This window comes from Sinocyclocheilus grahami, unplaced genomic scaffold, assembly GCF_001515645.1.
Source record: "Sinocyclocheilus grahami isolate Dianchi unplaced genomic scaffold, SAMN03320097.WGS_v1.1 scaffold111.1, whole genome shotgun sequence".
In the NCBI taxonomy this organism is placed as follows: domain Eukaryota; kingdom Metazoa; phylum Chordata; class Actinopteri; order Cypriniformes; family Cyprinidae; genus Sinocyclocheilus; species Sinocyclocheilus grahami.
Genome location: NW_015505290.1, coordinates 1,221,665 through 1,284,663, shown reverse-complemented (window position 1 = coordinate 1,284,663; position 62,999 = coordinate 1,221,665). Strand labels below are relative to the sequence as shown.

Here is a 62,999-nt window from a genome sequence, read left to right as displayed (position 1 = left end):
GGTGTGGTATATGGGCAACTCTGGTAACGCTGCCCTCTCATTCATTGATCTGCTAACTGTTATGCTCACGTATCCTCTGATAATAATAGCTTTCTAGGATTAAACATTATTTGGATAATTGGTAAAAAAAAAAAAATCTCTTCATAGCCCTATTGTGTGTTAGACCTACCTGAAAAACTAAAAAGCAATTTATTTCATTTGTAGGCCTATCGTTATTTTTTATTTGTGCTATCATTAGTAATTTCTTTATTTGTTCTTATTTTATTATTAACTGCTTAGCCTCCTTGTCATTTTTTATTCAATTCAAAGTTTTAAATCAAGCTATCTCGTGCTACTGCAACAAAATGACCCCACTGTAAAATCAAAAATACACTGAGTGAGCAAAACTTTGTTTAATTACTATTATAACTAGCTATCTCACAATGTTTACATATGAATAAAAGCCTACATTAAAATCTGTCATATAAATTGGTCTTTTCATTAGAAATTAGCCTACTGATTGCCACCATTGATGGACAATTTTTTTTATATAATATTAAAAATATCTGTATATTCTGCAGTTCTTCCCTGCTGTACCAAATATCTATACTTTTCAAAGTATCATATCGAAGTTAGAAATTCAAATATTGTGACAAAATTAATTTTGTAGGGTGCCACAAATTTGTTAAAATTTCCAAAGGGTGCCGCAACTAAAGAAAGGTTGGGAAACACTGCTTTAGACAACAGAGTCCAAATACACTGTCTGGAATTTGGAAAGAAGGCGTCATTGTTGTGGCACGTTGCTCTGGATACTTCACCTGTGGTTGGCAATTTGGCTGAGTCATTCATCCAAACCATTCTGTAAATAACCTTCATACTTGTTTCATATCTGGCATGCTTCACATGGTCAGAGAATCAAGAAGAGTGGCATTTTTATAGCTTATTTCAGTGGATCTTTACTGGTCGGTCGCAACCCAAAAATGGGTTGCAGCAGGTCTGTTCTGATAAAATGCAGCTAATTAAGATAGAAATAAAAATATTTTTGTGCAGTGAATTATTGGCTGCCAAGAGCACGAAACATTTAGAAATTCAATGGATGTTTAGAAACCGATTTTTTTCACTTCTACTGTTTAGCCTATATCATGTTAATAATTTTGCATATTGTTGGACTTATGCAATTTATGGTCAAATGAATTACTCTGATTTTTAAGTGCATTTTGTTTCATTTTTGGTATTGTAAACAATGTTGGTGTGTTGATGTCCAATGTAAAATACTAGTCCGAAGCATAACCAGTTAAGAACTACTGCATTATTCTATAGCCATAAAAAAATTCAGCATAACCGTTAACAGACAGTGTAGTGGAAAAGTCTGGTGCGGCGTTAGGGAAATATTTGTTTCAATATATATCTTGGAAACAGTGCAATTCAGCATCACAACGGCAATCTAATGGGAGGTTACCTCATTCAGGTCTATAATGCTCTTGACATTTAGAGCAAGAAACTACTTACCCTAAGTGCACATCACATTATGAGCAACACACTTAAGTCATAGGTGTATAGGCCTATATCATGATACAAAAGCATTGTGACACTTACAGACACTATGCATTCTGTGGAATCCTGTAGTGTTCGTGGGTGGCCAAATGGCACGTTATCATTGCCTAAAACATTTACGGTCAATTTACGGTAAAAAACCCGCAGCTGTGGTTGCCGGAATTTTACCGTAAAAATACGCTAGCAATGTTTTAGGTTTTAACTTAAATTTACAGTTATATACCGTAATTTCATTAACTGATATAATATTAATATACCAACCAATTGAAGTACTGAAATCGGTTTTGTACCTTTGTAATACACTGATAACCACCAAATGCAGGTGGTGATGAGAAAGTCACATGATGAACCAAAGCCCATCACAAGCAGCTTTTAAATAATAACATATATAGAAGGTGCACAGTGTCATTCACACAACCACCAAACACCATCATGGTAACACACATGAAACTGAAATAATGCAATAAACATTCATTTAACAACATTAGGTGTAACACACAACCCTAATATACAAAACTGATAAGAAAAAAATAAGAAGAAACAGTTATTTCAACAGAAAAACATCAAATTTGAAATGTAATGCAGGGAATTCTGGGAATGTCAATTTACAGTTATTCACTGTAAATTATACGGTATTTTTCACTTCCAAAAACGGTATACTACAGTAAAATTTGTGTCCAATACATGTAATGTCCAATACAGTTTTTCATCGTATATAGTAGGGGAATTTACCGTTAACCATTTAACAGGTTTTTACTGTAGCATTTTTACAGTCTTTTACCGTTAAATTCACGGCCATTTTTTACAGTGTGTGTAAAAATTTAGTTGATTATGACATGTGCACACGCAATGCAAATTAAATAACCTGTAGCCTAGGCTATAGCTTGTCGAAATGCGATATAATTTCTGTGCAAAACATGCAGCCTACCTTGTAAACAGCAGCACCATGAATAGCCTACATCTAGTGACTGCAATCACAGCTAAAAAAGGGGGAAAAGAGTCCACATTCAAAATTCTAATATAGTGCTCTTAGTGTTGCAGGTACAACCAGCAAACCTCAACGCTATTTCCTGCGAATGTGTGAGATTCATTAGCTGGTAAATAACTAAAGACCAGTAGGCTAAGTCAATCCAGTATGTTTATGATAACACTTTTTAAAAAAAATAATATAATAACAAATACAAGTTTGCAATATCAAGCAGCATAACGGAATGTTATTATTATTATTATTATTATTTGAAGGCCTATGGTAACGACTGGTCAGTCAATGAACTAATGATCGAGGTTACATGGTGATTGCTCAGTAGCCTACTTTGGGCGTTGTGAAAATCACACGTTTCAACATACGTCACGTTTTCAAAAGTCGTGCAGGTCAAACTCGATGATAATAAGTAAAATGTTTAAATGTATTTATAAATAGCATTGTTTCTGTCGGGTAACGACCCTACATAGACTTATACGACAGTGCGCTCTTTTGTAAACATATAAAGACTATACTGCATATAAACATCTGCAGAAAAACTGCCAAGCACAGTCAAATAAACAGCAAGGGTTTCACTGCTGTCTGTAACATAACGGTCCCTCATTCTCATCGATGGATCTATTTCCTTCCAGCCCTCAATTGCGTGGCAGTGATGATGTAATAGCGCGAGCGGAACGCGCACTATCCGCTGCAGCATCCGGGTCCCAAACAAACCCATCCGCGCGGAGAGAGGTGTTCTGAGCGCGAGGCTCCGGTAGCCCCCCCTCGGGAAAACAAAAAAACCGGAGCCAGCCCAGAAATGCCCCACCGCTCAGCTGCGGACTGCCTTAACGGGCTCATATGATGCTTTTCATATGTTTATAATTTTATTTATTATTATTTTCGTAATCGATTTCTGGCAGTTTTGACGTTAGTTTGCGTGCTAATTGGCTAGCCATCGATTGATGGGTGTTGTGGCTGTGAACGCTGGTTTATAGTGTTTGCTATCTGGCCCAGCATACTGATATTAAGGCTCTTACCCGCGGCTGTGGTGCCTCGTTGTTTCTTCCTCCAGCAAAGACCACGAAAAAGCTGGGTAAGTGATATTATGTGAGTCTGACGTACATTAAATATAGGAGCTAGCCTCTTAATGCTATCTGGCTGTGCAGCAGTTCGCATATGCTGATAAGGGCAGTGGCTTCATTAGTAAACACATCACAGTTGCTTTAACGTCATATAGGTTTGTTCATTTTGCTGCATTAGCGTCTAAAAGGCTTTTTTTAAAAAGGGAAGCTAAAATCTAAACAAAAGTAGGTTTGTAGGCAAACAAGTTTACTCCATTGACGTAATAAAAAAACATTTATCTAAACAGTTTACTTGCTACTGGAAGCCTGCTGCACCTGTGGCTTATCATATAAATCATCATACCATATCCATCAGATGTCAATATGTTGTCATTTTGTCAGTGTTGAGTGAATGAGAGTCACTTATGTCATAATGGAGCACCTTTACTCACTTTGTTTTGCGGTTGTGTTTGTGTCAGAGCAAAATAAGAAGAATGGGTGCGTTCTTAGACAAGCCAAAGATGGAGAAGCACAATGCTCATGGGGAGGGGAACGGCCTGCGCTACGGACTCAGCAGCATGCAGGGCTGGCGTGTGGAGATGGAGGATGCACACACTGCTGCAATAGGGCTGCCTTACGGCCTCAGCCTGTGGTCTTTCTTTGCTGTCTACGATGGGCATGCAGGCTCTCAGGTTGCTCGTTACTGCTGTGAGCATCTGCTGGAACACATCACCAGCAACCCGGACTTCAGGGGAGGCTGCTCAGGGGGTGGGGACTCAATTAATGCTGAGCCCTCCATGGAGAGTGTGAAATGTGGAATCCGCACAGGCTTCCTGCAGATCGACGAGCACATGCGGGCCATGTCCGAACGCAAGCACGGGGCAGACCGCAGTGGTTCCACGGCGGTGGGTGTGATGATTTCCCCTCATAATTTTTATTTCATCAATTGTGGTGACTCCAGAGCCTTGCTGAGCCGCAAGGGTCGCGTTCACTTCTTCACCCAGGACCACAAGCCCAGTAACCCCCTGGAAAAGGAGAGAATCCAGAACGCAGGTGGTTCTGTTATGATCCAGAGGGTCAACGGCTCCCTCGCCGTCTCCCGTGCTCTTGGTGACTTCGACTATAAGTGTGTACATGGGAAAGGCCCCACTGAGCAGCTGGTGTCCCCGGAGCCAGAAGTGTATGAGATCGAGCGCTGTGAGGCTGAGGATGAATTTGTGGTGCTGGCCTGCGATGGCATCTGGGACGTCATGGCCAACGAAGAACTGTGTGATTTTGTGCGTTCACGCTTGGAAGTGACAGAGGACCTGGAGAGAGTGTGTAATGAGATCGTGGACACATGTTTGTACAAGGTAAGGTCAATTCGAGTTGGATGCTAATGGGTCATTTTTACTTGCATCTATTAATTAGATTAAAAATGCATTACAATGGTATTCATACATAAAATTACTTAAATCCACCATTATGGAAGTGTTTTTAATTTCTACATTTAAATTAATTTTGGAAAGAGGTATTGATGCATTAAATACAATGGTCCCTGATATCAAAATAGAGGGGGAAAAGTCTCATTAAAAAAATATTGAAAAGAAAATGTTAAGTTGTTTGACATAATTTTTTATTATCATTTCTCAGGGAAAAATCCTGCTTCACTGCTTATTAATATTTGAAAAGCTTTCATCCACCAAAACAAAGTCATGTGGTGCAACCAACATGCAGAAGCATACAGAGGGGAAAAAAACAACAAAAAGGAAATGATATCAGACCCCTGTTTACCCTCATGATTGTGTTTCTTTAAAATATCAGAAACATTGACCTGTTTATGACAAGACAAAGTTAGTTCACACTGTAAAATGTCATGTGGTGTGACTCTCCAAAAATGTTGATGAGATATTAAGTAATTTATCATTTGTAAATAATATCGTTTACTTTGTAAAATCATATTATATTATATAATAAATGTGTATACTTTTTACTTGATGGTTATGACATTTTAGAGGTGGTTCCAACATTGTAATCTGTTATTAATCTAACTTGAGCATGCTTCCTGTGTTTGTGTTTCTCAACAGGGTAGTCGAGACAACATGAGTGTGGTGCTGATATGTTTTCCTGGTGCCCCAAAAATCAACCCAGAAGCCGTGAAGCGAGAGGCGGAGTTAGATAAGTACCTGCAGAACAGAGAGGGTGGAGCATGTAAAAAGGCGAATAAATAAAATATATTACAAAGACTAAGAGAGAGTTATAGAAAGTGAGCATTCTTACTTAATTAGGTGAGTTTCTTAGATGGCAGTTTACACTTGCCAATGAAGTATACGTTACTGTTAACGTAAAATTTCCAATTAACGAATCCCCATATTGGAGAGGAAAGACTCACTGGTACTGTATTAGCACAGTTAGGACTATTCAGGATCAAATTTAACCAGAGAGAAATACCACAGTGTGAATTTATTTGAGCTTATATTGATAATTAGAGGCCTTTAATTATTTATTGCCAATATTGAAAAGCACTTACACAATTTAGAGGTAACCTGTAGCTTTACCAGAGGTTTTATTGTAGTGCATCCGAGAATCCTCCGCTCCAGCGCATATTACTTAGCATATTATTAGCTACTAAGTGATGATGAGTAAGTGCAATTGTAGATTAGGAAAAAGGAATGATGAAAACCCAACATTTGGCTCTGCACTTTTTCATTAAACGCTGCTATACTTAAAGGCATCTTCTATTAATAAGAGAAAGACCAAATTTGAGATCTCAGTTAGAATACAATATGTTAATGTGTTCGAACAGAATTAATACAAAGTGTAGTTTTGCGTTCTGTTTGTGACAGTGTGTTCTTCAGCTAGTTGTTTTCATCCACTTGTACAAGCATGTGTTTAAGTCTGGCACCCGTTTCATTTGCATCTTTCTGAAAAGTCGTTCTAAATGAGAGTGAATGTCAGGCATCCATGGCTGATTACCTGAAATTGTAGCTGACACTGCTGTACGTGGCCTGATGGTGCAGTTTCGTGTCCACAGCAGTGGCCATGAGCATTTTAATCCGCATGATTCCTGTTCTGTAATATGGAACATTGTTGCCTTAGTTCTAATTTACAGTGACTACCTTGATTAGAATCGATAGGTTAGCACTTGGTATCCATCCCCAACTGCTTGAAAGAGTACAATTAAATCCAGTGGACACATAGTACTGAAAGCATGCACTGTACCGATAGCACGATAAGTTCTGTACACCTCCTGCATGTATGCTACATTAAGAAAAAACAGGGATAGATCTTATTTAGAATTAAGTTGGTCTGACAGAAGTTTTATACTTTGTACAGTATACATTTGTAACCCCTGAGGAACAGCTTCCGTGTGAACTGAACGCAGTGTTTGAAAGATTGTGTCAATGTTTTACAATCCTCTCCGAGTTGTTTACTACTTGTTGCCTCAAACAGACACTTTGTCAATCCTCTGGTTTGTTTATGTAACTATTAAGAAAAACTCATTTAGTTAGGAAATTCTTGGTGCATAGAGTGGGATTCAGCCTGCCTGCACTTTTTGAGATGTAAATCCTTGTTGGTACAATGATTAAACATTTATAGTACAATGGTACACTGCTTTTGTGTCTGTAAAACCCAACAGGATTTGGCTTTTTGTCCTTTTGTACCTAAGATTTTGGAAGCCTTTAATTTAATTTTCATATTTTTGAACCCTTTAGACTTGTCCTAACATGGCGTAACTCGACAGGATTTTAGCGACAAGCAATTTGTGTAATGGATAGTTCACTTAAAAATGAAAATCATTTACATAAAATCATTTACGTTCCAAACTCATAGAAACCCATTGAAAACTTGCATTAGTAATATGGACAAAAACACCTGACATTTCTGAAGTATCTTCTTGTGTAGAAGAAAATTAAAAACATCACTTTGAGGTTTGGAGTAAATGATGACAATTTTCATTTTTGAGAGTACTATCCCTTTTAAATGAGGCGTGACACAATGCAATTAATCACAAAACCTGGCCAATCAGAACAGCTCCCACTGTTTCAGAATGTGTGAATCCGTTCCTCCTAGTCCATGTTTGATGTTTAATATATATGAAGTTGATATACTTGAGCAGTACTTAAAGGGATAAAAATGAAATGAAAATTACCCCATGATTTACTCACCGTCATGCCATCCTACTCTAAGTGTATATGACTTTATTCTTTCAGACAAATACAATCAGAGTTATATTAAAAAAATGTCCTGGCTCTTTCAACAGGGCTTAAAGTTCTCCGGCACCGTGCCGGATCTCCGGCATGCAGCGTTTGGCTGATTTAAAAAAAAAAACAAATTGTTGATATCCATTTCTAGTCAATGAATTCGCCTACCAATGGTATGAGAGGAGCACAGCTTTCACTCTCAACCAAACTAACATTACTAGCCAATCAGAATGTTTTGCTCTTATAAACACGAGATGCGCATAATAGTATCCAATTGCAGAGTCGCAGCCCTGATGAATGGAGAAGCGCGACAAAAAGCTGCGAGGCGCAATGGTCAAAGATGTCCATCTAGCGCATATTTACATAGAAAAACGATCTCCATAAGAACGATATGATTGCCAGAACAAATTTACCGCGATTTTTGAAAAGGTCCTGTTCACACATGATCTCTTAATGGTAACTTACCGGTGATTTATTAATAAAGACTGTATGTGTGAAAGGGGCTAAACTCTTCCTCTGCATATGCTATGAATTAAAATTGCTTAACGTTCATCTGAAAAAAAAAGTGTGCATAATCTCACTAGATTTGTAACGTAAATCATTTATAGACCTTTGCCTACACAGGAGAATACATCAACCTATGTCTTAAGTATGCCATGTATTGTACATCGCGATTTCAAAATAAAAGTTTCTACATGTGGCCAAATATTAAAATTTAATGGATTTAAACATTGTTTAGTCACGCTGTAAAGTGAAACGTCACCAGGCCGTACTTAAGTTGGTTATGTTCATATTGTGCATAGGCATACATTGTGTATTTTAACAGTGTTGTTCAATAAAACCATGTAGTTACTTGGTTTTGATATTTTATTTGAGCCAATTATTATTGCCTCATCGTTAGTTTATATATACTGTAAATAGTCATACTAAAGCCTGGTTTTCACTTAGGTTTATTTGTGTTACTAAAAATATCAGATTACTCAATTGTCAAAATAATCAATAGATTACTTGATTACTAAAATAATCATTAGTTACAGCCCTAGATTAGTTAAAATATTTCAAAATACAACAGCATTGTTTTACTTTTTGTAATTAAAAGACAAATATTGTCATTTTGAAAATTTCTTAAAAATACTGTTAAAATATTGTCTTGTTCTAGTGAACCAAGTATCTGTATTTTGTCTCATCTTGTGAGCATTGTCACACCCTTAGTGTCGATAAGCAGTGATGTAGCTCATAATTTTCCATGTGTATGATATAGCATTCATTCTTCAGGTCAACCATATATTCATGAAATAAAATCAGTTTGAATAAGGAAAGCAATAACTTTGCCATAGTATCCTTTCAAATGTTAAAGTTGCCACAGGCTTTGCATGTGCTGCCCCCCGCCCCGCCCCACGAAAAAAAATGTTCAGGCGCAAGATTTTTTTTTTTGCTTTTACCCCTGTTTCAAGATTTATAATGGCAGTGAATGGGAGTTGAGATTATGAAGTCCAATAAAGTGTCCATCCATCATAAAAAGTGCTTCACATGGCTCCGGGTGGTTAATAAAGACCTTCTGAAGTGAATCGATGTGTTTGTGTAGGAAAAATATCCATATTTAAAACTTTATAAACCGTAATCTCTTGCTTCTGTTAACTGTCGTATGCGTGTTCACGAGAGAGTGGCAGAAGCACAGTGGAGAGAGCAAAACAAAACTCCGGTCATGAATTAGAAGTACAAAAAGAGGATTTGTAAAGAGAAATGTTAAAGGATTTCGATATAAGCCAAGAGGGGACTAGATTTCCTTTGCTGTAAACAAAGCTTGGTTTTCGCAGGACTAGCATGTTCTCCCTGCAGCTCACATTATGCCTATGTCCTATTATGCAAAATTATTGTAAAAATTATGGTTTACAGAGTTTTAAATATGGACATTTTTCTTACACAAATGCCTCGATTCGCTTCAGGGCCTTTATTAACCCACCCTGGAGCCGTGTGGAGCACTTTTTATAATGGATGGATGCACTTTATTGGACTTCAAAGTCTCAACCCCCATTCACTGCCATTTTAAACCTGGGAAGATGCAGGATATTTTTTGTGTAACTCTGCTGTAAACAAAGCTTGGTTTTCGCAGGACTAGCATGTTCTCCCTGCAGCTCACATTATGCCTATGTCCTATTATGCAAAATTATTGTAAAAATTATGGTTTACAGAGTTTTAAATATGGACATTTTTCTTACACAAATGCACGCTTCACTTCAGAAAGGCTTTTATTAACCCCCCGGAGCCGTGTGGAGCACTTTTTATAATGGATGGATGCACTTTATTGGACTTCAAAGTCTCAACCCCCATTCACTGCCATTTTAAACCTGGGAAGATGCAGGATATTTTTTGTGTAACTCTGTATTTTTTTAAGAAATTGTTGTATTCATCTGAAAGAATAAAGTCCAGTACAGCTAGGATGGACTGAGGATGAGCAAATCATGGGGTAATTTTAATTTTTAGGTGAACTATCCCTTTAAATCTAGTGAATTGTCAGTGTGGACAGGTCTACCAGTGCACCACAAGAGAAAAATAAATCAAAATTTCCCTTACAACCAAAAGATCCCACGTTCTTCACATGTCTTTGTATTACCAGGAGATATATTTTAGCTTTAAGATGTGTTTAACTGAATGAAAAACATAGTGTGCCTGCTCTAAGAGAGAACTCTTGAGATTAAAACGATTGTAGGTCATTCCTGTACCATATCAGTTTCATTTTGCTTGGGTTTGTTGTTGTATCTCATCACTGTTTGACATAGCTTGATGTACCATCCAGTGACACTGTTTATTAAATTAGCCTTAATTATTTTCTTCCATAATAGCACATCTGAGATCTGTATGCTTTGATGAGACATGTCACGCGTTTGTATACCTACAAAGAGTGACGAGGTTCTTCTGGGAGAGCCTTTAATTGTCCCTACGAGTGAGTCTAAGGCCAGTTGTAGCATTCAAATGAACTTTCTAAGTCTTGTAAGGTGATTTTGTTTGTTTTGTAACATTATTCTACTCTAGCATAATTTTAGCTTGTGCATTCAGTAGCACATTTGGCCCCTTACAGCAAGTGCCATGCAAGTGATTTTAAACCATTCACCTGAGATTATTGCTGCACAAAGCACAACCCAAACCCCTAATGAGTCAAACATGGGGTGGAAATATTGCCTTGCTGAAAAATAAAGCAGGCATTAAATGGGCCATAAAGTATTGTAGGAGATTGCCTTGATTTCTAACACTGTAGCACCATCAAACTGAGATGTACAGGGAGAAAAAAGTGTCAACTTCAAGTCTGTCCTTCTACAAAGTTCACTGGGTTTCAAGTAAAGCAACCAACTGCAAATAAAATAGGTCTTTGTAACACATTGGATGATGTAAAAATGTATCTTCTGGAGTATTAATCAAAATGGCAAACAAAGCCCATTTACTGTCATATACTTGCGCTGTGTTGTGCTGTTGGTCCCTGTGTGTCACTTCTGTCTTTACCTCTCAGGTCCAAACTGACAAGCAACAGAGGACACTATTTATTTGAATTATTTATTGTCTTAATAGTATTTTACCTCTTTTGAATGAAACTGTCCATGCATTCCATTTTCTTTAGCCAAAGAAGCACTACTAATGCAATGAAAATCTTATATTCTTTTCTCCTTGTATTTATTGTTATACATCCGTGTCATGAATAGTTGTGTAAACTGAAAGCTATGTGAGTTCAAATGCATCATGTCTTGGGTTCCTCTGCACAAAGTAGTTTCTTCCCACGCTTTTCACGCTTTTCACTCTTCTGTCAGAGTAGATCGGTCCAAGGTTGACGATGTGTAAGGGTTACAATCTATGATCGGTCTTTTCTTAACCCAGCAGACTGTTTGTGTCTGTTTGTGTTCAATTTTACCTCTCAGAAGGTTACAGTTTTATAAAGCTCATTTTGAAAGATTTTTCAACTACAATTTCATAGAAAAGTATTTCAATATTAGAGGGTGAGCACCCAGTATTTTCTTTCTTTAGTTTTTATTTTTGTACATTAGCACCCGGGTATTAGCAATGTAGACAAACTGTGATCTTGTCATTCTTGGCTGTCAGAGATGATTCAAATAAAATTATTTATGGAAACGCTGAATTTGTGAGGTGTTTTTTGTTGTTGTTGTTGTTGTTTTTAATTCAGATAGAGATGTTCAGTTAAATATGAATGTATGGTAACAGATTTTATTATTTTTTTAAATCCGTGAAATTTGCAGCTGTGGTTGCTATAAGTTTCCCATAAAGAATAAGGTAACAATATTTTAAGTTTTACCGATTTAATTTACATTTACAATAAAAGATTAAACAATTTAATTCACTGAAATTACCTTTTATAATAAACTAAAAGCCACCTTAACAACACAGGGGGATAAGTAAAGCCACATTAAGAATCAGTTCATCACAAGTAGCTTTTCCATATGCTGAACTAATAAAAGGTGGGCAGTGTCATGCATACAAACACAAAGCACCATCATGATAACACACATGACCTTAAAATACTGCAATAAATATTAATTTAACAACAGAAGATGTAACACAAAATGTACATAACTGGAAAAAAAGACATCAAATGTGAGCTGTCAAAGGGAATTCTGGGAATGTCAATTACGGTTTTTAATCATTTTTATTTTCCACTTCTAAAAACTACATTTAACAGCATTTTCTGTAAAATTACATTAAATGTCTCATTAGATCTGTTACAGATTTTCAACGTGTAGCTATACTGTAGGGACTTACCGTTAACCAGTTAACAGGTTTTTAATGTTTTGTTTTTAGTCTTTTACCATTAAAATAAAATTTTCCAAGTCATTTTTTAAAGACCAACAAAATCTGAATGAAAACATGCTTTATTTTTGGCAGAAGAGTATGAGTCATGGAGGATGTTTTAATAGGCTTCCTTCAATGAAGAAGCAGTGACTCACATATTGGCTGCTGTTGTTTTTGGCACTCTTCAGCATGTCAGTATCTTTCCAGCTTACTTATAGTTTTGTTAAATGTGTTCCAGTATTAAGTGCTGAAATAATGCCTGTAGTGTCTGTTAGAGTACTGCAATTCATGAATGAACTGCTTTACCGCAGAAATCTCTCTGCTGTGTGTGGCCTGTAACTCCACCATGTTTATTATGTGACTTTTTTCATCTTATAATGGACAATCTTGCTGTTTTTCTTTCTCTTTCGGTTTCATTGCCTCTCCATACTTCTCTCTTCCCCTTTAAATACTGGCCTCACTGAAATATTGATATGAAAGCTCTGTTATCTGTTTATAAAATTTACTGAGGGGATTGATATTTTCCATAATGCCATTTTACTAGATGCTTGTTTAACCCTGTAAGACCCAAATTTAGAAAACATTTACCATTTATATGTTGTTGTGGGAGGCCTCTAATGCAGAAATAAATGAGTTTGAACATTTTTTATTTTTAGTACGTTTTTAGTGAAATGTAATATTACAACGTTGGGCCTTTGGGGTAGCAGAATTTCAGTCTGAACAAAACTAAAGATGATCTAAGGGTTCATTTGCAGGGTATACTGCTTATGCAGCCACATAACAGCAGCCTATATATCCATACACAAATAATCACACAATAATAATTGTTTTTATGAGTATTTATTATAAAAATGTTAAATCAATTCAAAACTATTTACTGGTATTTAGGATGTCTAGCTCTGTTCATAGCCATGTTCAATTCCCATAGTCCTTTCTTTTGAAAACTGTACTCATTGGTGTTAGATGTCAGAGCCTTGATCATATCTTCTGGCACAAACCTTCAGAAGTACTCCAGTGGTGTATGATGGGAGGCTGCATCATTAGTGATATCCTAATCAGAGAAATTAATGTTGAGACAGATAAAATAATTTTTCAGACAGCTTTACCGGTTACGGCAAATGCTCTGTGTTCTTGAATTGCCTGGCTTTGTTGACATGATGTTCACATAATCATCAGATGGGCCAACAAAAATGGGTGGTCATTTTCCTTGTCCAGTTCACAGGCATCTTTATATTACTTTTTATCATTTGTTTCAGATCCCATCTCAAAGTCTTTGTTCCCATTTTGGATGGCATCAATTACATCATATACATTATAAAATTATGACTTTACCTGTCTAGTAGCTTTCTGAAATGGAAAAAAAAAACACGGATTATTTTCAAGGCTAAATTATCTTGATGCAAGTCAAACCCAATCATACTTACAGGGGTCATATGATGCGATTTCAAGTTTTCCTTTCTCTTTGGAGTGTTACAAGCTGATTGTGCATAGATAAGATCCCTGAAGTTGCAAAGACTAAAGTCTCAAAACCAAAGAGATATTCTTTATCAAAGTTAAGACTCTGCCACGTCCCCCTAAAACAGCTTGTTCTAACACGCCCCCACATATCTACCTCACTATGACACCAAATACTGATCTTTAAAAAAGCATCATATGACCCCTTTAAACATTTTAAAGAATTCACCAATTTAGCAGAAATCCCACATTTCACAGAATTCACACATTCCACAGATTTCAAACAATACAGTCTGATAGCTTATAGTGCTCTACTTATCATGATAATAGCACGTACAACCCCCACATTCCAGAACATTATCACTGTGAGTATTTAAGACATACTGCTGCTGCACAAATAGCATATAAAATAACCCCGTAGCAGATTTATACAGGTGAAGCTGGGGAAGGTGGAGGGTTTCAGAGAACTCTGAAAGCGGCTGCAGGAATCTCAAGTGAATGCTAGCCAGCCATATAAATGCAAGGAAGTAAGCTCATTGGCTACATATGCAGCATGAACCAATCAGCTTGTGCCAAGTCGTTTAACTCTCTGAATATCATCAGTTTGGTTAACACCCCGTCAGAATGCGCCATCTAGAGTTTCATGACTGAACTATATATTTCTTTTGAACTTTCTTTTCATCAAAGAATCCTGGAAAATTTGTTTTCCACAACTGATTTTGACATTGACAACAATTTTAATGTTATTGTTAATGTTTATTATAAATATTAATAAATTACACCAAATCAGTATGATTTCGAAAGGATCATATTACACTGAAGACTGAAGTAATGGCTGCTCAAAATTGGGCAACACAGACACAAGTTTATTTAAATAGAAACTCTAATTTCAGTTGTAATATTTCACAATATTACTTTTGTAATTGAATTTTTGGTCAAATAATTGCAACCTTCCATAAGATACTTATTTTGAAAAATATTAAGTAATACTTAGACCTTACATGGTAGTGTATATATTACATATTCTCTCCCAATCAGCCATGCGATAATAACAACATTGAGGATGGCTCAGTTTGCTATGAGTCATAACTCACTATTTGCTGAAAAGGTCAAGATCAAGGAGTCTTCACAGTAAGCTGAGTTTTATATTCCTTGTAACAATTCAGTGACCACTTATGTACAACTGGGATTTTTTTTGATTAAAGTGCTGTTAAGGTTATTTGCAGTATTTCAAAAGTACAGTGCTATAATGATTGTTTAGCTATTGGTTTTTGCATCCGCATGAGGGAAAAATGTATTAATAATATGAAGCAAAAAATCTTTCTTTTTCCTTCCATTGTCTAACGCCTCTTTACATGCTCACTGCCACGTGACATGAGGTCAAGCATTATTTCTGGCAAGTGGTTACATAAGGCATTGGAACTTAAACTGTCAAGCTTGCATATAATTAGTAACAATCTCCAGCAAACCAGAGATGCCATTTACTTTAACTGTAATAAGACTTGGTGGTTTAGCCAAATGCAATGTAGATCCTTTTTTCTTTTTGTATTATCATATTGTATTCACTACTCAAACCTGGTCAACACCTTGAGATACATAAAAATTTAAATACTTTTAAGCTGTTAAATGCAATCTTTCATAAAGTAGAAAATCTCTATTCAGGGCTGTTTGTGTTGAGATAAAGACAAAAGTGGTAGAGAAAAGAATTCAAAGACAGACTCCTGGCCTTGCTCTTCTTGTTTGACCTTCCAGAGACCAATGCAGTGATTTATAACCATAGACCTGCCTATTCATGCTGCAACCTCTGGCAGCATTTGTTGGTTAATAATGCAGCACACTGTGACCAGCGGAATCATTTCAACTTTGACCCTTTCATTTAAACATGGTGATATTAATCTATAGCCACAACATCCTCAGAGCCCTGCCTGTTTTAGTCTTCCTGATGTATCTATATAGTATTTTGCACATTCTGAATAAGATTTGTGTGTGCTGCGTGAATGTTAAGGTAAAAATTCTGAAACCAAGACACGTATTCATTCCCACTTCACAGTTATTCATTACCAGTCTCAGTGTGAATCAGTGGATGGTCTTCATAAAACTGTGTATGAATGTTTTACTGTGAGAAGTTTCTGGTGAGTTTGAACCCACTCCTTGTGCATAATGTTTCTGTTGTTTTTGCATATAATGGCAACTTTTCAAGCGGTCACATACAGAGGACCTTATTTTTATCTTGATATTTTTATTCTATTCTGAAAAAATAAATTACCATTTTGTTATTATATTATATTGCATTATATTATTTATTATATTATATTATAATTGGTCTATGACTTATCCTCTATGCAAGAATATAAAAAAGTATGTCTATAAAATCAATAAAATGTTTCTTGTGTCTGTTTCTACTTCAACAGAACTCTTCCTGTTGTTTGTTTTCTCTGTTCTATTAACATTTATCAGTAACTGTTGGCTGCTGCTTCAGATTTATTGAGTGCTGGTCAGTTCAGAGCATCATAGGAATCATCCTGCATCTGTTTGCTGACCCTTTTGCTTTGAGGATCAAAGGAAGGGTCCCTGGTACAGAGAGCATAAAATAGAAACTGCTTTGCTTTGAATGTGTCTTGGAGATGTCTGTTTGAGGCGTAATACTGTATACACCTTTTGGTTAAAATGGTTTTGAATTATATAAAACAAATTCTAATAAACATTTGTAATATATACATGAAAATTATTAATAATTTGGTTAAAATGGTTATTATGAATTAGCTTGTACAAGTACATTGTACAAAAAAACTGTTTGTGTATGCGCATGTGTAACATTAATTCCCTGCAGGTGCACTGTCTAAATGGTATTTGGCATTGCCTGTTGAACTGCAGAACAGCGATTGTTTTGGCATGCTCTGGCCGTCATTTGGCTGTCTTTATAGGGCCTATTTTTTTTGTTTGGATCCATCGGAAGAGCACACAGACACACAGCAAAGCTCTGGTTTAGAGGCTAACACTGGGGAGCAAGTATCAGTCAATCAGCTGTCCAAAAGTGTTGGCCCCCTTCCTGATTTCTTTTTTTTTTTGCATGTTTGTCACACTTTAATGTTTCAGATCATCAAACAAATTAAAATATTAGTAAAAGATAACACAAGTGAACACAACATGCAGTTTTTAAATGAAGGTTTTTATTGTTAAGGGAAAACAAAATCCAAAACTACATGGCCCTGTGTGAAAAAGTGTTTGCCCCCTAAACCTAATAACTGGTTGGGCCACCCTTAGCAGCAACAACTGCAATCAAGCGTTTGCGATAACTTGCAGTGAGTCTGTTACAGCACTGTGGAGGAATTTTGGTCCACTCGTCTATGCAGAATTGTTGTAATTCAGCCACATTGGAGGGTTTTCAAGCATGAACCGCCTTTTTAAGGTCATGCCACAGCATCTCAATAAGATTCAGGTCAGGACTTTGTCTAGGCCATTCCAAAGTCTTCATTTTGTTTTTCTTCTGCCATTCAGAGGTGGGCTTGCTGGTGTGTTTTGGATCATTGTCCTGCTGCAGAACCCAAGTTCGCTTCAGCTTGAGGTCACGAGGTCACACTGTAATGATGGTGGGCTGAGGGCGAGCAGAGGGGCTGCCAGACGACAGCGGTGGAGGAGGCAGGAGCACGTGGGAGGGCGGGCATTTATGCGTCTCCGTGCATTCAGGGCTTAACTCTGGAAAGCCCCCTCTAGGCTGAACACAGGAACAGGATGGATACTTGAGGGTGCTTGCGAGGAGCGGAAGGCGCTTTCTAGGAGGAGGGTGCATGATAGGAAACACATAAACATAAGTAGAACCAACAGAGACAGACTGCACAGACTAGGACTTAAATACAGGGGATGATTGGGGAAACACAGGTGTATGGGATGACTAATCAAACTAATTAACAAAATGAGGACAGGAACATGACCAAATAAGGGAACAGAAACAGTGGCAAAACATGACACAGACAGTCCAATGTCCTGACAGGATCACACTGCTGTAAAACAAACCAACCAATTAATTTAGGGAATTATGAATAAATCATATTGTGGATGCTTTTCTGTTATCTACTATTTATAAAATAATAATAATAATTTGTTACATTTACAGTATATAGTGCTTTTCTGGGTACTCAAAGCACATGGAAGGGGGGAATCTCCTCAACCACCACCAGTGTGCAGCATCCACCTGAATGATGCGACGGCAGCCATAGTGTGCCAGAATGCCAAAAATATTAGCACAACTGTTTTCAACACTGATAATAAAAAATGTTTATTGAGCACCAAATCAGCATATTTTAAGGATTTATGCATTATGTGATACTGAAGACTGGACTAATTTTTTGGTTTGTTATTGAGATGCTACAGTAGAGAGATGACAGGAAAGCACTGGGAGGAGAGAGGGGAGCGGGATCGGCAAAGGACCTTGAGACGGGAATTGAACTCGGGTCGCCGTGAGCGCAGTTGCACTATGTGTCGACGCACTTTAATCATGAGGCTATTGGCGCTGACAAGACTGGACTAATTGCTGCTGAAAATTCAGCTTTGCCATCACAAGGAATAAATTATACTTTTTAAACGTATTAAAACAGAAGTTTTTTAAACTGTAATAATAGTTCACAATATTACTGTTTTAATTGCATTTTTAATTTAAATAAATGCAGCCTTGGTAGGTATAACTTTCAAACTTTTAAAATCTACTGACCCCAAACGTTTGAACAGTTGTTTGTGATGAACTCATCAAGAGCTCAGTCAAGCTCTGTTATGTGAATAGTGATTGATTTTTAACTTCTTGTTCTTGTCACAAAGCACATTAATAATTGTTAGTTTAGGCTGCTATTAACCATCTTCAACTCCAAAATATTTTCAAAGAAAATTAATTTTAAAAAATGCAATAGATTGTATATTTAATCAGCGTTAAAACGTATCACTTTATTTTTGATGCTAAAGTGTTTGTTATTAACTTAATATTTTGTTTGTCCATAGACAAATTGTTTTACCAATATCAGCTATTCTTGTAACTTCATGTACAATAATAAAACCTGACTGAATAGGTTGAATATCAATGAGTTGGTGTTGTTTGGCTTCCTACTTTCAGCACAAAGCCAACTGGACACCCAACAAAAATGTAACTGTTAGTTAAATTGACATTGATGACCATCCATTATTCCCAATTTGCTGTCTAGAGTAGCTATGTAAATGGGCCCCTGGGTTAATATACTTGTGGTGCTGCTGTTCTCTGAGGACCCCTTTGTTTTCAGTATCACTAATGAGGATAAGATCATCAGGAGTCTCAACCACGCGGATCAGCTGACCTGGACGTGCCTGTCTAATTTCAGCATTAGCAGCTTCACCAATCACTCATGCATGGAGGCCATATGGCGGCCTAGTGAGGGGTGGTTAGCTCGACTTGGCACTCCCCTGGAGCGATCGGAGAGGGAGAGAGAGCATAACGGTGCAAACAAACTCACACAATCACATCTGGTGGAGTTGAAGAATATGAGTAGGCCTTGAAATTTTATTACTATATATCAGCAGATTTTTAGTTAATGGTGGTATGAACAGAACAGAAATCCATTTTTATTTATTTTATACATTATTCGTACCCACCTTATTTTTGACCTGGAGAGCAGGTGTCATGGCTTCCTAATATTTTAGCTGTACAAAAACAGTCCTTGTGCTGCTTGATAATGCAAACTGGTATTTGTTATCATATTATTTTAATTCATTATCATAATCGTAAACAGACAGGTTTGTGGCTCAAATAGTTTTACCGTTTACTGCACTTTGCCTATAGTAACTAATGAATCGGAAGTCTCGCACATTCAAAGGTAACAGCTTACTTCCGCATGGCAAAATATGATTGATAGAATAAAATCAAGTGAATATGTGAAAGTGAATGTAGCCTATTCCATACATAAACAGGTCATATTGTATTATTTTTTTCCATTTATTAAAGACAGCGCTACCGTCTACTGTGGCTAGAGGGCGCCAGAGTTTTCTCATCCTTGGGCTGTCTTTATCTTTCACCTCTACTCTTGTTAAATGGATATTTGCCTCTTTCTGTGTCACTACTCCGATTTATTTTACTTTCTCCTTGACATGTGAAAGTGTTTTATTTCACGATTCTTTCTGGAGTACCACTGAGAACAAAACCACGCTTTTCCCTTCTCTCTTTCATTTTCTTTCCTGCATAAATGAGATGGCCCTTCTTCTAAGTAATTCCATGTCTTGGTGTGATTCAATATAGGTGGGTTTTATGTGCTTGTGTAGATATGTTCAGCCTTGTTTAACCTAAAAGGAGTGCTATTGAAGACTGCTACAATAACACCTCAGTGCCTTCTATACACATATTTCACAAGAGTCAGATGTTTGACTGTAACCTGTACACTGAGACAGGGTGAAGTAAATAAAAGCATGTCCAATTTACATTTCACATAAAGAATAGATAGAAAAAAATACATATCAAGATATTACATTAATGCTTTTTTTCCTGGAGGTAACATTGGGACTGAGAGGGAGAGACACAAATTAGATTAGTTAAGGGTAGCACTCTCATTATGCTGAACTGCTGTTTAAGAGAGTGGGCCAGAGAGGCTAATGCGTTATAATTGATGTTTACTCTAGACTGTTGCTGTTATATACAGGCCACATAGGTCCTTCATTAGCTGCAGTGCATTTTGGTTAAATGGAAGTTGGAATTCCCATATCTTCGCCATTGGACAAGGAATGGCATTCACTTTCCTCCACTGCAATGGTTTGCACTAACTGCATGTGTATCTATTGGTTTACCCTTTTAAATGTCTGTATAACTACATTACACCCTTTTTTAAAGCTCTTCATACAATATCCAACTCAACGACATTTAGAACTAAAATATAAATTTCTCCTGAAATTGTGATTCATCACTAAACATGCTAATTGCTTAATCTTTTCTGTTAATCTGGGTTTATTTCATTTTTTCCAATTAATATGCCTATTTCTTTTAAATATTTTTTATTTAAATTGAACTTGATTTTAAAATTGATTGCCCTGCATTGTTTATTTAATTTAATTAAAATTTATATTTTATTTTGTACAACTGGTATTTTATTGTATTTGACTTAATCATACTTTTCACTAGGTTATTATAATTAATTTTTTTATTATGCACGCCTCATTTAGCAGCTATATTTGTTATTTGCAATACCAATAAAGTAGACTTCCATGGAAATTTAAAATTTGATTGAACAAAGGAGATGTATTCATCCGTCAGTCTTTAGTCTGCTTTCGACAGAGGCACCATGTTTTGTTTATGTGCTTGAAACTGTTGCTTCTGAAACAATAATGGGTTGTCTCGAGACTGAGAGGATTACTACCACATGTAAGAGAAAAGTTTGCGTCGATATATTATACCTCTTTCCCTGTGAGAGACACATTTGACGCTTTTGAATACATCATTAATATCTACTTGTTCAAATTAGTTTCTAAACACAACGCGGGTTTAAGGTAGGCTCCTCTAAATTTTGGTTGTCACTTCCTTAAGTAATCAAACTACAGATTGAGATGACTGAATTTATCTGCAGTGAGTTTGCAGCATCAATTCGGTTTATTGTTACTCTCGTTTATAACAGAAAAGTGTGTGAACATAACCACATTAAAGAGTCTGAAACAGAACTGACAACTGTAATGTGTTGACTGAAGTGTGAATTTAGCCCTAGTAACTTCATTAGACAAGGCATGAGGTATAGGCCTATAATATTATATTATTTAAAAAAAGCTGTTTTTGTTTTTAATTAATCACAATGAAGGATTCATTTGAATCCATTGACACTTAGATGACTATTGTTTTGGCATGCCGCCAAAAAAAGGTTAAGAACAACTTCTCTGCACTTATAAATAAAGCACCTTTACATATTAAAGGAGCTCCAGAGCAGTTCTTTTCTAATTAGATGAATAGGAACTGACGTCTTTAGATCTCATCATTCGTTTAATTCCATTAGAAGAAATCTAAATACATTTTCTTTTCAGTTAAACATCAACAAACTCTTGTGCCATCCATGGCAGCACTTCTGCTTGAAAAAGTCAAAGTTTGGTGGGGTGATCTTCCCTGCACCGCACTCTTTAAAACCAGCCGTATCAGCAGTGCGTTGGCCCTTGCTGGGGCTGCATGTGTTATTTAGCCCATGTCATCATGCTCTGTTTATCTCACTGAGGCCATTAAGTGTGACTAACGCGGCCATGCAGCAGTTAGCCTGCACCACCCTGAGGCCCAGGGATCTGATGTCAGCCCTCTCTCCTGCAGTTTACTTCCAGTCTTGGGATACATTATATAATTTTAATGGAGAATTGGATGAATGCATATGTGTGTGCATCGTTTACAGTGTCTTTTGCCTATGTATTTATGTGCTTGTATGCCTATTGATTGACAGTCAACTGGCACCCTGTCTCCAAGCCAAACATTATCAATGTCTAATTCAAGGTCAAAAATGAAAATGATTGCACGCAAATATGACCTTTTATGTGGTGGTGACCCACTGACTTGCAGCTTGCTCTATATCCATGAAACGTCTTCAATAGCTGGCGGGGATTGTTGCCTCTATCTCTAGTTCTGCTAATGTTTTTTTCTTTTATAGGCATTTTTATGCAACTGCTACATCCCAGCCTGCCGCTTCACTCAGATTGTTTAAATTGCCCAGTTCATATTTAATGTCAGTTGACCTCATTTTGCTTAGCAGAAACATAGACTGCATTTCTTAGAGTCTTCGCTCTGATCGTTTACATTCACTTCGGCTTTCTCTGCTTATGATATCTCTATTTAATATTTGACTGTAGGCTAGCAACAGCTATTGTTCCGGATGATGGCCCATGTTACACGTGGCTGAATGAAGTCAAGCACATTGTTTCCACTTTGACTTCAATTATTTGTCTCTTTCTAGTTTTCCTGTGAATGAATGTGATGAAATAATCCTGACAGGGACATGACTTTTGCTCATTGTGTCGGAGAAGAAACGATTGAGGTGCTTTCGAGTCTCTCGCTGTGCTCTGATGGTAACGGAGGAATCTGTTACAGTGCTTGCTGGGTAAAAGAGCTTGCTCTATGTTTCCCCCGAGTCACCGGGGTGCCATTAAGGGCCCTCCTCCTCACGCATTAGATAGAGGGAGAGAGAGCGAACGAGCGGCTTGCGTAACATGCGGCAGAGCTTCAATGCAGGCAGCTGACGAGGACAGTTTGTCCACGCTCCACTGAACCACAGCTGCGATCCATCTGGAACGGCTCTGCCCGCATGGGCCCGCTTGAGCCGGGCTGTGACTGACAGGCCACAGAAGGGTTAAAGGCTGCCTTATTGAGCATGCTGACGAGCGGGAGATGAGCAACAAATATTGCTGTTAGCTGCAGGTCATGCTGCTAACATGTTCAAATTCTTTTAAGGTTTATGACTCATTCCTTTTTGGCTCAGTCCATGTATTTATTACAAAGTAAATGAAAAATGCAATTCAGTGACTTCAATACATCTTTTTTAAATGAGCATATTTTTAATTTCTGAATTAAAATTCATTTTGATATTCTTTGGGGGCATAAAGTAAAAAATGTTAGCTGTGTTGGTATCATAATGAAGAAAGTAGCCTAATTGAAAGATTAAATTCTTAAAACGAAAACCCTGTTTAGTAGATTGCTATTATTTGTTATTTCTTAAAAAACAAATGACAAGCATTGAAGCAGTTTTGTTAAAATATTAATATTTAAAAAAGATTTTGTCTGCAAAATCAAAGTCATGTGGTGCAAACAATGTGCTGTCAACATGTCTCTTAAAATATCAGATAATTTATCCTTTTTAGGCATAGTTAGTTCAGATTGTAAAATGCCTATATATATTTTATATATCACATACATTTTACATATGAAGATGTTCATCTCAATAGAATAGGGGAGTTAGGTTGCCATATCACATTTATTGAAGTCACTGCCTTCTCTTTCACCATCTTTTATAAATCTCTGAATTTATATATATATCACTGTCACCTTTAACATTTATATTATGTTAAAGGTGCAAATGAATTATCCGTGCTTCTCTTCTGCAGAGAGCAAATTATTGACCCCCAGTGTTACAGCAATGCTGCATTAAGCATTGTTCTGGTGTGCTTCCTGCTCCTGCTTTCCACCATTCAGGCATAAACTCAATACTGATTGGTTCCAGTTAAATGCACAGTCTGAATGGTCCTCACACCACACAAAAAGACAATCTCTACTCATGTTTGTCCAAGCTAACCACTTGCAACCAAAAAAAAGAAAAAACAATTTTTTTAAGAGTATTTTTCTAAGAATAATAATAATAATGGAAATCTGAACAATAAGGAATAGTGGCCTTGATATTTGCAAAATAATTATAATGTTTTGTAATACAAGTAAGGTATTTGCTGAACTCTTGCAGCTCTCTTCTGCAGAAGAACTGTTTGAATGAAAGTGGCTTCCACAGAGATGCTTATGTTAAGTGGAAAGGAACACATTGTTTAGCTGTTAAAAAATGCAAACTCATTTAAAAGTGCAGAGAGCCCTAGTTTGATTAATTGAGTTCACACAGTTGGTGCTCCTCAGACTATGCAAAAATTATATAGTTTTTAGTATAATGTTTGAAAATGTCCTTTATCCACTCAGAGTACATAAGCATACTCAAATTTATGTTTTAATGATTCCAAGTGGGTTCTGAATGAATGATTTAGGAAAATAAATAAGGTAACACTTTATTTTAAGATGCCCTTGTTACACATGTTACATGTACTTACTATTATAATAACAACAAGTTATGCATAATTATATGCAAGCAACCCTAAGCCAGAATCCTAATCCTAACCCTAACCATAAGTACATGTAGTTCACTTATATTAATACTCAGTACTTAAATGTATAATTACACTGTAAAAAGGACACCTTAAAATAAAGTGTGTACATATCTGCTATAGCGGTTGTTACACAAACCTTTACTTTTTAATTATCACACTTCTCTCTGAAATACTTTTTTTTGTGATTGTCAATTTTTGCACAGAGGAATCTGATATTTCCTAATATTCATCATTGTCATGAGCACCACACTGTGGAATCACTGCCGCCATCTTTCTTCTCACTTATCGACTTCAATACAATTATACTGTAAGACATATTGGGTAATAATTTCAACCCAAATAAAATTTATTATGTCCACATTTATGTATGTATGTATGTATGTATGTTTAGTTGTGTAATAAGCAGGGAAAAGTCAAGCCAATATTTTTCGCAAAATAAATCAATGCATTATTGCCTAAAATAAATCTCATGTCATGCAATTGGAAAATAAATAAGGTAACACTTTATTTTAAGATGCCCTTGTTACACATGTTACATGTACTTACTATTATAATAACAACAAGTTATGCATAATTATATGCAAGCAACCCTAAGCCAGAATCCTAATCCTAACCCTAACCATAAGTACATGTAGTTCACTTATATTAATACTCAGTACTTAAATGTATAATTACACTGTAACAAGGACACCTTAAAATAAAGTGTGTACATATCTGCTATAGCGGTTGTTACACAAACCTTTACTTTTTAATTATCACACTTCTCTCTGAAATACTTTTTTTTGTGATTGTCAATTTTTGCACAGAGGAATCTGATATTTCCTAATATTCATCATTGTCATGAGCACCACACTGTGGAATCACTGCCGCCATCTTTCTTCTCACTAATCGACTTCAATACAATTATACTGTAAGACATATTGGGTAATAATTTCAACCCAAATAAAATGTATTATGTCCACATTTATGTATGTATGTATGTATGTTTAGTTGTGTAATAAGCAGGGAAAAGTCAAGCCAATATTTTTCGCAAAATAAATCAATGCATTATTGCCTAAAATAAATCTCATGTCATGCAATCATTGTATTACAAATGAATGTTGCTGCTTTGTTTAAATCAACAACAAATACATGATAAATATACACTGTGCTTGAATTGGGCCATCTTTCTGGATTCTTTTGGTTGCATTTGAGTGGTGTCCTTGTCAAAATGTGTCTCTGAGCGGAAAATTTGCTGCCACACCATTTCATGCTCTCTTTTCTTCATGTATCATACAGCGCTATTGATTTCTGGAATCTGGCTTTTACTTTGCAGTCAATTCTTTTCAACAATTAGATATGCCCCTGCCATTCCACTGGTGTTTGTTTTTTAAAAGCTGACTTTTCCCCTTCTCTAACCTTCATATATATATATATATTTAACTGTACTGATATATATAAAAGTACAAAGGCTTTGTTTTGTGGTTGTATTGTCCTAATCTGTGGCTTCAGAGTTTTTATTTAGTTTCTTTCTTTAGATATTTGGGCATGTGGGACCGCTATGTGACAATAACAGTGATGTTTAAACATCTGAACTGATAAAGAGTGAATGACAGCAACTCTGAAAGACACAAAGATGACACCATAATCCTCCTTGTCACTGAACAAAGATAGATTTTATTATTTAGAGATATATGTCTCTTATAAGTGAACAAAATGGTCTATGGGATAGCTGATTTAGTGATTTATTTGAATATCTGTTGCATCATTGACCATATTTTCAAGGTCGGCCTACACAGTGCCAAAGATGTATACTTAAATGAGGTGCTGTATTTAGTTTTTGTGGATGTTTACAATTACAAAATTTAAATGATTCTTTTTTAGGGTTGAATGAACTAGATGCACACACCAAGCCACCGACACAGGCGCATACACTGACAGACCAGGACACAGCTGTGCAAGAGTGTGTTCCCATTCAGTGTTATTCTGAAAAACCATAGTGTTTGGAAGCAAAGCCATGGCGAATGTTCCATTTTAATCCACAATGGGAGTTAAAGTGACTGGCCGATTGGACAAACTCTTGCCATTTTTATGGAAAAGCACTGCTGTTTTGACAAAGGTTACTAAAAGCATTAATGAGATGGCTTTAAAAAATAAAATATGAACATTAACATTTTTCCAATCCCTTTTCATTGGTGATTAAAAAGTAACCAAATGAATGTGATGCGATTCCTTTCATGTTGGTGCAACAAGGTCAGTAATGATTCTTATTTTTTTTCTGCACCATATGCTGGAGAGACTCAGCTGTGATTCTAACACATTCTGTGACCTTGGATGAATACATGAACAAAATTACCATGATCTTATTTAATAGACACCCATTCTTTCTAGGTTGTATGTAAATACCTCCAAATATACTACAGCCTATGCTCTATTTTCCTCACATTGACTACTGTATTTAATATTCCCCCTAAAAAAATCTTTTTTAGTCTTAAAAGTCAATTTAGTCAATCCTTTCATTGAACAATAAACTGAACATTTCTATACAAGTATCAAATAATATTATTCAATATCTTACTAGTAATTCAGTATCATTAATCCAAGGAAATACATAATCACATTATGATGAGAGAAATTAATGCAGTAATTCACCATGCAACACAAAGTTTATTGACATTAACAGGCTTAATATTATTTTGCTTAACATTGGTTATGTCACTACTTGAATGCCAAATCTATTCATTTTGACTTTGATTTCAATTTCAACCATTGCAATGAAATCTCTGAGTCTGTTTAAAGCAATGACTGTCAGTTGCTTATTTGTCAAACACTGCAGAAATGGGAAAAAGGCCTACTTCAGCCTGTAATGGCAAAAGAAATGATGGTCTATTGAATACCCACACATACCTCCACCAATTTCATTTGAGCTAGTTTTGCAATCCAATTGTCTTGGAAAAATTAGACCTGACAATTTTCACACAAGCAAAGCCATATTTAAGCCTGCACAAATTCAGCTTTTAAAGTATAGGTAACCTTCAACCTTTCATATAGAGACATCATCAAGTCAGTGGGCTACTGTGAAAGCACCCCCCCCCCATACAAGTTCCTCTGCACCTGTTCCTCACACACAAACAAACCTCATCTGCACCTGCTTCTCATGTACTCTGGGCATCGGGATGATTCCGGTGGTAAAGCAGAAAAACTCTTCACTCTGTGATTGGGGAAAAGGGGTTGGTGGGTGGACTTGACTTCTGCAGCTGGTCAGTTACTTTTCAGTGAAGGGCAGGAAGACAGACAAAGAGCTGAGCTGCATCAAACAGCCAAACAAATCAACAGCATCCTCTGAATTCTCATGTAAAACAATACAGACTGGAAGTCTCTCTGCCTTTTCAACTAAAGCATCAAGCTTTCACTGAACGTTTTATTCACCCTTGCTTCCTGATTTTAGGAAATTCCTGACTTCCTTTTTCATATCATGAAAAAGGTGTATACATTCCTCTGAAAAAACCCTTACCATAAAAACAGTTACTAGTCTCTTTCGTGACCTTCAGGTTGTTGTAATAACATCAGTGTGACTGAATCGGACAGAACTATGGAATATTAAAGAAAGAGAGAGACACATGGACCTTTATCAGAATAAAAAAAATTAATTATAATGAACTAAAATAAAAAGCAAGAAAACTGCTCTACAAGAAAACATTCAGTTGCCTTACAATTGGCCTTGCACAACATTAAAACAACTTTAACATTAATTAATGAAACATTTTGCTCAAAAATATTTTTGCATTATTCTGACCACGCATTATGAAACACAACATAAGCAGAATGTCCTAGCTTCTGCTTTCCATACAAAAAAAGGTGTTTTGAGGCTTGAACATTCTGCTTGAAATCTTATGATGTATTTCATAGAAAGGAATGAATGAGGGGAAAAAGTGGAAATTGGAAATGTATGACAAAATTTCTATTTGTGAGTGAACTTCTCCATGAACTATGGGTTATCCAGTGTGAAAGTTGTGTTAATGTTGTACAAGGCCATTTATAAGGCAACGGAATTTATGTTGTTGTCTTTTTGTTTCATGGCAGAAAATGTAATATAGTTGGAACGACATGTTGAACAGCAAACATATCAGGAAGTATAAGCTTCAGAACACCACCTGACACTTCCTACTAAAGCAGGTCCCTCAAACCTCTCTCAAGTGGCCTGAGTAAGGCCTCAGTGAGGCGAAGAATCACTCTGAAGGAGCTTGGAGTTCACTGGCTGAGAATAAAGGTAAACCAATCAAGAGCTCTTTATAACACTTGTATGGGGAGGATCATACAACATGCCAATGTAAATAGTGTATTTCAGTTATTTTTCTTATACCAAATTCAAATTACCACATTTCCCAAAGAAAGGATTGATTCCTGGTTATGAATAATAATGGTCTGAATACTTTTGCAAAGCACTTTAATGTCTACACTTTATTTTTTTTTATTTCTGGTAATTATATTAGTTAGTTTCAGAAATGTGTTGATGGTAGAAGCGTATACCATCAACACAAATCTGAAACTTATTTTAATGCTGGTTTCATGTGACGTGAATAAATGTATACCACCACAAGCAACATTGACACATGCAAAATTTTCTGTCTCAAACGTAATTCAGACACTGGCCTGTGGGTACTGACGTTTTGAGTGGTGAAAACACTCTTAAGAGGCCACTTGAAAGCCTTGGAGGTCATGCCCTCCCTGCCTGGCATCTGGTAACCTTGTCAGATAAGATCACCAGCATGGAGGACTTCAGCTTTCCTTGTAAACTGAGATGTAATCTCTTTAATTGGTGTCAGCTTAGAGTCTCTGTAGCGAGAGACACATCGAGGAGCTCTGGGAGGACAGCCAGTCTTCGTGACCTTTTTTCAAACCACTTTTGCTATGCAAAGAGGGCATCCATGACTGGGCCTTACTTTCTTGTATTTGCCTTGGATGATGAGTCCCTGCTCTTCGTCAGATCACTGAAAAATCAAAGGTGACGTGAGGGCCTCAAACTAGATTGTTGCCTGGGAACTCACCTCCATGCTGTGTTGGAAAACAGTCGTACTCAAGCTTGTTATTTCAAGACAGACCATTTACAGTCACAAATGGGCTGCAATCCCAAAATAAACTCATAAAGCACTGAAAATGTCTTATTGTCTGTGCAATGGTACACAAAACAACTCATTTTGTTTGGTATAATATAATATAATATGATGAACTGCATCACAGATTGTTTAATTATTTTGTCTGATTTTTGCCAGTGTAAGAATGGTCCTCACACAAAGTCTGATATTAATATTGCAGTAGAAGGGACATTCTGAGGAAACAGTGCCATTTGTGTACCGTTTATCCCCATGACTTACAACTATATATATATATATATATATATATATATTAACAGGGCACTGCAGTTCATTGGCTTTATTTGAGAGATTTACCTCTAGTGCTGAAGGGTAAAAGAATATGATAAATAAGTATTCAGTTAGTTTAACTCTTTTAGATACTTTTTAACAAGAGTGACAAAAAAAGGAAAAAGACAACAAATCAACATGATTTTCAACAACAAAGGTATCAAGGTGATATCAGATAAAAGTATTTCTTATTTCTCACTCTCTGAATCAGTCACAATGCAAGAAAGGAAAAGAAAGAAAGAAAGACAAGTCAAGTCACCTTTATTTATAAGCGCTTTTAACAATACAGATTGTGTCAAAGCAACTGTTCAGCATTAAATAGGAAAATAGTGTGTCAATAATGCAAAAAGGCAGTTCATCATTGAATTCAGCAGCAAGGAACCAAAACTCCATCGGTGACAGAATGGAGAAAAAAGAAAGAAAGAAAGTAAGGAACAAACCGTGATTTGTATTTTTAAATGTTTGTTTGTTGTTTAGTATTGTATATCATTACATTTTAGTGGATTATATACAAAAAAAATATGGATTCTATCATTTTAATGTTAATGGATTATTTACAAAATTAGAATACATTTTTTGACTTTATAGAAATAACAATTTCATGTTTTGTTTTGTTTTTTTTAATGTTCTTGTGACCCATTTTCTGATCCCTTTAAAATTAGGTTTAATTGGATTTAAGTGAAGAACAAAGGTAATTTTTTATGGTTTTTATTTATATTTTATTGTGATTACACTAATATTTCCCTTGTCGAATTATGCAGTTTTAGGGGAAAAAGGTAATTTTTCAAAATGTCCTTGGCAAAAAGCACAACCATTTTTAATGTAAATGAGGTTCGGTGCAACTTTTTTTCCCCCCAGTGAGGAAATGGTTTATAGTTCAACCATAATCTTTTTAAATGTAACTATTAAGGCACAAATGGCACCAACTCTTTAGAATGACTTCAATATTGATCCCTTCCTTGACTCCTGAGACCTACTTGCCATGGCAATTACTATTACACTACTAAATGAAACCTTTGATGAAACCATTAATATATGTAAAATATAAATATGTATATTCTTTATTGTAAAACTCAACATTATAATCTGTGGGTCACGTGGATTCAACCATGTGTACTCGAAAAGCACTGCCAAAAGAAGCAATTATTTCAATCTCAGTATGATCAGGGACATACAGGGTTTGAGAAAAACCAGACCGATGATACATTTCTTAATCTTCTCTTTGTTCCGATAGTGTAAACACACAACTACAGCTGTCTAATCTAGAGAGATTTGCAACCTTGTTAAATATATCATCTCTTTGAACAAACATACAAAAGATCGGTATTAAAATGATAATTTAGGAAAACTCAGGAGCCCAGTACATACATTTACTGTGCATTTTCTGAACGATTCCCTATTGGACTCCCACATGTTTGCCATTCTCCTGTCTGTTTCTTTTTACAGCACATGACCCAGCATATACCCACTGAGCCAGGAGACAAAGGGAAGAGACAGCACAGGCAATCCACTGATGGAGGTGAGGGGAGAATGATCACCAAGGTGATTCTGAAATTCAAAAGCAATGAAAACAAGTTGACCTTTGGGGGGTGTTTGAATGCGTCTATTGTGGTACCCCGAGTAGGACCTCTGATGGCAAATGCCCTCCAATTTGCCTGTGTAGAAGTCTGAATTGCAATGTGGCTTTTCTGATTCAATGTGTTAATAACATACTACACATTCAGGATCCACAAATGAGTGGTGCTTTCAGCTACTTCTTCGTAAAGAAGTAGCCGAAACTAAAGGTCCAAAAAGGAGGGTTTCGCAATGATGCCATAGAACACTCTTAAATATAAAAGTTCTTTATTGGCATCAATGGTTCCATTAAGAACCTTGAGCATCCATAGAACCTTTCAAATGCAGAAAAGGTTCTTTATTGCTGAATAAGTTTCTTTAGATTTTTAAAATGTTCTTCAAAATGGTTCTTTTAGGAACTGTTCACTGAAAGGTTCTTTGGGGAACCAAAAATGGTTCTTCTATGGCATCACTGCAAAAACACCCTTTTGGAACCTTTATTTTTAAGAGTGAAGAATGATTTCGGGTTCCTCAAAGAACCTTTCAGTTCTTGAATTATTTTGTGTGTGTGTGTGTGAAGAATATCTTGTATTTTGCAGCATTAACAACGTACTTAATACGAAACTTTCAAGATCCACAAATTAGTTATGTTTTAAGCTATTTTGTCTTTAAAATAATGGTTCCAAAAAGGAGTTTCTTCATGGAACCATCAATGCCAATAAAGAACTTTTATTTTCAACAGTGTGATGCCATAGAAGAACAATTTTGGGTTCCTGAAAGAACCTTTCGTTGAACAGTTCTTAGAAGAATCATGTTTTTCGTTGTGTGAAGAACATCTAAAAAACCTTTTTCCACTATAAAGAACATTTTGTGCAATGGAAGGTTTCCATGGAGGCTCTTCATGGAAGCATAAATGACAATGAAGATCCCTTATTTTTAAAGGGATAGTCCACCCAAAAATGAAAAGGCTGTCATTAAAGGGGTCATATGATGCGATTTCAAGTTTTCCTTTCTCTTTGGAGTGTTACAAGCTGATTGTGCATAGATAAGATCCCCGAAGTTGCAAAGACTAAAGTCTCAAAACCAAAGAGATATTCTTTATCAAAGTTAAGACTCTGCCACGCCCCCCTAAAACGGCTCATTCTAACACGCCCCCACATATCTACCTCACTATGTGGAAATATTTGCATAATGCCGCCCAAATGTTCACGCAAAGAAAGAAGGTGTGGTTTCAGTAACCGCAGTTAGTGTTGAAGCAGCATGTCAGGGAGACACTGTGTGTTTCTAGATGAAAGCAAAAGCACTTTATTTGGCCTTCCGAAAGTAGATGCATTTGGGAATCTTTAAGATCACTTACAACAGAAGAGCAATGCATTTTATGGATGACCGTTTCGTGAACCTAGGAGAGGAGGTAATTCTGACTTTGCTATGACAATCTGGTGCTTCTGAATCAGCTACTGTTTTGTTATTAGTTTAAGTATTTGCTATTAACTGTTCAAATGCAGAGTTTTGCGCATCGTGTGTGTGTGTGCGCGAGAGAGCGCGCGCGCTCGCGAGAGAGAGAGAGAGAGAGTGGGGGGGGGGTCACATCACAAACACATACCAGCTTCATCACTGTGTCTGTCACGAGACTCTGTTCCCCTTTCGGGCTCTGTCTTTACTTTTATTTTGAAAGATGAAGCTCGCGATTATGGTAAGGGGCGTTACATTTCCGACGCGTGCTTGCGGTGTTCGGCCAATCACAATGCACTGGGTCAGCTGGCCAATCAGAGCAGACTGCGCTTGTCGGAAGGAGGGACTTTGTAGAAAACGAAGCGTTTGAGAGAGGCGGGGCATAGAGGACCTACAATAATGTACAGTATTCGAAAAATAATGTGTTTTTTGAACATTAAAGCATGTCAACAAATGCTTTTACACCAAATACACAAAATAATGATCTTTAAAAAAGCATCATATGACCCCTTTAATTACTCACCCTCATGTCGTTTCAAACCCGTAAGACCTTCGTTCATCTTCGGAAAACAGAAATTAAGATTTTTTTGATGAAATCCGAGAGCTTTCTGACCCTCTTTAGACAGCAAAGGAACTACCACGTTCAAGGTAGTAAGGACATCCAATACAGGAGAGAAGAAATTGTTTTCTTTGCACACAAAAATTATTCTCGTTGCTTTATAAAATTACAGTTGAACCACTGATGTCGCATGGACTATTTTAACAATGTCCTTACTACCTTTCTGGGCCTTGAACGTGGTAGTTCTATGCAGGATCAGAAAGCTCTCAGATTTCATCAAAAATATCTTAATTTGTGTTCCGAAGATGAACAAAGGACTTACGGGTTTAGAAAGACATGAGGGTAAGTAATTAATGACAGAATTCTAATTTTTTGGGTGAACTACCCCTTTAAGGGTGTGACGCTATAGAAGAACAATTTCAGGTTCCTCAAAGAACCTTTCATTGAACAGTTCTTAGAAGATTCATGTTTATGTAGTGTGAGGAACAAGAACCCTTTTCTACTATAAAGAACGTTTTGTGCAATGGAAAGGCACCATGGAAGTTAAAGGTTCTTTACGGAAACATAGCTTACAGATATTTTTAAGACAGCAGAGCTAATGTATTGTTTATCTGTGAGTTTTCTATGCCTACGTTCATATTTCTATGCCACTGACTGCTTAAATACGGGTCTAATAGTGCGCACATGTGTGAGACCTCAGCGCTTTTCTGTCCTCATTGTGCAGACACTTGAAGAGGTGGTCTGAGTTGTTCTAGGCGCAATCTCAATATTTGCCCACTCTACCCAGCAGGAATGCTTTCTCCTCATTAGGCCTGCCCCTCTTTTCAGGGCTTTGTGCCTTGCCCCTTTGTGCTCCGGGAAAAAGGCCTCAGCGGTCAATGGGGTGGCTGAGTGGTTGTGTGTGAGGTGGAGGCTCGCGTCCTTCAGCGCACCTCGGAACGTGCATTGTCGGGGTAAGGGGAAGCAGGGGGCGAGGGGAGGAGGTGGAGTACATCCGTAGCACATTTGCTGAATTAAGAAGCACAGTGGGAAGACTTTGGACGAGAGGCTGAGGGAACGAGGGGGGTGCTGATGGAAGACTTGTTGCTAGGTGACTAACAACCGCTGCGTGTCCGTCTTTTTCTTCTCCTTTATGCACTGTTCAATTCTCCGTTCGCCCCCCCCCCCCCCCCCCCCCTTTTCCTCGCCGTATCCTGTCCACTTACTCTGAAATAAAGAGTTCCCAGAGAGGGAAAAAATTGTCTTGCGCTATTTGTGCCCTATAGAGTGATTCTCAGAAGGCTATTGAACAAAAACTCTGTCTATACAGCTAACTAATAGAACACAATATTTCAGCACAATGAAGCACCAAATGCTTGCCGTAACTGTGCGTTTAATGCTCTCCAAGGTTCGCTATATTCTATCGCTTTGCACACCAAATTATCATTATAAATTCATGTTTTTCATTTTAAATTTTACAATATTTTTTGTTTGCATTTGAAACATTTAGTATATAGTTTCACAGTTTAATGAATGGAAACACGGACTGCTGCACACTATCTGCTGTTTATCAGTAAAATCCCTTTTTTTAATTTATTGAAATAATAATATCAGGCATTTTACTTTATGTAATATTTATTAAAATGTTTTGTCCATTTACTAGTTTTTCTAACATAATATGCATTCATTCATTTATGTATTCACTTATTCAGTTATTGATCAAAAGCGTGAGAGAAATTAATGTATGAATCATGATCAAAAAATGTATTATGATTTATGACGTCAAAAAATGAATGAATAAACAAACAAATAAACAATCAAACAAATAAATGTTTTCTATAATGTTTTGTCTATTTTTGACAAATTGTAGTTTGTTTTTGTCCTTTCTTTCTTTCTTTTGACCACATGATTCAGAGGCCATTTTCTTGTTCATTTCTATCATTTTTTTTATTATGATTACATTACATTGTCTTTAATATAGTTATATTAATTAATATATAATATAGAAATAGTTCAGCTGTGTTATAGAAATTAGATTTTACAAAGTGTGTATCTTAAAAATCTGATGATTCTTTAGAATTGTAAAGACGTTAAGGTTTATTACTGTCAGATTAAACAAGGGTTCATGTTTCCGTAATGTTTCTACAATGATTAATTATGACTGCTTTTCTTTTGCATGCTTTGATTGCAAATGTGTCATTGAGGTTTGATTAAAGATCATATGCTTAAAGCAATTGCCAGCTTTCATTTTCCAGCATATTTGGTTGAATGTGATTTTTTGACATCTGATTATAAGTAATCTCTTCTTGTTCTGAAAAAAAAGAAAGAAAAATAAACAGCTTGTTGTCCCTAGGTGGATGACATAACGTTCTTCAGTGTGGAGCCGTCGCCGAGCTCATGGCATGATATCACATTCTTAAGGCTTGCATTGTTTGAGGTCTCAGAGCACCACTGTCATACACAGAGCATCAGTTCTGCCCAGTCCACCCAATGCATAAATCACACATCATTTTCAGACAAATCATGTAATGTGCAATACGATGTAACATCCTGAGGATACGTGAAGGATTTTGTGTGGGGTTACTGATGATCACAGAGGTCAGGATGATTCTTTCCCCCTCTTAGGTCTTGCATATCACTGTCTTCGAGCCTCCGTATTTGCATGTGGAGAGCAGTGCTCGCCACTGGCTCCATTTTCTGTTACACATGCATGTTAAGACAGGTTCCAGAGGGACTCTAAGCTGCACCCGGTCTGGTGACAGCAAGCATCTGACCAGCTAAATCAACCTCGACGTGCCAGCCAGCAACACAAGACTGGACCAGTGCCTATAAGTGACCTGATATGAGTATAGGCCTCAGTGACATCTGTCCCTTGCCATGCCCAGAAAATCCCTGCTTACTGTGAGAGGCATTTTAACACATATTTCAGCATTTTCTTCCACTGTTAATCTTGTGAAATCTTACACAGTTCATCAACATGACCTCCTTGGCACTTCTGACAGCAACAAAATGCAGTGAATAGTTGAATGAAAGAAAAAAAATCTAAAAAATAAATAAATTTATATAAATAAATAAAAAGTTGTACAATAGCTTTTTTGGTTTAATCTCAACAATCTCAACAAATGTGCTGTACAATTAAAAATAAATACAAATAATACATTTAAAATACATTTAAATTGAATAAATTAATTTATTTTTATTAAATCAATTTATTTATCTGAAATAAGTTAATTAAATAGCATTTAAACTCTTATCATGCACTCTTAAAAGTAAAGGTTCCAAAAGGGTGTTTTTGCAGTAATGCCACAGATATTTTGGAATCTTTCAGTGAACAGTTCTTAAAATATTTTTGTTTTCTTAGTGTGAAGAATTTTTTCTTTTTTTCAGTATAAAGAACCTTTTGTGCATTGAAAATGTTCCATAATTATGCCAATATATGTCAATATAATATGGTATATGCCAATAAAGAACGTTTATTTTTAAGAGTGAACTAGGTACACTGTTAAATAATAATAATAATATAAATACATAAATAAATAAATAATCAAAGTTGTAAATAGACCAAAGATTATTAGTATGTTTTACAAAAAAATTGTGTATACCAGTGATGGTTTGTCAACCTTCCTTTGCTTAGCAGACAAGTACATGCAGGGCTAATTTTTTTGTAAAAAACTACAAAAATAAAAATCCTCTTACACTACTATATGTAGCACTTTTACCTTGAGGTTGTGTATGGCTTACTTTTAGCCTCCTTACACAGGTATCTGCAGAAGTGATTAGGGGATAATGCCCAGTTTATGGGCTTATACCCCGAGCCACTCGTGCATCTGCTTAAGATCCACTGATTATATCAGCGAGCAAAGTCCACACTCCCTCCTTACAATCCATCCTTAAGCCATGTACACACCGTAGTAAAGTGATAGTTTCCAGTCCAAGCTGGAGAAATGAAATTCATTTTGTGGATTTAAGCCATTTAAGCTTCCATCTTCATGCGCAAAGATAAAAGGCCACCACATGAATCAAATATTTTTTAAATTTAAATTTAAATTTGTTATTAATTAATTTTTTATTTATTTATAGAAATATATATTAAGGTATGACCGTCTCCAGGGTTTTAATCATATTTTCAAATGACCATTTTAGCTGGTGTGGATTACAGGTCCCTTTCTGATTCCCATCTCCCCCTGTCCTGAACTTTATGAGTTTATAAGAGGCTCAGCAGCACTAAGATGGCATTACTGTAGGCCGCCTGGACATGTGTCACACATGAGGTCAATCTGTGCAGTGGTAACAGAAGGGCAGCCAGCCACCCAAAACAACTGATTAAACTTGCTCGGCCTGTGCAACAGCAGTGGTGATTTTATTTTATTTTTTTAACTAATGTGAAATAAACAGCCATTGCAGATTCCATTCTCAAAAATGGTGGAGAAAATAAAAAAGTTGAGAATTTATGTAGAAGTAATTTAAGTACATAATCACAGCATAATACTAGTTCTTGACTGAAAACAGTTCAAATGGTCATTTTAGCTGGTGTGGATTACAGGTCCCTTTCTGATTCCCATCTCCCCCTGTCCTGAACTTTATGAGTTTATAAGAGGCTCAGCAGCACTAAGATGGCATTACTGTAGGCCGCCTGGACATGTGTCACACATGAGGTCAATCTGTGCAGTGGTAACAGAAGGGCAGCCAGCCACCCAAAACAACTGATTAAACTTGCTCGGCCTGTGCAACAGCAGTGGTGATTTTATTTTATTTTTTTAACTAATGTGAAATAAACAGCCATTGCAGATTCCATTCTCAAAAATGGTGGAGAAAATTAAAAAGTTGAGAATTTATGTAGAAGTAATTTAAGTACATAATCACAGCATAATACTAGTTCTTGACTGAAAACATTTGTCATGCACATTTGTAGTTAATACCTTTGTGACGTCACTATTTTCTATTAGGATCGTTCAGGGTCTCAGGTTTTCACATATTGACACACCAGGATGTTCCAGGTTTACTCAGAGGTCAAACACTATTTGCATAAACCCAGATACTGTATATTTCTATTCCTTGAGAGACTTAATACTACACCTACTCCTAAGAAACCTGGATACACAGTACAGATTATGCAGATCAACAGCAGATTACTCATCTAAGTAAAACAAAGTTAAAACAACCTGACAAGAGGACTCTGGGAAAAGGTCAATATTGTTTAATATGTTGTAGTCTGTATTTGTGATTGTGTGTGTGTCTTTTACTTAAAGATAGGACTGCATATGTTGATGGGAATTTGAACAAAATAATAATTTTAACACAAACATAATGCTTAAAATATCATTAAGTAATATTATCTGAAATGAACAATTATTTGAAATTAAAATTTTTATAAATGTATATTAAATTATATTATTATGTAAGCCTATGTATGTATAGCATACATTCATTTAATGTAGTAAAAAATGTCTCGCTTGTTAACATTAATGCATAAACTAACTTGAACTATTAATGAGCAATATAACAAATTAAACAAATGAAATCATATTGATGGCCATTTTGGGGGAAATGACACATATCTAGAACTACATTCTAGAACTTTCTAGAATTTCTGTACATTTGCTGTTCTAGCATCCTTACTATCCTTATCACTGATAAAGTAATAATAATATCACAATCATTATGTGCATCCTCTGTCTACGCAAATGCAACACAAGATTGTGTTTTCATATTTTGCCTATAAATGATCCACGTGAAGCACTTCCTTGCTAAATTCATAAGTCTGAGCTCATTAAGACTGACACACAGCAGAAAAAGAGCTAAGCAAGCACATATATAATGTGGAAACAGGTAGAGAGCGTAGTCAAGTGGTGTGTGTGTGTAGGAGAAAGAGAGATTCTGTGGGGGCAGAAAGAGAGAGAGAGTTTTGCTCACCGAGGCAGAAATGAAAGTTCACTTGTCCTCTCGGTCTGACAAGCTGACACCCGTGAGATGCTCTCGACGCTCCCTGTGCACGGACATGGAGAGCAGGCATCATGAAAGTTGCATGGATACCATTGGCCCTCTTCATTATTCAACAGCTTCATATCCACACACGGCACCTAGTCACAGCACTTTCTCCTTAGTATTAAACATGCACACCAGATCACTGCATGAGAAGAGCTGAGACTATCACAGTTTCCAGTGAACCTGAGAAAAAGGACATCTGATATCTGTTTTGAAGATTTATTTGAACATGTTGAAATTCCATAATAAGACACCAGTTTCATTTGTATTTATTCTATAATGCCACAAACCCATGTTAATGCAGTGTGAGGATATCCTCTGTTGTTTTCAAGTGTTATGTGGTGGTTCAAAAATGTCCCATGATTTATTTGTATCGTGCAAGTCTTAAAATAGATGACTTAAATCTTACTAGCTGAGGCTCTTAAATCCTGACCTATACTTGGAAATTGGGCTGTTCCGTTTATAGAGGCAGTGCTATTCTACCATTTTCTATTTAATTTGTAATTCATGCTGTTCACTTACAATATACCAAACACTGGTAAATAATTCCGTAGCAAATATGTCATTACAAACTATTTCTGTTCTGCCATTTAAAAGCTTGCTTAATAACAATATCTTAACAAAACAAGCTAAAAATCACACTTTGAATGTTTGAAATCAATTTTTAATAAACATTAAAACAATAAGTGTGTACTGTATAGAAAATATACATATTAAAAATTAGAATTTAAATGGTAAAAAACAAATTAAATATTGTCCTTGAGAATCCATGTTGGCCACTAAGCTTGCTTAATAACTAATTAAGCAAGCTTTTTGCTTTAATAAGTAAATATTAATTTTTTTTAAATACTTTAAAAACATTTACAAATATTTTCCTTGAAAATCCATGTAAGCTAATAAGCTTGTTTGAGATTCAACTAAAAATCAAACTAATTTTTGTAGAACAATTAGTCTGTACTGTGTATAAAATGTAAATATGAAGTAAATATTAATTTAAAAATAAAAAATTCAAAGTACTTACATTAGAGCTACTATGCTCTATTAATAATCCTTTCTATATTTAAATTGTGGTGATATTTGTGGTCGAGCACAACAAACTGTTTCCAAACATAATTTATAGCACCTATCATCGTTCTTGGAATCCCCATGTATATTTATAACCCTAATCTCCTCTGCTTGCAGCATTTAATAGATGTTACTTCTTTAGTTGCCAGATTGGGCAGTCTTTAGAACACGCACCTTAGGAGTTTAAAATAGAGCATGATCTACTTTGGTGAACACCTTTCGGACTCTCAGGACGCTCAAGGCTCCAATTGGATGAACGGGCTGTGTACGGACACTGAGCTGTCTGTGTGCGTGTGAATAGTGGTCTGTAAAAGTCCTGGGCTCAAGGTCAAGCGAGTGTGTCATTAATCTTGAGGGCAGCTTTGTACAGCTTGAGTGTATTCGACTTTTACAACTACAACATCAATTAAGTGCTCATCTGTGAGCAATGAGGTTGGATTCACTGGGGTGTAATGAAAGAAAATTTGTTGCTGAGCACGTCAATTTTCAGTGTGATTATTACAGTTTGAGGTGCTCTGGACAGTACACTATATAGTAAAGAATGGGCTTTTTACTTAATATTCCTAAATTCTAAAAACTAAATTTAAATGCAAAATATGCCAGAGCTGTGGCACTGCTCTTGCTCTTGCAGTTGGCTCCAGGCACAGAGGTTTGAGTCAGACCTGATCTCATGCCCTCGCTGTCACCCTTACTTTGCACTCTACTGTCCTATAAATAATGATGAAAGTTATATAGATGTATGTGTGTGTGTGTGTGTGTGTGTATATATATATATATATATATATATCAGTAAATAATTAAAAATTGCATTAACATTTGCAGTTGTTAACAGCTTTATTTTTGTCACATTTAGTAATTCTTGTTTTGCTTTGTTAGGATGAACTTGTTTCTCTGCACAGAATTGTTTTGTTGATTGTTGATGCACATAATATTGAACAATAACAGTTTGCACAAAAAAAACCTTAAGAAATATTCTACTCTTAATATGCAATATTAGCAAAATAATACAAAGCCATGGCAACTTAAATTTTAACATTTAATTTTTACAGTATATGAGTCATCTATAATATCCATGTATCTAAGGCAACAAAAACAGGCAGACTGTAGGGTGAAGCAGGTCATGTAGTAGCCTTGCACATCAAAACCACTTCAGTGAATTGAATAACACACATGCAATTCTTGTGTGACAATACAAAAATGAATCATCAGAAAGAGAGCAATAAATATAAGCAGAGAAAAGAACAGATTGTATTGTAATACCAGAATAATTTCACATAACACCAAACCATAAGTCAGCCTTATGCGAAAGAACATCCTTCCTGGTTCCAACTAATCCGATCATCACTTCTTCAGAACTTCTACAAGAGAAGCGCAAAATCTCTCTCGCACAGAAAGATAGCTTGACCCTCCAGCCAAACAAGTCATATTTACAACAGCGCCTTCTGAGCCGATTTACATTTGTTCCCAATAAGACGATTAGCCAGAGGAAGCTTTGCGCTCTCTTGTGTCTTGTATCATAATGTTAAACATGGTTTAGTCATCATGCACAGACTGCTGGGAACTCCCGTCTTCCTCACCCACCTTCCTCCCAACCTCTGGGCTCCTCCTAATAAGGCCTGCTACTCAACAGACTGAAAGTGCACTCACTCTAACCTTGGGCTGTTTCTTTGTGTTATGTGTGTGCAGACAGAAAAGGTTATATACAACAGTGTGTTCATGTGGAAAGATTTATGCATGATGCCAAAGCTTACAGTAATTTTAGCAGTAGCATTTAAACCAAGACAACACAACCACCTTTCTACACCTAGCTACTACAAATTTATGGAACATGGAATGTTTAAAATTGTTTTATTTCATGTTAAATCTATAGGTTATGTATTAATCTATAGTTCTGCAAAGAAATTAGATGCAAACAAAACAAAGATTACTGGAGTAGCTACGTTTCACATTTAATTCAAATGTGTTACTTGCCATTTCTTTGTAATTAATTCCAAAATGTATTAGCAATTTCTAAGTTAAAATAGTTTCGTATACGCCGAAAGCTGATGCTGCTTATAAGTAATTGACGTCAAACCTTATCCTAACTAAAGCGATAAAATTCGAGAGACGAGTAATTTGTCTGTCCACTCCACACCAAACCCAACAACGTCAATCAAATCACAACCAATCGTAATAGCTCTCTGTAAATTCACTGCTCTCACAACGAAGTATGTCAAGGTATTACAAATAAACCATTAACACTATTCAAAAAACATATTCAGTGACTGATAGAGTCTTTGTTATTGGAATAGACTTGTTTATGTAGCCTACAAAGTCTTTACAGTTCGAAGTTCAAGTTGTTTCCTTTATTTTCAATATGAGGTCAATTAATTACCACTTTTATCATGCTTTTATTTAGTCATGCAGAATATAGCCTACAACTTAAATTAAACGATTTTATTATCATTACTATAAAATAAAATAACTACCGCGTTCACCATTGCGTCAGGATTCCGGACTAAAACAAACAAACAAACAAACAAACAAAATAAATTAAATTGTTTAAAAACGCTTTATTTATATATTTTGATTTTTATACTATTTTCAAAACCCGTTTTAATTTAATGACTCCAATAATGTGGTGCAACCATAAAGTAAAACATATTTCATTTAGTCTGGGACACCTTAGGCTAATTGTTATTTAAATAATAAATAAACAAAAAAGTAGGATATGTATACAGTATGTTTTAAAGCAAAAAAATATTTTCCCACAGTCATTTAGTAATTCAAACAATTAGTAATTCAAAAATATTTATTTTCTTTAGGAGTTACACCACATGACATTTTACAACCTTGTCCTGTCATAAAAAAGCCAAAAGTGTCTGATATTTTCGATAAGGCTTTTTTTTTTATTGACATGCTGATTTCTTCATTTTGATTTTGACAATTGAATCAAAGTATCATATTTTTAAATATAATTTATATAACAAACGTATATAAAAGTAAATAGCATTTTAGTGCATTTTTTTGTAGAAAACAAAAGTACTTCAAAAGTAGGCTACTGGGCATGCCGGATGACCATGAATTTTCCTTTGAGCCTGTGTGTGGTTGTGTATGTGTTTTTGTCTGATTATAAATATGTATCTGCTGTGCTATGGATATTAGATAACCATAAAGTAAAACATATTTCATTTAGTCTGGGACACCTTAGGCTAATTGTTATTTAAATAATAAATAAACAAAAAAAGTAGGATATGTATACAGTATGTTTTAAAGCAAAAAAATATTTTCCCACAGTCATTTAGTAATTCAAACAATTAGTAATTCAAAAATATTTATTTTCTTTAGGAGTTACACCACATGACATTTTACAACCTTCTCTGTTACTGTACATTCGTAGATTGTCTTTTATTTTCGGTCAGGCTTTTTTTTTTTTTTTGCTGTGCTGTTTTTTTCTTTTTGTTTTAATTTAATGACTCCAATAATGTGGTGCAACCATAAAGTAAAACATATTTCATTTAGTCTGGGACACCTTAGGCTAATTGTTATTTAAATAATAAATAAACAAAAAAAGTAGGATATGTATACAGTATGTTTTAAAGCAAAAAAATATTTTCCCACAGTCATTTAGTAATTCAAACAATTAGTAATTCAAAAATATTTATTTTCTTTAGGAGTTACACCACATGACATTTTACAACCTTCTCTGTTACTGTACATTCGTAGATTATAGTTTATAAAAAGACAGAAGTCAGATCTTCTAATGCTGTATGGCACCATCCAGAGCAGCAGATTTATCCACTACATTATCCTCAACTGTCCAAATGATCCTGGGATCCCTGTCACTCTAAATGCCCATTTACGGCTTAACCATTGCATATTTAGACCACCAGAGGGGTTGTTAATATGACTGCTGGCATGATACCTTAATTACAATATAATCCAACCAGAGCAATTGCTCTCTGGCCTCTGAGATTGTAGCCATGCTTTCTAAAAAAATCGGTGGTGCCATGACAAAATGAGGCCTGTGTTGGCTTAATCTGCTCCCTTATGGATATTTCAAAATTCACAATCTAATGGTCATTGATCCAACATGTTTGATGAATGATAATCCTTAGTTTGGCTAAACAAAGCCAGACATGTAGTCTAGGCCATTTGAACAACAAACGCATGATACTGTGACACTAGCTGGAGGCGTGTAAAGCCAGGATGGGCTATATGAACAAGTGTTAGTGAAAGGCATGTTTAGGATGGATTTAGAAAGAGGGAAACAGAGGAGGAGATAACAGAGAGAGAGAGAGAGAGAGATGAGCCATGCTCTCATACAGACTGTAGGCTGCACAGCACATCCAGAGGAATCTGGGGCATCTAATGGCCCCTCACCCACTATTCCTGCTCTCTCACTCCTTCTCTCTCTCCGTTTTTTTTTTGTTGCTGTGGGGCATGCTGTGACCCCACACCGTGGGAATCTGCGGTCCACAGCGGATGTCTTTAACTGTCTCACAAGAAAAAGGTTGAAGAGATAGAACAAGAGTCTGTCTCTTTTTTTAATTAAACCTTTGCGATTTAAAAGCAGAGCAAAAATTAAAAATAACAACTGTAATATGATCATAATAATGATCAATTGTAAAATATTTAAACATTTTCAATTTGTTTTTCTAATCATTATCATGGTCATGACAAAAGTATACTAGTAATCATAATATCATAAATTAAAGAATAAAAAAGAATAAAGAATAAAAAAGAATAAAGAATAATCATCATAAATTAAACATTACATTAAATACATTCATACATTCAATACATCAATACGTTCATGTAAACATTAAATACATTCAAAAGATATTTTACTGGAAAGCCAAGAAGAGTTTACCGCGCCCATCAAATATTAAATTTTTGTTGCCTGTATTTTGTTTTTTGCTGTGGGGCATGCTGTGACCCCACACCGTGGGAATCTGCGGTCCACAGCGGATGTCTTTAACTGTCTCACAAGAAAAAGGTTGAAGAGATAGAACAAGAGTCTGTCTCTTTTTTTAATTAAACCTTTGCGATTTAAAAGCAGAGCAAAAATTAAAAATAACAACTGTAATATGATCATAATAATGATCAATTGTAAAATATTTAAACATTTTCAATTTGTTTTTCTAATCATTATCATGGCCATGACAAAAGTATACTAGTAATCATAATCATCATAAATTAAACATTACATTAAATACATTCATACATTCAATACATCAATACATTCATGTAAACATTAAATACATTCAAAAGATATTTTACTGGAAAGCCAAGAAGAGTTTACCGCGCCCATCAAATATTAAATTTTTGTTGCCTGTATTTTGTTTTTATTCAAAACCCATCACAATAATAAAACACGCTATTAATGACAAGCAGTCATCTTGCTCAACTCCACGTAGTAGTATGAAAGTAGACTATTTATTAATTTACATATCTATATAAATTTATAAAATTTTCCCCGTGATTGAAATGATACACTTAATAACAGAAATGTAAAATGTAAAATAAATGTAAACCCTTTAAAAAGCAGTTTCAATTATGAACTTCTGAATTTGACTGCAAATGACGAGCTTATTTAATTTAATAATTTACCTAAATCCATTAAAATATTGAATCAGTCAAAATATCAATTTAAAATATTATCAATTTTGAAATCATTGCAGGAATGTCTGTAACTTATTTTCACAACTGAACCTCAGCTAGGCCAGTGTCGCTTTTCTCGTTCTTTGGAGCAACACAAAAGCAATTGTTCGGCTATTTCAAACTTACAAGACAGAATATAAAATATTAAACAGCTTGTAAATGTTTGAAGGCTTAAACATGTCAGGCCACTAAAACAACGTTTTTCCTGTTTCATATGCTCGTGCGGCCCGCAGTGTGGAGTATGGGGCAATCCAAAGCATATGAAATAGCAAGCATGTCTCTGATGAAATCTTCAGTGTTTCCCAGACAAATATTGCCTATTTAAATGTTAAACGAACGGGCTTCTCTTATCTATTTTCTCCCATTTTAAAAGTTTAAATATTAGGCTAATGTACCATTTAGTAATTAGTTTAATTAATAAATGCATCCGAAGTCCATATAAGACCTTTTTTTTTGCCCTTGCATGTTATTTATGCCTTTTATTATGAAATATTGCCCAAATTATTGTTTGATTTGCATTATTATTATTATTATTATTTATTATTTTTTAATGGTGTGCAGGTTAAATTGTGTCCGAGGTTATGGTGCAAATCTTGATCTTGATGGTGTAAAGAAGGATCAGTCTCTGTGACATGACTGCAGTGCATGGAAATGAGCAGCTTTCTGTACACAGACGGTAGTTCTATAATCGGAGCTACGGGCAGCTCATACATCATGCAAAAAGGGCCCGAAGGGTTTTCTTCAAATGAACTGTGTGGGTCTGTGAAAATAATATCAGGGGTTTTCCGTCAGAATGAACTTTTCCATTGTAGCCAGCCGTGAAATAATCTGACCTGACACTTCAAACCATCTGCGTTATCCATCCGTCTTCTTATTTATTGCGAGCTGTAGCTGATAGGCTACTATACCACAATTTTATATGATATGGCATCTCCACAAACTGCATGGGTGACAGGTTTGTCCATTGATACCCCTCTCAAATCCTTATCAATTCCCAAATGAGCTCAAAATATTTCATTGATGCAAAGGGCTGCTATGAGAACACTAGTTTAAAAATGAAAAATAAAATAAATTAAAAAGCAATTAAAATATTTGTTTTTGCTGATTATATTTGAAATGGTCAATTAAAACTGCTTATGTAAGCTGTTAATAGAGTTTTTAGCCTGCTGGTAACCAAAGATCAGCAGACTCGTGTCCACAGACCCGTAACTAGCTATGAACAGTCCGCATTTGAACAGTCAATAGCAAATACTTAAACTAATAACAAAACAGTAGCTGATTCAGAAGCACCAGATTGTCATAGCAAAGTCAGAATTACCTCCTCTCCTAGGTTCACGAAACGGTCGTCCATAAAATGCATTGCTGTTCTGTTGTAAGTAATCTTAAAGATTCCTAAATGCATCTACTTTCGGAAGGCCAAATAAAGTGCTTTTGCTTTCGCCTAGAAACACACAGCGTCTCCCTGACATGCTGCTTCAACACTAACTGCGGTTACTGAAACCACACCTTCTATCTTTGCGTGAACATTTGGGCAGCATTATGCTAATATTTCCACATAGTAAGGTAGATATGTGGGGGCGTGTTAGAACCAGCCATTTTAGGGGGGCATGGCAGAGTCTTAACTTTGATAAAGAATATCTCTTTGGTTTTGAGACTTTAGTCTTTGCAACTTCAGGGATCTTATCTATGCACAATCAGCTTGTAACACTCCAAAGAGAAAGGAAAACTTGAAATCGCATCATATGACCCCTTTAACACTTTAGAAAGTTAATAAAGTATGAAGTTGCAGTTTACAGTCAGCGATATCTTTATCTTCGATCTTCGAGCAAAAGATTGGAATTGGAAATCCTTTATTTTGATTTTTAGTTTTTAGTTTGTTTTAGTATCAGTATCTGGCAACACTGCATCGCCGGCACTTAGGCCCTGTCCACACGAACACGGTCTTAACCGCGGCTTTTTCTACGCGGTTATGCCGTTCGTCCACACGCAAACGCAGCACCAGTTCACTGAAAGCGAACATTTTTGAAAACTCCTCCCAGGGTGAAGATTTTCCAAAACTCCGGTGTTATCATGTTGACAGCGAAGCCGGAGTTTTTGGCTTGTGACATCGGCGCCTGCGCTGTTATCTCCGCCTACTGGAGACTTTTTCAGGCTTCTGATTGGCCAACATGGCTTTACGGTTGAGATTATATCGCCACCTGTTGCTTTTGGCATGCTCTTGACAGCGAATCATAGCATGCGTTTGCATTTTCATGTGGACAGACATTTTTTTAAAGGGGTCATATGATGCGATTTCAATTTTTCCTTACTCTTTGGAGTGTTACAAGCTCTTGGCGCATAAAGAAGATCTGTAAAGTTGCAAAGACTAAAGTCTCAAATGAGATATTCTTTATAAAAGTTAAGAGTCAACCTAATGTCAACGCCTACCTAAAACAGCTTGTTCTAACACGCCCCTACATACCTATGTCACTATGTGGAAAGATTTGCATAACGCCGCCCAAATGTTCACGCAAAGAAAGAAGGCATAACTTTTATTGTCGCTGTAGTATTGTTGTTGCCACCGCCTCCATGTCGTGAAGGCGTTGTGTTTCATTGTAAAAGCGAAACTACTTTGGTTGGCCTTCCAAAAGAGGAGGATATCCGCTTCGGCATGCCTGGAGCTGATCCATGCTGGTCGCTGAAGAAATACTTCAACTTCGCGCTGTGGATCACCGGATCGACTTTCACCGTGGACGAAGCGGAGTCCAGCCTGGGGTCGTGTCATGTGGTTGCCGCAAGCCCGCCAGACGCTCCTTCGTCGAATCCGCTGGCCGCGCCATTCTCAAGCCCGCCCGCCTCTGCTCACTCAAGCCGGCCTCCGCTCACTCTAGGCCGCGGCTCAATCTAGGCCTCCGTCCTCCGCTCACTCAAGGCCGCGGTGGGTGATGCTGTTTCGTTGTGAAAGCGAAACTACTTTGTTTGGCCTTCCAAAAGAGGACACGACTAGAAATCAGTGGTTAAGTTGTATTTACAACACTGTTCCAGAACAGTTCAACCCAAATATTCAGATGTGTCCAGCGCATTTTATGGAGGACTGTTTCCTGATCCTGGGAGAGCAGACTACAGTGCCGGCTGTTCTGACTCACAGACTGTAAGTACGTGTTTTTATATTTAAAGAATTTGCCACTGACGATTCAAATGCAAGTTTTGACATGAGAGACATGTCCCCCGCACTTTTAGTAAAACTCTGTCCCCCTCACTTTGTTTTTACCCACCACCGATATTTTGATATTTCCACCCGTGTTCTCTGATTTGTTTATTTAGATTTGAGTGAACTAACATTCAGCCAATCACAAGGCGAATCATCTCTTGGACGCGTCTCTCATGAGCTTCAAATCTCCTGTTGCTCTCGCGATTTCAGTTTGCTCTTTGGGCGGTTTGGGGGTAAAATGCACCCCACAAAAAAGCAGATGATTACGTCATTTTTCAAACACTGCTAAGTATGTGTTATGTCACGATGACACAAATCTAACAATCGAATTTCTACGTTATTATTTGATCTAACGGGGCATCTACATCTACACCGCTTCTACACCGGATGCGAGTGATGCGACAAAAGAACCCGTTAAGAATGAGGCATGTAACCTCGCGCTGGATCCAGTGTGTGTTATATGCTCTACTACTTGTAAGTCGCTTTGGATAAAAGCGTCTGCTAAATGAGTAAATGTAAATATGTTCAGCATAACTAATTATTGGGTTCTTTTGTCGCGTCGCGCCACTGGCGTCCGGAGTAGAATTATCCTTTCCCAATAAAGCAAAGTTGTTTTGCGCCGAATACTTATATCTCATCATACTTTATCATATTTTAGTACTTTCATTCATTACAGCTATGTTCTTAACTTTAACTGGTCTGTCACTGACAGAGAGAGAAGGGAGGGCAGTTGCTCGACCTCTCCAAAATCTATCCAGGTGAGAACTGTTGAAAGAAGAGAATTATTTTAAGGCAGTGTTTTTTTTTTAAACTGGGACTACTTGCCAATGTTTTAAGGAATTAAACATTAATATATATATTTTCATTTTATGTTCAAATGGTTAAATACAATTTGTTGTATAGGTAAAGGCAGTGTGTTTCAATAGTTTTTAAAGACACTTTTTTTTGTCCAACTGTTAAGAATTAGGATAAAACTTATTGTTTAAGTGTAGTGTAACTGAAGTATTGTGCATAAAATATCTTTATCTAATAAAAATAAAATATAGATGTCCACAGTGGTCTCAAAGTCCCAAGTCCTGCATTTATTTTTAAATTAGGGTTAGAGTTAGTATTTTTGAGTCTGATATCACAAAAAATAGGTCCCTGTAAGCTGTCTTGCTTCCTGTAATACATACATACATATACATACATATCTGACATGAGAACAGAAACATTTAAATAAGACTTAACAATAAATAATAATGTGTATTTATTTGATTTGTGGATTATTTACTCTCTATATACAGCTGTATAAAAAATATGCATATGTATTTGAGAGAAAGGCAATAATTAGAGATGAGAATGAATTACAGGCATGAATTACAGAACACAGGTAATAGTTCCTGTGTTAGCTGTTTAGGCTGGAGATGGCATGGGGGAAAACTGTTTATTTTTAAATTAGGGTTAGAGTTAGTATTTTTGAGTCTGATATCACAAAAAATAGGTCCCTGTAAGCTGTCTTGCTTCCTGTAATACATACATACATATACATACATATCTGACATGAGAACAGAAACATTTAAATAAGACTTAACAATAAATAATAATGTGTATGAATCTGGAACAGAAGATTTATGTACAGATTTGTGGATTATTTACTCTCTAGATACAGCTGTATAAAAAATATACATATGTATTTGAGAGAAAGGCAATAATTAGAGATGAGAATGAATTACAGGCATGAATTACAGAACACAGGTAATAGTTCCTGTGTTAGCTGTTTAGGCTGGAGATGGCATGGGGGAAAACTGTTTTTATGCCTAGATGTTCTAGTGCACAGAGATCAGTAGCGTCTGCCTGAGGGGAGAAATGCAAACAGGTTGAGTCCGGGGTGAGATGATGTTACCTGCCCGTTTCTTCACTCTGGAGTTCTACAAATCCTGAAGATTGGGCAGGTGGACACCAATGATCCTTTCTGCTGTCCTAACAGTCCGCTGCAGTCTTCTTATATCTTCATATATATGACATTAAACTGAAAGCAATCAAAAAAGCCCATGGACAGGTTTTTGCTGACAGGATATATGACATTCGGTAAGGGAAACGCAAAATCCTTTCTGCTGTCCTAACAGTCCGCTGCAGTCTTCTTATATCTTCATATATATGACATTAAACTGAAAGCAATCAAAAAAGCCCATGGACAGGTTTTTGCTGACAGGATATATGACATTCGGTAAGGGAAACGCAAAAATTATTAGGGCTGGGTTTTGACACAAATTTCACGATTCGATTCGATTCTCATTCACAAGCTTGCGATTCGATTCGATTCAATATCGATTATTTTGGATACATATCAGGCACAGTACATGGCAAAATTTCTCAAGAAAAAAAATCTCATCTAATGCTGTAAAATATACATGAGAGTCAGTTGGTACAACATTACTATAATATTGAAGGTTAAAATTAATGACGTTTTTACAATAATAAAGTTACAGTTACACATTAATATTTCTAGCATATGTAATTTCGTATTTGTTTTGTTTTTTTACATATAAACATTTAAATGGTGGCTGTCATAAAAACTTGATGGATTTATTCAAACATAAATTAAACATTGAAGAACAGTAAAAATGATAATGTCAGTAAACAGTAAAAAAGTATGTCATATGCATAAGCAAAATGCCCCTCTCTACAGTTTATTATTCTATCTGACTGATTTTATGGTCACCGAATATGTTTTTCTGAGGTAAATGTGACGATAAGTGACACAGATTGAGCGAGTACATGAGACAGGATACGGATTGTAAAGTTATACTCTTTCTTTTAACTTAACTTCGGATGTTTAGTCATGTTTATTTTGTGCTGAAACTGGTATTAATGTGGAGGAGATGATTATTTCACGTGCGCCTCGCACTACTGCGTCTGTTGGTCTGAGGGGCTACAGCGATCTGTCACTCCACATTAAACAGCGCCAAAACAGCATTTATTGTTTAAATACTGCAATACAATGGACAGCATTTGAAATCTGAGACTTTGTTTAATATGAAAACTACCAAAGCACAATGCTTATTGCGATATATTGGATGAGAATTACCCTTCAATGTTCTGTCCATTAACTGAAAACAGGCTAGACTAATCGACTCTTCGGATTTAGGAATCGATATCGTTCCGTAAAAATGAGAATCGATTAATAGCGAGATATCTATATTTTTTACCCAGCCCTAAAAAATATCATGATATTATCTGTCATAAACGTTATCAAGGCTGTCAAAAACAGTAGCATTTAACACTAGTAGCCTACACACAGTTGCATAAAAGGTTTAGACTAGTCTTAAAAGTTAGTCAGCTAATTTTTTCTTTAAGGCAGGTCATATTTTTATTTATTTACTTAAATAAAAATGTAGATTATTCTAAGTTGAATCCAAAAAATAAGACTGATTTCCCTTTGGTTAACTGCTAGTTGGTCAGACTAGTACTTAAGACACTGTCTTAACATAGAGGCTAAGTTTATGCAACTGGGCCCTGTAGAACAAGTAGGTTACAGAATGAAATGAAATTCGCAAAAACTAGCCACGAAGAAGTCTATGCTATGTCATTCAGTATAGTTAAATTTTCACAAATCATGCCACAAACTTTCATAAGAGCACTAGACAAAGTTATTGTAGTTATGTATTGTAGCAACAAACTGATAAAATGATCCACCCTTAAATGTATATTAGCAAATTTTGATGCAATAAATAGGGTATGATTTAAAAATAATCATTCCTACAAAACAGAGATAACATCTTTCACAAACATCTACATGTCTGTCTCCTTTAAAATGTTTATAGTGTATATAATGAGTTGCATTTGTAGGGGTTATTATAGCACAATTCTTTAACACCCCCGGACCTTACTAATTTTCAAAGCCTGGGTACGGCCATGTGTCCACGTGCAGCTGGAAGGCGGAATGGTATGTCCAGTTAAGACTCGTTTCATTCTAAACAGCGCGATATTAAATTTGACAGGCCAATGACTGTTACGCTGAGCTGTCAGATGTCTACGAGCTCATATCGTTGAATGCGTAACTGAACGAATCTTTCTTAATTTGTTTCCTTTTTGTGTCAGCGGGCGTTATTCTTCACAAGCGAGACTCCGAGGCTGACGACTGACTCCTTCACTGAAAATCCACACAACAAACGGATGATCTTATTTAATGTCATTTGTCATTTCAATCAGAACCATTTGCGCGTCGCAATACGCTTCGGATACGTCTGCGCTCGCGTATTCGGAACGACATAAAGCCAATCACGTCTTATCCTGTGTTAAGACTATAAAAAAAGCCAACGGGTGACAGTTTAAATATAACATTTTGTGAATGGAAATGGAAAGCATTCCATTAGGCTTTAAAATTCTCAGAAAGTAGTTTAGGTCGGATAAGCTTCACTTAAAAATGTGCGTAAATCACGCAATCGAGCATAATTAACTGGCGGGCATTCGGTAAAAGCAGAGGTCGCTGATGTTTACTTTCTAAAAGGCGCTGTCGAGGTCTGGGAGGTGCTGAAATCTACTCGAGCTCAGTTCCGCCTGAGTGGCAAGCTTGACAGTGATTGACAGGCGTCGGTGGAAACTACGCAACCAATCTGCCAAGTCCAATAGAAAAACAGAAGCGGGCAGCACCAGCACGTCTTTTCCCTTCTCAAAAAACATGTTCATTCTTGTGCTATAATCTCGTGCCCTCCGAGACAGCCTCAGACCGATAGAGCGGCATCTCCATTTCTCTGCATCGTATACGTTCATCTGCTGACTCTGGAATTGCCTTTTTGTCTGGATTCGACTGGGGGAGACAGATAAAAGCCACATAAAGCACGAAGCTGTGCTTGAGGTAGAAAGGACTCCGAGGGGAAAACAGAAGCCTTCATGTTTCAGTTGCCAATCTTGAATTTCAGTCCCCAGCAGGTAGCGGGGGTATGCGAGACTTTGGAAGAGAGCGGAGACATCGAGCGTCTCGGCCGATTCTTGTGGTCGCTGCCCGTAGCCCCCGCTGCCTGCGAGGTGCTCAACAGAAATGAGTCTGTGCTAAGGGCTCGGGCTATCGTAGCCTTCCACACTGGGAATTTCCGTGAGCTTTACCACATTCTGGAGAACCACAAGTTCACTAAAGAGTCCCATTCCAAACTGCAAGCACTTTGGCTGGAGTCACACTACCAGGAGGCAGAGAAGCTCCGAGGCCGCCCGCTGGGGCCAGTGGACAAATACCGGGTACGGAAGAAGTTCCCTCTGCCTAAAACAATTTGGGATGGAGAACAAAAGACGCACTGCTTTAAAGAAAGGACCCGGCATTTACTTCGAGAATGGTACCTCCAGGATCCTTATCCGAACCCAAGTAAAAAGAGAGAGCTTGCACAAGCTACGGGACTCACTCCCACTCAAGTGGGGAATTGGTTTAAAAATCGAAGACAAAGGGACAGAGCCGCGGCCGCTAAAAACAGGTGTGTTTTCCCGATTTCAGTCATGGGGCAGTGAGCAAACATTTCATGTTTTAGCTAAAATGGATACAAACTAACATAAGATCTATCGATCAAATCTAAATGAATGTCTACAGATTTAATAAAGGAAAGGCTAAAGCATAACATACTGTCAATGTTAATTGTCCAAGTAGCTACCCAAGTCAGGTTAACAAATAAACCAACAGTAGCCTGTTTAAATGGGAAAATATATAGCCTACATCTACAGATGTGACCTGTTATTATTTGTAACTGTAGCTTAACCGGAGCAATGTGGGGTTTTTTCTGATTAAAGCCGACATTTGCTAGACATTTTTTATTTATTTCATTTTCACTGAAATAAAGAAAAATAAAAGACTGAAAAAACAGCGCAAAAGGGGCCGTCACACGAACAAAATACTTCCCTTTTGACCAAAAATCAATGGTTAGCTTTTGTGTGTTTATCATGGCTTGGGCCTAGTCTGCATCACTGAGTAAAAGTCCTTTTCGATATGCCAAATGACAATTAACCATGACTAAAAACTGCTACATAGATTAAATTATGCCCTTTTTCATTTTAGCCCTATAATCTTGCTTGGTTTCGACAGTTAAACTGTGAATCGAAGAAATTATACCGTGATGTCAATAGGCTTTTTGTTATGCCCGTTTCTCACAAATAGTAGTAATAGTAGTAGTAGCAGTAATAATAACAAAATAATTAATAATAAATAATTTACCTCTGTCAAATTGTGTCAAATTGTACTTTAAAAGCTGATAGTAACACCGTTAAAATTTGGCTATATTTTAAAACTGTTAAAACTGATATTTTAAAATCATTCTATTTTTCATTAAAACGTGTTTAGACTAATAAACTAAGAATAAATGTTTCGCCATTCATTTTATTAAACAAAGCCTAGATAACAGATGTAGGCTAAACGCGCACTGGCTCTACAGATGCGCTCCCATTTCGTGTTCTTCCGGGGCATTCCGTTAGTAGGCTAAACCTAGAGCCTGGAATAAGCAGAGCATCATTTCATAATATGTTCATAGATGTCATACATAACGTTTACAGTAGGCTATTTTCATTTATTTCCAAAGTAGTTTACGTGCTCTTGCATTCATTGCACGTTTTTTATTATAAAAAAGGCAGAAAAATATACTGTTGTTAATCACCGATTTTATTTAGGCTAGTTTTAATAGAAACCCCTTCATCTAAACCCCAACCTTTTTCTTTTTAAAGGTTACAACAGCAGGTGTTGTCTAATGGTTCGGTTCGGTCCCTAACTGGAGAGGATGGTGCAGTAGACCGACTGGGGAACGCGTCGAGCCCTGAAGCGAGCCTGTCGAGCAAAGCCGCTGCGTCGGCTATCTCCATCACTTCAAGTGACAGCGAATGTGACATCTAACATCGCACCACGAACCGGCCCGCGGGCTATACGGGAAGACTATGAGAAAATTAACACATACGAAGGAAATCGAGACAGACAATCAGCAAGATAAACAAGCACATTAGTGCCTGCCTTAACGTATCAGAGGCCGTGTTTTTATTTTATTTTATTTTTTTATTTGGAGGCTGTTACATCAGCCCGGAATCGTGGGATTCATGGAATGCTTTATCTTTTAAAATGTATTTATCTTTTTGTGAGAGCAAAGTGGGGGCAAACGCGAAAAAAAAAATACTATCTGTATTGCCTCACGCAAATAGGTGCCCCTACGAAAATGATATTCACACTTTTTGTTAATTTTGAAAAGGACTTCATGGTGAAACATTTTACCTCCCAGGTTTTCTAAGGTGTTTACGCATTAAATTGTTGCTCTTATAGAATCTGATCTTTATTTGCTTAGTCATTTCAGTCTGGTCATTTTCGGTGTTAAATGATCGTCTTTTAGAGTATGTGCGCCGATAGTGAATTAAGGACTTACCGCTAATAAAACTTTGATGCTCAAAGTAATCATACAGATTTATTCTCGTCAATTACCAATAACCTATTAAACCAAAGTTATGTTTATTTCCTATAGGCTAACTATTTTGTTGATAAGCTACAATTGTTTAATTCTATCAATGATTAGCCTATTATTATTATTATTATTATTATTATTACTATTATTATTTAGTTATTTTAGCCTAAGTTGTGTGTTGGATTTTTTTCATCTCATGTTTTAGGCTGCCCGGACATCCTATTTTGTTAGCCTTAATAGCATTAGCATATTTGAATGCATTGTGTCTGCATTCACCCTACATTTAGGTAGACAAACCACTTGAACTTTTGCCTCTGTATTCCTGGTATAAATGGTGTGAGGTTCACGCACAGCCAGTAATCGGTAAATGTAGGCTATAGTGTAGTGTTTACCTGATAGCTTACTGCGTGTCCAGACGCGTTAACCGCCCCGTGTGATTGGCTTTGCCATCCAGTAATGCTTTCTGACAGGAGAAGGTCAACGAGAGGGCGAAGCGCCTTGGTTTCAAAACGAGCAAGATAGAGAGGAAAAGCATCCAAAACTTTGTAAAATGCATAAGCCAATGCTATAATTGGTTGATTAATTTACTTATTAATTTGTGCTTTAATTGCTTTCAGAAATACTGCGGGATTGTGATCACTTTTTTTCAGTTTCAAGGTCAAATCAAAACCTCAAACCCCTATGAATTTAAACATCTAAAATTATTTTATGTCCACTTTATGATTATTATTATAATGAATAACTCATCTTGTAGTTTTGTCATTGTTTAGCCAATTGCTTTTATTTTTCGTTTTGTATCACGGTTAAATTCTTTTAATGTCACTATTGCTATACGGGAAGGAAGGACAAACTGTATGTTTAAAGTCTGTTAATAATGCTTGGGTAACAAATTGTTATTGAAGGAAAAAAGAGCCATAGATGTGGTAGGGGAAAGGAGAGCACGCTATTGAGTGTGTAAAGGAACAAAAGCGGAAAGATTAGGTGAAAAGAGTGTTTCTGACAGTCAATAAGGTTGTCAAACTCTTCAGCGCTAATCAGCGGTAATGACCGGTTCTCAAACCCACTGGAACAATAGTGAGCTCTTCAAAGCTTGGGCTTAAGGGGGTGCTTTCTCCCCAACGTGCTCCAAGAATACTTTTTCAGTGCATATTTATTACAATAGAAAATATACTGTAAATAATGTGTGCGTAAATAGCATTATGGTATTCTTCATATCATTAGCAGATACAAGTACACCACGGACAATTTTAAAAAAAATAAACAAATATAACAATATTTGGTATAGTTGCCTCGAATGAGATATCTAAATATCACTATTAAAACTAGGGACATGCATTCACTGAAACTAAATGAGGTCTTTGAAGCTACAAATGAGTAGTATTCGGAATTCCTGGGTGTTTAACAATTGCCATGGGTTTTTGTGAACATGACACAAATTGGTCGTGCTCAAGGCCAGAACACATGCAATTGATAGCCTATAGGCTACTAAAATTATGTTTGAAACAGCAAAAGTATCTTTGATAACAATGCTACCACTTTCTCCTTATGGGTTCTGTCTTATCCCGTCTTAAATTATCGTTGCAAGTCTCCAAACAATGGACAACCAATTGTAACTACTAAAATGTCTTAATGAGGCATGGGTGATGTAATGCATCAAAGCAAGCACCCCTAGTGTCCTGGCCCGAGTAACATATTAAGAATTCCATGCAAAAACACACTTATAAACTGATGGTCCAATAGATGGCACAGTGGGAACAACACTTTCACATAAAATACAAAAAAAGGCAAGGAGGTTTAATGAATACATAAAATGTGCTTTATTTTGTTTCACAGAATTAAATTGTTGTATTTGTTTCTGTAGGCTACTTTTATCTAGCGGTCCTCTTTCAAACTTTCAAACAAAAGTAAAAATTCTTCGTGAGATGTTGGAGGACTGATTGTACAGTCCAGCAATTTCTTTAGTGTAATACTCGTAATCGGGGCGATTCTGGGATTTTCATTTTAGGGGGGCTCAGCCCCCAGTGAGGGTATTATAATAATAATAATAGCCTAATAATAATAATAATTATATATATATATATAAAATAAAAAATGTTTGATTAATAGGGGTCGTATACTAAACTTATTGCAGTATTCCACAGTACACTCTTAAAAATAAAGGTGCTTCACGATGCCTTAGAGGAACCTTTTTGTCTAAATGGTTCCATAAAGAACCTTTAACATCTGAAGAACCTTTCTGTTTCACAAAAGGTTCTTTGTGGCGAAAGAAGGTTCTCCAGATTATAAAAGGGTAAGAAAGAGATGGTTCAAGAACCTTTGACTGAATGGTTCTTTGTGGAATCAAAAATGGTTCTTCTATAGCATCGCTGTGAAGAACCTTTTGAAGCACCTTAATTTTTCAGTGTATTGCATAGATAGGTATAACATTTGAGTACTGAATAAGCCAAATTCAAGTCTTCATGATCTCACACACAACCCGTTTACTGTACAAACACAAAATTTTACTGTTTGCATTTCTAGTACAACCCTCTTTCCGTAGCTCAAGTATGCAAACCTCTTTGCCACATGCACTGGAATATGTATTATATTGAAAGTTACATTTTCAAATGAAAATGGCAACATGATGTGCGTCATTTTAGCTGGAGGAAAGAGCTGTGGTGTGATGAGGGGTGAACGCAGTGAAAACTTCAGTAGATGGGAAACCGATTATTGCTCCCCCATGATATTTTGTAAACTGGATTTATGACAAAGAACTGCACAGATGCAGATATTATAACAATCTATCGATCTGCGCCGCCGCGCTCTGCGTATTGCAAAAGAACTCGCTGAAAGACTGGGAGGAGCCGATCGAAGTCTGCCACCGTTTTCAGATGAAATTTAAAGGGGACTGAGGCGATCACGAATCCGTGTACAGTTTATGCAAATATCGCAAAATTTTAGTTTTACATATACATATATATATATATTTATATATATCTATAGCCCCCCTAAAATGGCCTAGCGACGCCCATGCTCATAATTGATTTAAAGCACAGACGATGTTATGATGGTTTTTACAGTGCGGGTGTTTTTTGTTTTAATTCGCACAGAATTCATTAGTTTCAACATTCTCTTTATTGCTTTTTTGAAGAGTGGAACAGAACACTGTCCAAATGACATGTATTAAACAATACAACACTGCAATAACACATATCTTCTCGATTTACATGACATAGTTTACAATATCAAGTTTATTTGTTTGTTTGTTTTTCAACCCCTGAAAAAAACAGGCAACAGACGGGTAATATCTTAGATCTTAGGTTAGACAGTACAGTGTCACTGGTCACTGTTAAGATGATAAATGAACTACCCCCCCCCCACCCCCCACCCCTTTCCACCCCCGATTTTTTATTTAGTTATTATTATGTTTTTTTTAAAGGACAAGGTCCTTTGTGAGGGAATGTAGGCTATCTGTCGAACAAGGTGACAGTCGAGGGAAATGCATTATATTTGGCTTTGTTAGAATTTAGCGCCCTCTGCTGTTAAAAGTCGTTTATTAATCTGCCCACACCTCATTCCTGAAAAGACAACGAAAAGAAACTGTCTGGATTCGAAAGCAGCTATCAATTAGTTTTTGCTGATTTGGTTAGCCTTAAACACAAACAACAAAACAATAGGCTTATGTTAAAATAAATAAATACGCGAGTTATATGCGAGTACTATTAATGTATTAGTGTAAAACAGTTGTAGGATTTCATTTCTTGTGAAATTAACATGATTTAGAATACATTCCAAGGTTCCAAGGTTATGGCTAGTAGGCCTAACTTCAGGCTACGTGACCTGCACAGACTTTTATATGCGATATTTTACAATATGCCTAGTGTACAATGGCTTTGCAATAAAAATAGATTAAATTTGACGGATTACATGGTTACATATTGATTACACGGCGAATGATCTCCTGTTCAAGGAAGCGCCGCGTCGAGCATGAACCCACAGCAGCCACAGGAGCAGAGCGTCAGTCAGGTGGTCACAACAAGAGACGTGTGTAGGACACGCACATGCTGTTACATCGCAGTTAGTAAACAAACTTCATGCATCCACGCCAATAGCTGTGAGTATAAAGTCCAAGACCATTGATGCCTTTGGGACCAACCGAAGAACCAGCTAAACGTAAGCAAGAACTTAAACATTGCTCCTGTCAAACCAGTGATTCGATTTTCATCTAAATAATGACACACTTCAAAGTCTCATCGTTTTGTTAATGACAGTGTATGTTCTGGAGTGACCAAACATTGTTATAGCCATGTTTTCCCCAGTATTCGGAACAGGATTGATTACTGGATTTTTAAATACATTTAAAATATTAGGATACTGATTAGTTTTACTGTTGTTATTTTGTAATTAGCAGATGGCCGCCCAAAACTGTCATTGGTCAACTTTCCCAGAAGTAAAAGCGCGAGTGCGTGGATTTCGACGAGGTCGCAGCATACTTTACTAAGTGAAGCGAGCGAGGTATGCGATTTGTACTCTTTATATTATGTATTTTAATTAAATTGTCATTTTATTGAAATGCACATTCATTGTACAATACGCCCCCTGGTGTAAGACGTCCTCCTCACATTTAATTTTCTTCTTGGCCATAGATGGCACTAAATTGCAATAAACACATTTAGATTCACTGTGTTGTTGAGATAGTGAATTGGTGGGTTTTTGTTAAATGTGAGCCAAAATCATCACAATTAAAAGAACCAAAGACTTAAACTACTTCAGTCTGTGTGCATTGAATTTATTTAATACACAAGTTTCACAATTTGAGTTGAATTACTGAAATAAATGAACTTTTCCACGACATTCTAATTTATTGAGATGCACCTGTATATTCGACTTTTTATATTCGCAACAATTGTTAGATTTATTTATTTATTTATACAGAATTTAGATTTGTGGGGTAACATTTTTTGAAATGATAAAAATAGCATGTTGTTACAGGTGTGATTTAATAATAATAATATACTTTATATATATATATATATATATATACATTTTTTGGTTATATATTAAATTTCTAATTTAACATTTTACATTATTAACAATTTCGAAATGATAGCAGAAATTACATATATGAATATTATGGAGTCAGATGTGGGATAAGGTGCCTCGGGTAGGAAATCTTTATATTATTTTCAGTTTTATGTTACAACTAAAATAGCAATTTATTTCAATTCATGGTCTGATGGCCTTGTCCTCTTAGTATAGCTCTAAGTAATGCAAGAAGAAAGACGCTATCTAAAGAATTACAAATGTAGTTTTAGAACATTATTGATGGGACTAAAAAGTAACACAGACTGCAGTTCCAAATATATAACAGATATTTGTATCGATCATCCTTGTACTGCAGTGCAGAATCGTATTATTTTCTTTTTAATTTCACCGTAGGCTATTTGTGACTGTCGCTTTCCTTTAAATATACTCTCCCCATTGTTGTAGCTCATTTGTCTTGTACAATTTCACAATTTCAGCACCATGGCCAGAGCCTGTGCAATCTTCATATGTTTTTTTTTTCTACAGTGCTCTTACAATCATGTGCATTTGTCTACAGGCCCGTTCACACAAAAGACGATAACTACATCGATAAAGATCGTTAAAAATCGTTCCGGAGAGTCCACACCACAGCTTTAAAAGCATAGAGGAACAATATAGTTGGAATCACTTTCAAAACGATTTTTCCAGCTTAGGAACGATTAAAAAACTTTGACAGCCAATCAGAATATCCTGCTTTAAATATCCCAAGCATTTAAAGTGGCTGACGGCTTAACTGCAGAACGTGCACAGAACATTATTGTTTCTTGGTGTAGAAGATGATAATATAGGTATTGTTGTTTGTTACCGTTCTTGTTGTAGTGAAGTAGAGGGATCAATGCAACTAGAAAGTTACTGTCTCCACCATTCATCTACAAAACAGACTTACTTACT

General features: G+C 36.3%; 2 protein-coding genes and 1 long non-coding RNA gene across 5 annotated transcripts in view; all 3 read left to right on the top strand.

The window, feature by feature from the left end:
* Positions 1-3,223: 3,223 nt before the first annotated feature.
* ppm1ab (protein phosphatase, Mg2+/Mn2+ dependent, 1Ab) lies at positions 3,224-7,713 on the top strand. The gene is made up of 3 exons (XM_016277399.1): positions 3,224-3,590; positions 4,038-4,910; positions 5,625-7,713. Exons 2-3 carry the CDS (start codon positions 4,053-4,055, stop codon positions 5,766-5,768), a joined length of 1,002 nt encoding a protein of 333 aa, XP_016132885.1. The 5' UTR covers positions 3,224-3,590; positions 4,038-4,052; the 3' UTR covers positions 5,769-7,713.
* Positions 7,714-53,630: 45,917 nt separating this feature from the next.
* On the top strand, positions 53,631-57,005 carry six6b (SIX homeobox 6b). The gene is made up of 2 exons (XM_016277423.1): positions 53,631-55,091; positions 56,326-57,005. Exons 1-2 carry the CDS (start codon positions 54,520-54,522, stop codon positions 56,489-56,491), a joined length of 738 nt encoding a protein of 245 aa, XP_016132909.1. The 5' UTR covers positions 53,631-54,519; the 3' UTR covers positions 56,492-57,005.
* A 3,943-nt stretch (positions 57,006-60,948) lies between these two features.
* Positions 60,949-62,999, top strand: part of LOC107589070 (uncharacterized) — a 35,569-nt gene continuing 33,518 nt past the window's right edge. For all 3 annotated transcript variants that reach the window (XR_001609642.1, XR_001609643.1, XR_001609644.1), the window contains exons 1-2: positions 60,949-61,196; positions 61,435-61,538. This is a non-coding gene — a long non-coding RNA (uncharacterized lncRNA). The remainder of the gene's footprint in view (positions 61,197-61,434; positions 61,539-62,999) is intronic.

Excerpts from the sequence above, each read along its gene's own strand:
- six6b (XM_016277423.1), top strand. The coding sequence starts at position 54,520 with ATGTTTCAGTTGCCAATCTTGAATTTCAGTCCCCAGCAGGTAGCGGGG. Across the intron at positions 55,092-56,325 it reads GCCGCGGCCGCTAAAAACAG|GTTACAACAGCAGGTGTTGT; the intron begins GTGTGTTTTCCC and ends TTCTTTTTAAAG.
- ppm1ab (XM_016277399.1), top strand. The coding sequence starts at position 4,053 with ATGGGTGCGTTCTTAGACAAGCCAAAGATGGAGAAGCACAATGCTCAT. Across the intron at positions 4,911-5,624 it reads TGGACACATGTTTGTACAAG|GGTAGTCGAGACAACATGAG; the intron begins GTAAGGTCAATT and ends GTTTCTCAACAG.